Source organism: Micropterus salmoides, unplaced genomic scaffold (genome assembly GCF_014851395.1).
Source record: "Micropterus salmoides isolate LMB-PRFRI ecotype aquatic unplaced genomic scaffold, ASM1485139v1 Ms_hic_scaffold_17, whole genome shotgun sequence".
NCBI lineage: Eukaryota > Metazoa > Chordata > Actinopteri > Centrarchiformes > Centrarchidae > Micropterus > Micropterus salmoides.
This window is the reverse complement of record NW_024040817.1, coordinates 16968538-17038109: the sequence shown is the minus strand read 5'-3', so window position 1 is coordinate 17038109 and position 69572 is coordinate 16968538. Positions and strand designations below refer to the sequence as shown.

Here is a 69572-nt window from a genome sequence, read left to right as displayed (position 1 = left end):
CTCTGATGAACTGTGTAGGGTGCTTGACATCAGTCATACTGCATGTCCTTGCTTCAATAGGAAAGAAAACTCACTGTGGGTCAAAACAGGGCAGAAAAGAGTGTCATAAATATTGATACTACACATAATTAGACACATTTTTACTGGACCAGACTTAGTTTTTTGAGTGTGTACTAGAAGGTTGAGCATTTTCAGTAAAATTTGGAGAAATGTTATTTTATAATACATGCACAATTATGACACATACAATTAGTCATTAATCCAACTTGTTTTAAAACACATGGGAACCCACATTTTGAAGTTTAATTAAACTGTCACTTCTTTGATGGAGTTCAGTAGGATTCAGCAGCTTTTAATGAAACAAACTTAAACTGACCTTTTTGAAAATATGACTTGATGGTATACTCCCTCACACTGATACATTTACTACAGTATGCCTGAGCAAAATTAAAGTGTTTAATGATACTGTCATGTAGTCTTGAGCTATTTCTGTCCTGCTGCGTGGGCCTTAATGGAACAAACATCACAAGCCTCCTGCTTATTAATACAGATGGTGTTTCAGGGCAGTGCTTTATCCATCCATCTATCCATCTAGCTACAGCTATACATCAACATGTATACATACTGCTGTTGGTTTATAAAGCACTGAATGGTTTAGGGCCAAAACACATTCATGACTATCCAGACCTCTCAAATCAGCTGGGACAAGTCTACTTACTGTTCCCAGAGTCAAAACAAAACATCACCATCCAGTTCTGATGCACCACATATCTGGAAACTCATAAAACCTGCTCTGCTGAGTTCTGCTCCAACTTTTCTTTCAAATCAAGGTTCAAAACTTTTCTGTTTGCCACTGCTTCTAGATAAGTCAAATTTAGGACTATTCCACTCATATTTTTTTGCACAGCACTGTAACTACGCCTTTCATTTGTATTATTATTCTTCATCATCTTCAATTTTGTCTTACTTTTTTAAAAATACATTTGTTATTTTATATGACATCATATTTTATATCTTCCTATCTGCCTTTTTATTGTCTTATGTAAAGCACTTTGCATGGTCTTGTTGTGGAAAGGTTGCCTTACCTATCATCTGTCCATCGTTACTAGTCACAGTGCGATGTACTTATAGCATCTTTCAAATTATTCAGATGGCATATGTTGTTGTTTGTAGAAAAATCTGCTAAAACATTGTTGCAGTGAGTGTATTCCTTGGTGTTCAAGACTCAGATCCGTGGGGGGTATGTGGTAACCATTTGCACTTCTGGATGTGTCTGGATTTCACCACTAGGGGGCATCAAAGTTCGATATTTTCAAATTGTACATATAATGGCTTTCAGTAAACATTTGGTAAATTTTCTTCATCATGTCTGTTTTTTATCGGCCACCTTATTTTCTCCTCTCAGGAGTCTCTGCAGCAGCAGCACATGATGGGAGTCGCATCTCAGACGGCCACTGGGACGGGCACTCCTGCCTCTTTGGCCACACCACCTACTACAGTTCACCATGTCCGCCAGACATCCATTGCCCAGCCACAACACCTCAAGTCACAGCGGTCCATTAACACTCCAGCCACCGCCACACCCCCGAAGGTTCGGCCGCAGAGCAGGAACCTCCTTCTCGACTCTTCTGACACAAACTTCAGTGGCAGTCAGCCGAAACATCGCCAAACTCAGCAGCAGGCACATCAACAACAACAACAACAACAACAACAACAGCAGCAGCAGCAACAGCAACAGCAACAACAACAGCATCAACAGGACTCACAGCTTTCAGTGACAGACAGTCCAGCTCCTGGACTCCCGTACCAGACGAGCTCTGCCAAAGAGAACCAGGGTCCGTCAGCGGCTGCAGAGGGGTCAACAGACACACCCACAAAAAGTACCAAGAAGTCTCAACCATCACAACTGCAGCCGCCACAGCAGCATCTGCTCAAACCAGGAAATAAACAGGTCAGTATATAACTACAGTTTTTTTATTTAAAATGGAGCTCCAAAACTGTACAGAAGGAATATTTATTACTGTGACAACACAAGCTTTACAACGTATGCCATTATATTAACATGTTTTCTGTTATTTGTATAAATGGTAATGAGAGAAAGACCAAATTTGGATACTTTGTATGGCAATTATTATCTATAGATATTTCAGCAAAAGTCAAATATCAAGAAACTTCTAAGATGAAGACATGATTTTAAAGCATGACTGGCCTGTGTTGTTGCTTCAGGGTTCTCAGTCGACTCTGAATACCTCGGCCCTCAACGAACGGACAGTCGCCTGGGTGTCCAACATGCCTCACCTCTCTGCTGACATAGAGAGTCTGCGGCCAGACCGTGAGGGCCAGCTGAAAGAGTACTCTAAGAGCATGGATGAGTCAAGACTAGAGAGGGTCAGCACACTTTTTTGACACTGTTTCAACCTGTTCTGCCATATTGCAACAATATATCAATGCTGTCACAGAAGTTGCATAGTTGTGACTGTTGTGCATTTGCTATGATGAATAATCCTCACACTTTTTCCTATATTAGAAAGACTTGTCTATGCACAGCATTGAAATGTGTGATTGCACACATTTAAGCGTATGACGATTCCACTGCAGCTTTGTCTGCACATTTATCCCACTTACTTCTTAGCATAATGAGAGCTGTGCTAGAGAGCCGTGTCTATATTGGTAAAGTCACTCATCATTCACTGTGACGACACAGGTGAAGTGACTTTATGTTTATTTCAGGTTAAAGAGTACGAAGAAGAGATACATTCCTTGAAGGAGCGGCTGAAGATGTCTCATCGCAAGCTTGAAGAATATGAACAGAGACTTATGTCGCAGGAACAGCAGACAAGCAAGATCCTAATGCAGTATCAGAACCGCCTGGAAGACAGTGAACGCCGTCTAAAGCAGCAGCAAATGGAGAAGGACTGTCAAATCAAAGGCATCATCACCAGGTGAATGAACCAAAAATGGCAGAAATAAGGATGTGCCAGTTACTGCTTGGCTTTATCTATTGCATCAAATGTGTCACTCAAGTTACTACCAAGATAAAAAAATAAGAATCATAAAATAGGATTTTATGCAAAACTTGAAAGGCAGAATATCTTTTGAATGTATGCCTTAAATCAAGATTATTTATATTATATCATATACAAATAGTGTATTTGGCATGGAGACTTTCGCGACAGCCTGTTACTGCTACTCACATTCATGGGACTTGGTCAGGCAATGACTGACTGAATACTTACTGTGTAACAACAATCGATCCTGTGTAGCAAGTAATCTAGTGCAGCTGTAAAAGCAAATATTTAAGTCCTGCAACAAAATGGAGAATTCATGCAAAGTAAAGGTGGTTAAAAGTGTCTGTTGTATAAGTACTCAGACTTGTGACTCACTTGACAGTGGAACATATCTTTGCTCAGTGCAGGAAGAAGAATCTGTCAGTCTTCACTAAACTTTTAGGCTCCTCACAAAATATAATTAAAAGTTGAAGTTTTCCACTGTAATAAAACTTGCATGACATCATATGTATCCATTTTATTATTCAAAGAAATATTTCAACATTTTGTGCAATATGCTTAATTGCTTTTTTTCTAAGAGTGTTAAATGAGAACATAGAAATCACTCTTACAGGTACCAGGAGGAAATTAGCTTAGCTTAGCATAAAGACTGGAAGCAGAGGGAAACAGCTAGCGTGGATGTGTCCAAATAAATGAAAGAAACTCCCCTCTAAAACCACACAATATTTACATTTCTTTTTTTGTTTGGATTAAAAAAATGAGGTGCCACATGTTTATTAGCAAGCTTTAGAGGTGCTGATAGTCTTTATACTAAATTACCTCCTGGCTGAGCTCCACACTTGAAGGTATCCTGTGGAGGGTTTTTTTGTAAACAGTTTATATTGACAGATGAATTTGTATCGTGTTACCAAAGTCCATGCATGGCCGGGTTTATGTTAATATTTATGTGCATCTCCATGTGCGTTTCCATCCACCTGTATTTATGCACTTTTTCAATTTTTACTTTAAACACCTGTGTGGAAATGCAGAAATTAAGTTTTTATGCTTGGCTGATGTGGAGATATTGGTGTATAAATAAAAAGAAAATGTGACAAAGTACAATGGAAACAAAGCAAAGTAATCATGGTGCACATGAAGCATTGGACTTCAATGTCCGTCAAGCTTTCGCTCCAGTGAAGAGACTAAAAATAGCTGCAGACAAAAACAACAGATCTGGGGAAATGATGAGGAGACTACAACCTTCCTAAAATTAATAAAATACACAAACAGAAATGCCATATTTTCTACATTTTTTCCCCACCGTTTGAGGTTTGACTGGCGCTGTTTTTATTACATCATCTTGTTGCGCCCTATTCCTCTGCAATGGTTTAATGGCACCCGGCTGGATCTTGATGCGTTCAACTCCTAATATTAATAGAAGTGGATGGAAACGGGCACATTCATTTGCATTTTCTTTTGCAGATTGTGCTACATTTGTAAGGAAACTTGGCTATTGGACTCATAATCATTGGACTCACTCATCAACACATTGCTCCAAAGCACAAGTAGTGGTCAGAACCTCCACAGGGTACCTTTAACGCACAGACCAAAGAGTGGTAGTGATCTTCTCAAAGGCAAATAAGTGTATACAAAATGTGGAATTATTACTTTAAATGTAGGTCATTTAAATATCACAACTAATACCAAAAACCATACCCATTAGTCTCATACTTAATATGAAACACTTCATAAGGTTAAATTCAAATTCATTTCAATTGGTTTTATTTTATTTCAGTAACTAGTTTACGAGGGCAGAAGAAGCCAAGCCAGACTTATTCTGACTGTAGCCACAAAAGGGAATGTACTTGTTTCATGGAACAAAGTGGGGTTCCTACCCAATGAAATGCTTTGTGCAGCACATTCAATTTATTTCTGAATGCCAAAGGTTTGTAAAACTGGAGTGTACAGAGCTCACATCTCATCTCTTTTGGTAGAAAGCCTCCTTCAGTTAAAAAAAAAAAAAAATCCTTTGAGTACAGATAGCGCAGATGGTTGCACACTTAACTATCCCGCACACATTCATTTCAAGTTCTATATCTGAACAGCTGAATTTGAACTGCCTGGATGGTTTTGAAGACAGTTCAGATTCAGCTTCAGGAAGCTCTGAGGATAGCTGAATGTAACAAGATACATGTCAAGACCTTAATATCATCATATGGCCACATAATCCTACAGTAAATTTGAAGAACACCGGCTTCATAACTCTATTTTTGTCAACCGGGATGTTTGTGTCTATTTCCCTGTTGTCAGACTCATGGCTGTGGAAGATGAGCTGAGAGGGGGTGCCATTCCTGATATTAAGCCTCGAATCCTCACAGACCAGGTTTGTGCCTGTGTCTACATCTTTTATCATCCCTATTTGCTAAACCAGTCATGTCTTAAAACAGTTTGCATACTTCTTGCATCACATCCAAAGCTTTTGCCAAAACCAGTGCAGGGGAAAAAAGTTTGCAGCTGTCATACACTTCACCTATTCCCATCTTTCAAAAGCACATTCATGTCACATCTGAAATAACATTTCACCATTTACTGCACATGCCTGAAGGGAGAATGGAAACGGTGCTGATCCTAAAAATCAAGAGCTGGATGGGGTTTAAATGTGTATATACATAAGTTAATCTAGTTTGTCTCTGTGAAGGAATAGCAAGTCTTCAACACTGAAACGGAATATTATTTAGCACAAAAAGATAGCTATTATACCACAGAACGCATTGATCATTAGAAAACCTTGACTGTGACTCACCAGCAGCGTCACAATAATTCTGCAGGGCTCAGCTTCGTGAATGCACCATGTGGGCTGGATTGTGACGCAGGTGAAGAGGCTGTGTGTGCCGCGCTTACGCTGAAATAACTCAGGAGAAACATTTGCTATCCTTGAAATACACTGTTACCTCCTTTCAGCTCAAAACAAATAGACAAAATTGCCTATTGCTAACTCAAACCATATATAGAAGTGTTTCTGTACTGGGTCTGCTGTGAGATTGTAATTGTTTTTTTACACCAGACTTACTATGAGCATGTGATGAAAAGAGATGTCCAAATTCTGCAGCCCAATTTAGAAGTTTCATGTTTGCAAAGCAGGATTAGTTTGCAAGCCATCCTTTTAGGCTCAAATTATAGTCATAGCTATAAAAACAACACTCTTGTGATGGATCAGACTGGCATATACGGTAGTTTGTAAAATGTCATGGCCACTCCCATTTTTAGGGGAAAACCAAAGATCCCTTAATGCAATTTCACTTGTGTTTGTACAGTCATTTCGTTTTAACCAAACCTTTGTTTTATAGACATGTCTTCTAGTTATTTTACTACCTTGCCTGTGTGAACCTGAGCATTCGCGATACCTTAATAAATTAAGATTGACCTGTCAACCATCATTACCCTTCGGTCTTCCCTTGTCCAGGTGGATCACTGACCCAACACTGTGGGCAGATATTGCTTAGCCGTACAGATACTTGATATATTTGATTAAATCACCAGGTATCTTTAGGCCAAGTGATTTTTATAAATAACCTACCTGCTAATAGCCAACTGTTTGAGCCCGGCTAGGCTGAGATTTAGTTGGAGACAACAGTCTGATGCTGCTGCTGTATGACTGTACTCCAACAGCCTCCCACTCAAGCTAGCCATCATCAGGAGTAACTGTCACCGGCATCTTTTAGCTGTTTACCAAACTAACAGTGAATATTAAGGTTGAACTCTTAAATGCCTCAAATCTCAGTGTGAAAACCTTGGTTATTAATATGATTGTTTTTTAGTTTCTTATTTGGCATAATTTAAATAACAAAAGCTAGTTCATTGTTAGTATCAAAAAGGAATTTACAATGCTGCCAACTGAAGGAATTACATTTACATGAAGCTGATGCTTTTATCCAAAGCGACTTAACATTTCTATATATGTAAGCGGTTGCATGTCTCTGGAGCAACTAGGGGTTAAGTGTCTTGCTTAAGCAGGGAGTTGAACCCGGGTTTCTCACACCAAAGGCATGCGTCTTATCCACTGCGCCATCACCACCCCACCGTCTGGCCAATATTGAATGTTTGAGTTATTGGAGTCCCATTAAATAAAATTAATAGTCCAAGTAAGTGTTGAGAAATGCTGTTCCTTCAGCTTGGGAGAGTCTTAATTCCTGTGTTAGTGTGAACAGTTCTTTCCCAAAAATAGAGAATTAAGATTTAAAGTAATAATTTGACATTTTGGGAAATGCTTCCATCTGCTTTCTTGCTGAGAGTTTGATGAGAAGATCTATACCGCTCTCATGTCTGTATGTTAAATATGTAACTGTAGCCAGCAGCTGGTTTTTGTAGTTTAGCAAAGCACAAAGACTGGAAATAAGGACACAGTAAGCCTGGCTCTGTCCAAGGGGCTAGGTTATTTGCTGGACTGTTTCTTGGCCAGGAGCAGTAACTTCTTGGAGCCTCCGCTGGTTGCCTGCTAATCACTTTGGCCGAGAAATACTCCAGCACAACATCCTGTAAGCTAGTAGATCATCAATTTTTACATTTCAGCTGTATGAAGTAAGCAAACTTACTTACAAATAACTTTAGTGGAGCTGGTAGGCAGAATTTTCTACCTCTGGACAGAGCGAGGCTAGCCGTTTCCAGTGTTTATGCTAAGCTAAGCTAACTAGCTGCTGGCTCCAGCTGCATATTTAACATACAGACATGAGAGTGGTACCTTGGAGAGTGATCCTCTCATCCAACTCTCTGAAAATGTCTTAACTATTCCTTCAAACTTGTGCTCTCTCGAAGTTGTAAATGGAAATAATTTCATGCATTTTTTTTTCTCCCTTCAGTCTATCTGCCAGGGCTATGGTGGCCACCCAGGATCCTGACTGTCAATTCCAAAGTGACCAGAGTTCATGATGGTCACTCGAGTGTAAGAAGACTGATTCTGATCCTCCTACAAAAACCCATGAAGAGACGCTCTGTAGTGGATCCAGCAGGACCACTGGAGGCTTCATCTCACAACCTTCTTAAAAACAAAAAAAAAAAAAAAAACTTTGCACATATTTAAACTTTGCCTGTACCAGAACATGACAATCAGTTTAGCGTGAGGACCAATGTGTGCAGAAAATCTTCTACACATTTTGACTGAAATATAAGCCAATGCCACAAAAATGGCAATACTGAACCTATCGAGTTTCTTTATTTAATCGGAAGAAGCGGAAAACACTGGGGATGAAGATGGATTCATGAATTTCCCCGCTACAAGCAGCACACTCGCTTCTCACCTAAGTGGCTGCAGACAAAATGTTGAAAAGGCTTTTAAAAGCACAATATCTCCTCATGGTGACGCCTGTGATTAACAACAAACATGTTGTCAAATAATTTGCCATCCATGATCCTCGGATACAGGGCCCAAGCAAAGACCTATTTTACTATTTGATTCTGATTGAATCATTTAGTAACATATTCTCACTTACAAAGGTGGTCATCATTATGATTTTTGCATCTTTTATAGTACCGCCATCCCATCTGAATAGATGCCAAACAAATCCTAAAATCAACTAACTGCTTTAAATACAATCTAAATCTTCTCCTTGGTTACATTTTCCGGCTCACAGTGTAAAGCCAGACCAACACTCTTTTGACTCTGTGTATAGAAGAATTATATCTTAAAGCTACTAAACCTTTTTAATAATGGAAATACTTTACAAAAACTGATCTGAGATTAAATCTGAAAAGATGAAAATCTGAGATTATAATGTGTTTTGTTCACTTTGTGATAATAATAATATTAATCATAATAAAGAATATATGACATTTTAAAGCAGTGATACAAAGTGCTTCGTAAATAATAGACAGAACAACCTGACATGAAAGAATAATTGTGTCAATTTAAAGGGGCACTCCACCAATTTATGCATTACAGGACTTCTCAGCCTGTGGAAACAGTTTTATAATGTCCTCTGTGGCTCTGGAGGAGCTTTGAGAATCTAACATCTCAGCTTGGGTTTGGAGTCTCTACATTTAAAACACAAAGTCTGCGTTACAAACTGCGGGTGTGGAGTTTGACTGACGTCGGCATTAACCAGGCAGTAGGGGCTAGGAAAAAAAACGCTATTGGTTGCATTATGGGAAATGTAGGATCCAGCATTTTGGAGCGTGACCCATGCTAGGCACAGAGGCGACATTTACATTTGGTGTTATCATGTGATCTGTATCTCCATATAAGCAGGCATTTTGCATCTACACCTTGTATTAATCTACGGATCTCAATATGTTAATTAGTCTGGGGTGGTGAATAACAAACATGGCACATCCCATGCCATGTTTGTTTGCTCAGTAATTTCTAAATCACATTTTGCAAGGAAAGAGTTGTTAGCTACTGCTACTACTTGGCGGGCAGCTTAAGCTAGTGGAGAGAGTCTAAGTTAGGTGAACTTTCAACCTGTTCTGCATTTTTTTTTTCTGAAGAATGTGGTCACACTGTACGGATGTGATTTACACCTGGTGGAGATGCGATCACAATGCACTGAATGCATTCAAACCTTGCATTACATGCATTTTCATTAACCAGTTAGGACATCCAGATTACAGGTTAATTCCAGGTGTAAATGGGTTCTAAGAGTCCAGATATCTCTGCCTCAGTTCTTTTTATAAAGGCCTCTAACTTAATGGAAGTGCAATACTAAGTCACTGGAGTGCTCCCTTCCCTTATGAAGGAAAACAAACTATATTATATCTATTTAACATGGTCTTTAAACCTGCAGTGCGGAACTTTTGTCTCCCCTTCTGGCAGTAAGGGTAATTACACTGTCGACGCATGCTGGTTAAATATACCTACAGTTGAGCTCGCCTCTCACTCGTGTTCAGAATTACAAAAATACAGAGAAATGTCCACAGTTCCAAGACAGTAATCTATTATTTAGGTAGAGTAAATTTAATAGTTACATAACCTACTTCTACAAATACCAACCTGTCCAAGAGTAGTAATGTGACATCCGTGTCTGCCCTCAGTCCTCTCTCTTCTCTAAGCGCTCTTCAAGTTCAGTTATATGTAAAAGCCCCGCACTCCAGCTTTAAGACAGGTTATGCAATCAGAAATTTCTGAAAGATAATATTGACAGCTGCATTTCTGATAGCAACAGCAGGACTCCAGCTCATCTTTAATCTACAGTTTCTAATGAATGCTTGTCTCATGGACAGTTACATCTGAGAGACAGTGTTAGTCTAAAGCCAGCCTAAACTAACCAAGCCTCAGTAAAGTAAAGTAATGATTCAACTTCAAAAAATTTTAAATAAAAAATCATGGTCTGCCATTTTCATTATTTATCTTTTTAGCCTTTTCATGTTTTGAAGTACAGCACTTTGTAACATTGGTTTGAAAAGTGCTGTATAAATACATTTTAATAACTATGATTATAAACATTATGTGCAACTGGAAACAAATCATATTATAGCAAGTAGTGAATTACTCATCTGTTGTGTTTAATGTTTCTGAAGCATAGATGTGCAACAGTTCTGCATGTGCTTTTTAAATGCGAGGATGAGTAAGTCAGTTTGTTGTCAGATATTATTCTAATGTACAAAAAAAACTTGGGACATGGCTTTCTTATTGGAAGGCATCTTTTTTAAATACAACCTGCTGACTCTTCCGTTTTTTGCAGAAGAGGGTGGCATTCAGCCTTTTGCATTATACAACATGGAAATACTGAGAGAAATGAACAGAAATCGCAGACAACAAAAGAGGAGAGACCGTGAAAACAACAGAACAATAAAGAGTTTCCAAGCAGGGATATGTAGTATATGTGCATAGGATCTGACTGCCTTACAGTCTGTGCCACAGGGCCCAAAATAACAATGCCAATACAAAAAAACTTGTAAACTTTGTATATTAAATGTCCTTTTTTTGTAGTCAGGTGATGAATTAATAAGCAGTGTGTTGGTTAACTCTGTATGTTAGTCAGAATCATTTATATTACAAATTTCATGTTTGATATAATTTATCTTAACCTCTTGCCTTTAAAAAGATGTTTTCTTTTCAAGATAAATATCAATGATACAAAGTTATATGTTTATGTTACCAGAAATGTATAAAATAGCTTAATGTATATCTATTCTTATATGTAAAATGTATTCAAATCAAGGGTAGGCCTTCAGGCATGTTGAACTTGTGGTAAAAAAAACGGATTCTTATATTCTTAAACTCTTAATGCTGCAATCCAGAAACTACAGTGCTATGGTATGATTGCGTTCATGGGATGAGAGCGGAATAATTTCCCACATTTCTGTTCTGTAGAATAATGAGACAAATTAAAATATCTCGACTATGTTTGTGAAACCGAAATAGCAGTGGTGCTTTCAACAATACTGGATTGCAGTTTTAAGTAATCTTCTTTTGAAACACGCGTTTATTTGTTTGGCCTGCATTGCAATACAGTATTTTGAAATGTTAATACTGCACTTCTGTTTTCATTTTATGAGAAGCTGCAATCCATTATCTGAAAAAAAAGTTTATAAAGACATAAAAATATACGATATGCCCATGCATTCTTAAAACTCTCTCTGTATTAGCTGCAGTGGTACAGTGTGCTACCTCTGAAATCCTGTCCTCATCTCCCTTCTCTGTTGGAATTAAGGATCCTTATTGTGATTTATACCACAACCTGATAGGATACTTTATTCCATGTGACTAAAAACCTCCATTAATTTAATGCACAGTGTTAACAAAAAGGTCCAATTTTCTCTCTCTTACCAAATGCAAAATCAGGCTAAATTTTTGGTTGCTTGTTCATTGCCATTTTAGAATTTCCTATATATAAAACTTTCGCCATCACAGGGTTTACTATTGTATTTAAGTGCCGTTACCATTGCATTCATACAAATATGCTTTTAATCACAGGATGAGATTGTGTTCCAGATATTCGTCAGACTCTCAGGTGTTACAAGGAACACGGAGATATTGCTAGCAAGAACTTTTGATATCTTTAATGCCAAATGCACAAAAATAGTGAAACGCAATCTTAAGTGACCATTAAAGCTAAATACAATTTTAAAAAGCACATGAAATGAGGGGTCTGTGCTAAGACAACTACTCTGTTCTTATTTTGGTTGGTTCCTGGCCCTCGCCTCATCCATATAAATAGTTTAATTTACACCTTCTGTTGAATTATTTGTTACATAAAAAGGGAACAAGAGCTTCTTGAGTTTCTTGGTCCAAATGAAAAACAGTTCCAGTGTTATAAAACTTGATGAGGAATATTTGAAGAAATAAAATTGAAGAAGTGCTTTATGTTTACAGAATCATGACATTTTAGAGGATGTATGAACCTTTTGTTGACCCAAGGGAGAATAACTGCCGCTTTGCTGCAGCTAAAGCAGGACCTAATAAATGAAATGAGAGATCTTGTATATTTTGAATAAGGGTATTTAACATCTATGAACATATTTATGTTTCTAAAATGGATGTATAGAATTTTAGAATGAAACAAAGTATTTTTCTTGGCAGCTATCATTCTGCACAATTGATCTGTGTCACAAATATATAGTTGGTGGGGTTTCTGACTTGAATTGGGCCTACTGGATGTAATACCTTAATTTACTTGACATTTCTTTTGAAATAAGCCATGCCCCATGGATAAGCCATACCCTCCAGTCCCCTGATGTTGTATGGTGGATGTTTAATGTTGGTAGTTTTATTTATAATGGTAGTTATTGTAGGTATGATTGCGCTTGTAATTATTATTATTATTATTATTATTAGTGTAAGTATACTTGATTGATATCATTTGTTTTGTTTGAACAAAGGGAATGTATTCATTTTTCAGGTGATTTTTCTGAGTGATTTAAATAAATTAATAAATCCCAAACTGAAGATCTTTTATTTTAAGTACCCAATTAAGCTATGGTTACATTTGGGTTACATAGAGCTAAGCATTGGGTTTCCATTAAATTCTTTGAAGACAGGGTGTAAAGTGTAAAGATTTTTATAAATACATACTTTATAAAGTATTTACATAATTTGTGATAAAGCCCTAAAAGAGTGGAGAAGAATCCAAAAGAGACCGCCTCAGTCAATGCTCCTCTCTTAAGCTTGAATGCTAATGTTGGCCTATATCTACTGGATGTGTAAACAGGCAACTGTTTGTGCCAACATGTTCACTGTATCAACTTAATAGAACAAAATCCAGATGTTGTTTTCAGTTTCTTTTGCTGCCCACAAGTGGCCAAACAAATCTATTAATATTTCTTTATAGTCAAATAAAAGCTGGTAACATTGTGGTTGAGTAATGTTGACTCCCATACTGTAGGTCCTATGAAGTTGTCAGTGTGACCCTCCATTTTGTCCTGGAATACATTGACAGCTCTGGCTTTAAATGCCAAAATACTGTTTGTGGATTTAATATCCAACACAATCATCCCCAAGCATCTGCAAACCAACCTCATCCATCTCATCTCTGTTTACGTAATGAAAAGCACCACTATACAGTCTAAAAATACTCTGATACAAGTAAAAGTCCTGCATTCAAAAAGTAAAAGTGCAAAAGTAAGAATCCATTCATTCATTCATTCCTTCATGTGTACATCACTTTAATGTTGCAGTTAGCAATGGTGGATATCATTTTAATTCTTTAATATACTGCTGAGTATCTAATTTATTAGCGGATTTATATTTTGTGTTAGTACCTTAAATCTGCAAAGTAACTGAAGTTATCAGTTAAGTGTAGTGGAGTATTTGCCTCTGAAATGCAGTGGAGTAGAAGTATAAAACCGCATTAAAATGGAATTGTGCAAGTAAAGTACAAGTACTTAGGTACAGCATTTGAGTAAATGTGTGTACTAAGTTACTTTCAGGTTGCGGGATGTCAGCTGCTCTCCATCAGGTCTTGATGCCAGAGGACTGCAGACAACCAATCATCTGCCTGACACACTGCCCTCTGCAGGAATCACTTTCACAGCTCCCACTTTCCTCTCAGACACTATCACACTCCTTGATGGGTCTTGTATGCTTGTAATCAATTTGTTATGTGTCTGCAGTGCAAACAATCTAGCTTGAAAATGTTGTGGAAAAAATGTGCTAAATTCTGGTTTCTTAAATTGACTTGCATTCTACTGTCAAAGACTGAAGTGAGTTAATGGAGAAGTCATTTTAGAATTCAGAAAGAATAATTGATAAAACAGAGTGGAATCCAACAAGAAATCAAGTACTTACTGAGGCATCTAATGATTAGAATCAAATTTAGATAAAAGTCAAAGTGATTTATAGAAGAATGGAAATATAATAACTCTGAAAGATGCATAACCATGTTACTTGTATGGGATCAGTTTGAGCCTCGTTCAGTTTTTAAAGTTGATCAACAGCACCATCGTGTGGTGTACCAGGATGTAGCATATTGGTCCCTTTCCCAAAAGCTTCATCTAAACAGTATTGAAACCCATGAGACAGAATGATACTTCTAACAGAGTTCATCCTGATATATGATTATATTTGAATATCCTGTCTTTTCAATTCGGGTGTAATGTTAAAATGAAAGAAAAACACTTTTCTGCTCTCATAAAACGTGAGACAGCTGTTGCCACTAAATTGGCCATGGTAGTTTTATATTTATGTTTTATGTTGATGTTTTAAGGTACCAAATATTGATTTTTTTTTCTTTCAAGCAATGACTTCTACTACTACTTTTTCTAACTTGGTATTTCACTTTTCTTTAGTCTACACCATGTGATAGCACTGTTTTTCTTAAAGGAACAACCTATACCTTTATTAGTCTGATTAACTGTGTAGCAAGACTAAACATGCTAAATGTAACTTATGTATTTCCAATATTAATGACATTATAGACAGCATAAGGTAAGCATCACAAGGTAAGAAAGACAGACACATACACAGAAAGACTAGATGATGTGGGGGAAAAAAACAAATAGTAAAAAGCGCAGGTTTGGAACAATTTCTTTTATTAATTTCTATTCAAACAAATGACAAATTGTGTTCACACCTGGACAAGACAACCACAATCCAGACTTACAGTGCAGCAATATTAACTGTTCCAAAATGCAGCAGTAAACATTTTTATAAAATAGTAAACTACTGAATAGTATTTCATGTTAATAATACAACATAATGAGAAGATGGAGAAGAAAAGGAATAGGAAAGACAGTTGAAACTTTTACTATGCCTTCATCGAATAAGACCTGAGTCGTGTAGCCTAGTCAGACACTTGTAAAATACAAGACCCACAAAAGCTTAGGTGTGTTTAATATGCAGCGTATTCACAACATATCTGAAATATACATTCTGCACATCCTTAGAGGAAAAGACAGGTCCTCCTAAAGCACACCGTAAAACTGAAACATGCCATTCCTTGTTACTTTAAACTAGTAACTAGTAAGTTTAGGTGTAAAGAATTTGATCATTGTGTTGTGGCTTTACAGGGTGGCCTCTACTGTTGGAAGTGTTGACAGAGGTACATATCCCCGTGTGTCAGTTTGGTTTGTCTTGCTGTACATGTTGTTGAGTGGAATAACCACATTCCCAGCTTGTCCCGAGCCCTCCTCAGAATTAATGCCATAGGGTATCTTGGACATTATAGCCAGGCTCAACTTGAAGAGCACATTGTGGAGAGCCACACGGTATTCTTTCCTCACTAGGCAATAGATGACGGGGTTGAAGCAGCTGCTGGTGAAAGCCAAGCAGTTGGCCAGAGGGAAAAAGTATGTTTGAGCCAAGAAGAATGAGGTGCTAATATCAACAATGTCAAGTTGAATCAGAACACTCCAAAGTGTGAGGATGTTATACGGAAACCAGCATATGCAGAATGAGAGCACCACCACAGCCACAGACTTTGAAATATCAGCCTTTCGCCGAGAAATCCCACCCTTCAGTTTGTGCCGACAGAGGAAGCGCAGCAGAAGCAGGTAGGAGAGGGTGATGGTGGCGTAGGGCAGCAGAAATCCCACCACCACTCGAAGGAGCTGGTTTATTCCAAGCCAGGCTGTACCATCTGGGAAACGGAGCAGGCATGCTGTGTCGTTGCCCACATGTTTCAGGTCAGCAAACACAGCTCGGGGTGTTGCTGCTACGAGCGCTCCAGCCCAGATAAAAGCAGTGGCCACCGGAAAAGTGCATGATCTACTGCACGGGGAGGCACTGGGTTTCAGAGCAGTGGCCACATAGCAGTACCGGGTCAAACTCATAGCTGTCAGGAAAAAGCAGCTAGCAAACACATTGAGGCCAGTGAGTAAGGACACAGCCTTGCACGTGGCCAAGCCAAAAGGCCAGCTGTAATCCAGCGCAATGTCTACGGCCCAAAACGGCAAGGCAAGGGAGAACAGCAAGTGAGCCAAAGCTAGGTTGAACACAAAGAAATTGATGGTGCCTGTGGTGAGGGTGCGAGTGGAATACAACAGGAACATCACTAACAAGTTCCCTAACACTCCTGCTGTGGCCACGACAAAGTAAACTACAGAGATAACTATTCTTAGCCAGGGGCATCCATCATCTAGAATCTCCAGCCCACTGTCGATGCTGGAGTTATTACAGGATGGGTCTACACTGCATCCATTGAGGATCTTTCTTAAGAGCTCCAGTCTCTTATCACTGTCTGACATGTTGCTACCCAGAAGGCAATCCTGTTGAGGGTCAAGGTTGTCCAGCTATTACTGTGCCACTATGAACTAAAAATGTAAGTTCTGGTTGTCTGTTCAGTAGCTGACAGTCATATATCCCTACAAGGAAAGAGGAAATGGTTATTATAATTATTATGTACATAATAGGCGCTGCAGTTTATGAGTAAATAAGTGCATTAGCCTTGTCAGATAAACAGATTACACTAAAGTGTTACCCACAGAGTTAGATAATCCAATTTAGATATCTAAGAAACAAACTTCTCTGGGAGGAAATGTGAATACAAAGCAATTAAACCAATTTCACCCTTTTAAGTGGAAAAGCCTGTCAAAGGTCCCCCAGAGTCATTTATATCATATGATCTACATCTGTACAAATTCATTACCAGCTACAATCAAATGTGTTAACAATATAAATGTTACATTAGGCTATAAATAAATATATATATATATATATATATATATACATACATACATACATACACATATACACACACACACACACACACACACACACACACACACACACACAATATACCAGATAACAGTGTTAGTAAAACATTGCATTAAACTTACTGAAACTTTTGAGTTTTAGATACAATATGATAACAAAAATGCTCTTTGCAGTTTACTTGATTAGCATCTGAAGAAAAGAAAATTTCTGACCTTAAGGATAATTACCCGAGTAATTCAGGAGATTGTCTGCATTGTAAGATACTAGTGTCTTATTCACAAGCTGCTACATTTTTGCAAGAAATTTTCAGATCAACTATCCCCCCCCATTTCTCCTCAGATCTTGGGAGACATGAGGTAGTCTCGTCCAAAAATGACCCATCAGCTGTATCATCCCAAAACCTGCAGTTGCTGTATTTGTGAGAAAAATGGAAGCAAATAGACTAGTAAAAGGTTACAGGATAGAAATTGGGTTTAAAATGAGTTGCATCACTGATAAAAGCATTGCTTGAATCATTCTCACATACTGTACGCAACTTTATGCAAGTACTTAATAAAAAAATGTATAAATCACTTGTAGATGACTATCTGAGGCTGTTAACTCGAAACAGAGCTATGAAATTTTCTAACAAAATGTGCCAGATAGTGTGGATCTTTTCTCCTTCAGAGCTCTAATAAGTTTCTATTTATTTCTGACCCTGTGATGGATAAACAGTGTAATAAACAACCAAATCTAAACTTGATTCAATTACAACTCTTTGCCAAATTTCCATAAATATATTCAGAGCTTTATGTGGAAAGAAATCTCACCTGAATCTCATAGGAGGTGGTAAATGTTCAGCTTCAAGCGGTTAGTATTCTTGTAGCCACCAGCTCTGCTGCACAAAATGGAATTATCTTGAAGGAAGACGACAACAACAACAACAACAACAACGTGGATGTCACACACCCTGAATACATGCTCCACCCCATCATATTTTTTCGTTCTGCATATTCAGAATGGAAATCACCTTAAAACACAGAAAATAAAAATGATTATGATGAAAAAAATAACTAACTAACCCAAACAAAGGGGAAAATTCTCTAAAGAGAAACTGGGCCATTGTCCAGTCAACAAGTCTTTTAATTTGATTCGTTTTTAGTGAAAGTAACTTTAAGTCCAAACCTGAACCCAAACCCAAACTTAAATCTTTCCTCCTTCACATAATCCAAGATTAACACAGTTTGAATGGTAACATAATCGGACAAAATATTATTCACCTTCTTTTATTCCCCCTAACTGCCTCTAGCAGTCATAACTCTTGAATGCATCATGCAATTTAAACAACATTCAAACAGGTTTGCTTGAAGCAGGATATACAGTAGATATTCTCCAAGAAAGCACGATTCCAATAGCTAATCAACACAATTGTCCATCACTATATATTTTCACTGCCTAATTTGATGTAGATCTGGATCCAGACACAGATTGACAAATTCTTAAAAAAGCTAGTTGTTGAGCGCATTTTAGTATTGAGAAGTGCTGCATGTAAATTATTAAGTAAGAAATGGGCCTATTGGGTGCTTGTCTAGTTTATTTTTATTTTTGCTGTCATTTTATATATATAAAAACATTTTATATATAAATAAACATTTTTCCTTATTCAACCACTTTCTCAAATCAAATCCAGTTCAGGGTCTGTTGGGAAAGGTTAAATAATTTACACTTGTTGCTTGCTATTCTTTGCCTTTGCATTACTTAAAAGCTGCAAGTAACAGTGTGCTTAACGTACTGATGGTGGTGTTGAAGGAACTTGCACTTTACAGGTGAAAAAAATGACAAGGCATTGTCAAAAATGTAGCAAAGCCAATTAGTTTTTTCCCCCTATTTATATCTGGGGCTTCAAGATTAGATTGAGCAGTAGAGATGACTCTTCATTATAAATTGTTGATAGTGGAAAGAACATCAGCAGTGAATGACTAAATGAGATTATCTTGGAATAGGCGGAAGAATGAGGAAGCTGATTAATGCTGGTCTGTCTCAACTGAGCCATCTTCATAAACTAGCTGAAGAAAACATGCAGTGTTCCCTGAGTGTTCCTGGCCAGCAACATGCTACAGAGACAACATGTACATTTATTAAACCTGTATGTTTTCCTCTGTGGCACAGCTTTACTTTACTCATGTTATGTAATGACAGCCACCTGCGCCACGTTTGCAGCTTTTCATTTGCAATATTTTATTTGTAAACAGATGTTTTGACTGATAAGGATAGCTCTACAAATGAACTTTATAATTACAGAGCTAATTAGCTGAGATCTGTTAAATTTACTCTTTTCGTATCAACCATTTTTTAACTGTAGCAGAATGACTTTGCTTTTAATTCACTTTATAATTGTTTAGAGTGTACCCTACTGTACCTGCATGCACAAACAAGAACATGATATGTGAATCTGCACATACTATTTCAAGGGCAACAGACGAATCATCTGAGAGTTAGATGAGAAGATTGATACAACTCTCATATCTGTCCAGTAAATATAACTCTACAGTAAGTAGCTGGTATTTCTTTTAGATTTACAGGTGCTGGTAGGCAGATTTTGTTACATATGGACAGAGCTTCACAAACAGTGATGCTAAGATCAGCATCACAATGACAATGCTACTATGCTGATGCTAAGGAGGTATAATGTGTCCCATGTTTGCCATCTTAGTGTTTAGCAAACATTTGCTAATTAGCCCCAAAAACAAACTACATCTGAGAAAGATATTAGTTGCAGGTAACTGATCATAAACTAAAAATACTAGGCAAATTTTGGACAAATCCTGAGGGGGTCATGAATGTGTGTACCATACGATAGTTATCAAGACATGTAAACTAAAACCAAAAATGTCAACATGTCGGCGGGACTAGAGGAAAAGTCAGGGGATCAGTAGGATTTATCCTGTGGGCACCATGAACATCTGTATAACATTGTATCCATCAGATAGTTGTTGAGGTATTTCAGTCAGGACCAACGTGGTGGACCAACTGACAAACATTGCCTTCGAGCTATATGATGGTTAAAACCCCATCCTCGCCTCACCTTTCTGATAAAGCGTTCCGGTAAGTTAATTTGAAATGTATTGTATTGTGTTGAACAAGTTTGGGAATTACTGCATATTCCTACTTCACAGATAGTCTCCAACACTAATTTCTTTCCTATAAAGCCTACATTTGTATTCCTACTTCCGCATGAGAATGAAAATGGATTGCATTCTTTATTCAGCAATAGAATAAAGATTTAAACTGATTATACTGTAATATAGCAATAACCTTTTTGAACAGTTAATTTGGGAAACATGAGCACCAATGAGATGTCTGTGTATTTCTAATCTTTTTCTAAGCACTGAACCTCAGCCTCATTTTACAACTTTTTCCATTGTCCCTGCAATAAGAAAACTATGCTCTCCCATGAGAAACTGTTTTACTTTTGCTTCAAATCTTGCATGAAACTGAGTCAGTGTGGGGTGTTCTTTACTATGCCTTGTAGATGCTATAATTCCTAATAAATTAATAATTCACCCGTACCTTACATTCACACTGGCCACACCACCACCGCATGCATTTCTGAGCATTCCCCAAGTTGTGCCTTAGGCAACGGGGAGGTCTGTGAGGAGAGTGAATGAACAGTATAGATGTGGTTTTGTTGCCACCCTTTGTGAAAAGAGAATACAACACGCTGTGCCAAGAAGAGGCCTGGAAACCGCTCCCTCCAGCACATTCCCATTGCTTTCTCTTAAAGTGAGCCCTCTAGTGACAAACGTCTGACCTAACAACAAGCAGCATGAGCCCATTTGCTGGGTGATGAAGGGAGAAGATGTTCAGGGAAGGAATATATCACACATAAAAAGAGAACAAACACCCAGCCTTGTCAAATTAACACTTGTAAAACTGCATGTAAAAACAGCAACAACATCTATGAGCAGCCACCTGCTGTGCAACAGATTGGCAATAGATTTTGTTTGCCACTAAATTATTACCTTTGTTGCTGTTGCTACCGTTGTTATAAATCTTCTTGTAGGACCTTGTGAAATGAAAACAGATAATCCTAAATCGCGATGACATGTCCTTAACTGAACTGAACAAAAATACTACAAACAACTAAAAACTGAATTTGTGCCATTGTAATGATGTAGCCCAATAAAATGACTGAAGGTGGAAAGTGTTGATTCCTGACTGTGTTTCCTCAAACAGTGTTTACGTGTTGAGCCAGGAAAAAAAGAGGGAATTTTATACTAACAAAGCTGTAACTTTATTAATTTTACTCAAATGGCTGACGTATCATATTAGCTTTAGATAATGTCTTGGGGGGCACACTCATATGGTCACACTCCACTTTTTTTTAATTTTACCATAAATTTAATTTCACTGTTTTTTAATGATTCAAAACCCTAACTACTGTATTATCTAAGGAACAATTTAATTTCATGAAGTTTTTACCCATCTGTTCTGGTGACATTGTGGCGCTCCTGTTGTCTGTCTGGCACCCCTTGAAGGGGCCCCCTGATCTTTGTTTAGCTTTTTAATTTAGTCTATTAAATTAATGTTTAAAACACTAAGTGAAATTATTATAATAATATATTTGAAGCAGATCTGTGCTGTGTTTTTTCCACAGATACTGTGTTACCATCTACAAGGACTAAACCACTGCAAAATGGACAAAAAAAAAATCTGGTGCGTTAAAGCAGATAAGCTTTAATGTGAATCTTATTGTGGGTTCTTCTAATTTGGACGGCTTGCCGGTATGAAACAGAGAAGGATGGATATCTAAAAGTTAACATTAAATTGCATTTAGTTTGTTGTTTTAAGTTCTTGGAGTTCTTTTTGGAGTTGAACCAGCAGAAACATACAGAGTAAGTAAACAAGTGTAGTGATTGTGGTGGTAGCTAGTGTAGAGTATCTGTGGCTGTAAACGGTTAATCTTAGTGTAAGTGATATACTGAAAACATAACTGGAAAGTAAGGATTTTTTGTTGTTGCGAGTGTAATCTAGTTTATTGATCATGTCAGATCCATGTCATGTGTTCTCCTTGGAGAGTCTGGAGGCGCTGCCTGACGGCCTCTATAATATAATATTATACAGATATTATATGAGAAAAACACCATAAACTCACTGTGGAGTAGCTACAAAGAAATATACATTATTAAATGACATCTCATATTTATTATATTTATACTACGTGTGCCACAACAACTTACAACAGAGCAAAATCACGAGTTACTATATGAATTTTTAAGTGACATTAGAAATTACATGCTAAAATGTTTAAGTAGTCAGTATTTAAGTTACTAAACTGTACTACATATGTTTAAGTCTAGACAGAGATGTGATAGGATTATAGTAATATTATACAGAGCTTAAAATGATAAATTGACATTTTTTATGATTTAGTAGGTATACTTCTGCAGTTTCTATACTGTGTTTATAATGAACAATATTGCTGATTATATTATTCAGTCACTGGGTAGGAGGGCCCACAAACAAAGTCCCGCCCCCTCGTGCCCCTGACTGATACTGCATTAAATTCCCTGAAGGTGTAGCCTAACTGTTAACTGAGTCTCTTTAAAACACAACTGTCAAAGTCGAGTGTAAAACGTGTTTTTCCTTTACTAATAGTTTAAGCGTTAAATTTGTATTTAACTAATTATATACCGCCATGAGTAGTCACTTGACACTGAAGCAATTTCTGTAATGTGGTCAAAATTTGTAAACTTATTATTTTACTCACATATAAGGTTTCAATTTTAATTTATATTAGCTTGTGTGCGATCAGTGAAGACCATCGACCTGATGCTATTGTTTGAGTAGCCTACATTCACCTTTGTATTTACACTGCCACATAATCCCGAGTCAACTGACATTAATCTGAGAAAACCATTTCGCGCGCGCGCGCGCGCTCGCGCTCGCCCACCGGCCACTTTGCAGTGAATGGGGCAGAGCCGCGCGCACGCAGAGATCACTCGCCCTTGTTATTAACGTTAATAACGTTATCTCTCGCGTCACTCATGTCCCCAACAACGACTGCTGCCGCTGCGGTGGTGGAGGACGGGACTGCGGTTCAGGTGCACCGCTGTGATTGAAAGACAGCGAAGTTTTAACCCTACCGTGAAGAAAGCGATGACCCCACGGCTGAATTACAGCGTGTTGTCTCAAGTGTTAATCTGTTAAACCCAGCTCACCTAGCTTTTTTTTTAATTTTTTTTTTATCGGTGATGGGATTCCTCCAGGAGCGACCTGCCGCCTAATGTTAACCCCTCTAAGGTAAGGAAGCTAAAAACACGGTTAACTAACAAAAGATAGTGTGTCGAAGAGGAGTGGGGTGCTGCAGCCTGTACAAGTGCGCTGTTTTGGGAGTTTGTGCGGGGGAAAGTTAACTACAACATCAGTTATATGGATGGCAGTTATAGTAAAACACTCAGTCAAGTCGTTTGTCCTCTGAATCTCGTGTTGGGGCAGGCTGCTGCTGCTACCAGCGACTGATACTCCTGATACGAGCTTCCCACACCATCATCGTCATTATTAGGCTATAATTATTATTATCTTTACTGTGGTTTGGCACAGCTCTGTGCAGGCTATCAGTGAACATTGTAAACGCACGCAAACTTGTGGCGAGTGCAAAACGGGACAGACAACAAGGCTGCCATTGTACCGGATCAGCGGCGGATTAACGGAATTCCTTTTCTCTGCACTGTCTGAATGGCCTCCAGTCTCTCCCTCTCTGCCCGACTCCTGCTGTGGGCATAACATCTTGTTTTCTAGCTGCTTCAACCTCTGGCACTTGTTTGAAACAGTAAACTAAAAACACCAGCAGCCACCAAACAGGAGATGTCTACCTGAGCTGAAACATGTGGATGGGACTGTGCTGGCCAGTTATTGTTATCAGGGCCTGTATGGGGCTGAAAGAAGGTGATTAGTAGTAAACAGTAAGTAGGGCTGCAGTGACAGTTATTTTCATTATTGATTAATTGTTTAGTCTATAAAAAGTCAGAAAATAGTGGTCACAATTTTCCACAGCCCAAGGTGACATTTATAAATTGCTTGTTTTGTCCAGTAAAAAAACAAAATACATTTAATTTACAATTACATAACATTGAGAAAAGCAGCAAATCCTCACATGTGATAAGCCACAGCTGAAGAATGTTTGGTATTTTTGCTCAGTAAGTGACTGAACCAATCATCAAAATTGTTGCCGATTAAGTTTCTGTCATTCGATTAATTGCTTCATCTCTAGCAAAACAGCACTCAAGGTGATGCCACTGGCCTTTACAACCAAAGGCTGTATAGAGTTAATGAGCATGAGAGGACAAATATGTGTCAAATAGGTCTTCAGGGTGTTGTTTGTCTGCTTTGCTGATAAAAAAGCTGTTGTCTCATGACTCATCATCAGGGTTCACATTTAAGGATAAAGATGTGGGCTGGGAAACAGTCTAATTACATCCTACACACAATCAGACAGGATAGAGGATGTAGCTCTTATGTTGTGGTCCTCAAAGGCAATAAACAATCCCAGATTTTTACATTTCTTAGTCCTCCACTCCTCCCACCCTTCTTCCATACACTTGCACATCGTGCACCATCCCCAGCTCTCCCCCCTCCCCCCTTGTATGTGGCCAACCAACATGTGGGGAGGTAATCCCAGCTATTAGGGTAATCTCCTCAGTATGACGATCAATAGGGGAGGGTGTGCGGCGACTACCAGACAAGAGTAGTGGGGGGACAAAATTTGTGCTAAAGAAAAATGATTTAATCATCCAGATTAGGTCAGGAGACTGGGGTCTGGACAAGGGCTTGTTGCTGGAAGGGGGGAGGGGTGCAGACAGGAAGATGTGAGGGGTAAGGACATCTCCACTTAGGGCAGCTCCCTTGTGTGACAATGGGCTGAAACATTTTGTTTTCCTTAATCTGGCGTAGATGAAAACGGATAAATCGGACAGTGCCAAACACATCATGGACCCACTACAAGAGTAAAGAAAGGAAGAAATTGGTGCAAACGCATTCTACAAGAAGCCAGGCTGCTGTACTGCAAAAACATTTCTTGTGCGAGGTAAGGTTGAGGCTGTGGAAACATAAAAACACGTTGTTGAAGTCAAAAACAGACATAGGAAATTGTGGAGATGACTGACCCCAGCAGATTACATTTTCTCCTGGGAGGTACTTCGAGGAGAGGAAATTGTGAAGGGAGAAACCCCAGGAGAAATAGGTGGACAAAGTCATTATATTGTTCCTGTGGATGCATTGTGAGGTAGTTAAAACACAGCATGGGCCTGTGGCTCACATCCGAAATATCTTGTACACCAACTTGTTTTTTCCAAACACGTATGTGTTTGCTCACTATTTGAGTCACAGCTATAGCAGGAAGTTACAGCAATTATATCAACAATATTTCTATCTAAAACTACAGTATGTGTTGCTGCAAATACCTAAAAAAAACTTTTTTAATAGTAATTATCAAGTATTTGACTGTTGAATACCTTGGTATTACACATATCTTGAGGTAAAACTTCTCTTGAGGTTATTGCTGCGATCAAAATGAAAGCACCTGAACAGGTTCAATACTTAATATATCATGTTTCAAGCAGTTAAAATGGTAAATCGCACTTTGCTACCTTAACAGACAAAGCTCTTTAAATAAGAATTACACTTTAATGGAAGTGTAAATATCAGGATCTGCTTCTAAAATAGTGCGTATGCGTACATGCGTACATTCTTGCTGATTGTGCATCTTCTCTTCTGATGTTAACCTAAGAGCAGAGCACACAGATGGACCAAATACTGGATTCAGGGCCATGTTAACATATGTTAGCTGTCTCTCCTATGTTGTCTTTGTCTGTATACAAGGTATGCTGTTCAAGCTACCTTAAAACCCCTTAGAGCCCAGAATATTAAACAACTTAACGGGGCTACATTTAAACAGATACAAACAGCCCTCATACATAACAGCACTCCCCAAGATATATCCTTTGAAAAGGTTAAAAAAGGATTTACCTAGTTGCGGGATCATGTGCCATGGAAAGATAAATTATTTAATTAGAGCTGAAACAGTAGCTCTGTCGACAAAACCTGGTTGAATATTTGCGTTTTGTCATTGCTAACTGAATAACCTTGGCTTTTGGACTATTGGTCGGCAAGACAAGACATTTAAGTATATCTTGTTTTGCTAAAATTATCATGAGCATTTTTCAGTAATTTCTGGCATATTATAGACCAAACTACAGTATTAAACAGGATATTGGTGGATTATTCAGTAATTAAAATATCCATCAGTTGCGGCTATAGATTTTAGTTATGCGAGGTATTATGGATACCAGGGCATTTAGTAATCCCGACGGTATGACTTTCAATACATATGAAGATGCTGTATTGAGGTGATGTGTTGTAGTGTACTCCCTAAACGTAGGCGGGCAAGTTGGTGTGAAAACTGCCCGACATCATCTGCAATGGGACAACGCGATAACTTGAGATTTGGCTGCAGCCTTTATTCACTGACACCCTGTAACCTACACTGCACATTTACTGCTAAACTTCCCTGCTCACCTTTTCCTCCTCTCCGCTGCATTCAACCAGCTGCTTGCTCAGCAACAAAGAAGGAGCGTCTCGTCAGTGACTGCGAGTGGTGGGAATAACATAACAGGACTTGTAAAAAATAAACAAATGCCTCTGCCCCTGTGTTTGGGAGTGTTTTGGGTTTAGTCCCGATGATAGAGGTGAGCCAGCCAACACGGATGAAGCTGTGTGCACATCATCACCGTTCAGCCCACTGATGTGTTAGTACCCGCCGCAGCAACAAGTGTCATCGGGTCCTCCAGCAAGAATCTAGGGAAGAAGGGCGCTTTTTCGAGTCACTCTATTTGCCATAAGTATTTAGACCCAGCAAGCCATGTCTAAGTAGGCTAACTACTTATTATACACAGCATTTAGGCTAGACAATGTCATACATGCGACATCACAAGCAGCTCAGCTTTTAAGTTATTTTTCTTGTTCATATACCATAAATACCTCGGTGAAATGTCAGGAAGGTACAAAGGTATGAAAAAATAGATACAGCACAAGCTTAATTTTGGTTATGTCAATACATTCTGTCAAAGTATAACTAGCCAGGTGCATATCTCAAATATGTTTTGAAAATGGGAAAACATTTACTGTTGGAAGTACTTACGTGTCCCTGGCACGGTTTAATTAAATCCTACTTGTTTTTATTAAGAATATTGTAGTCTAATGAAAGCAAGGAACTGCTTTAATGCAGTGCATCATTCCTCTCTGGTTATTAAGAAACTTTTCTTTGTCAACGTTTCGTCCCCCAAAATAAAATACCAGTGGAAGTATGTTTAACGGCGTCTTTGATGACTCAGACAGATAGGTTACTGGGGGGGGGGGGGGGGGGGGGGGGGCACTCGCCCTTTAAGTCTCCAGTTGAGGAACTGGAGTACAAACACCGGCAAAATGTCCAGATGGAAGATGGGCGGGATGAGTAAGGCGTTCACAGATCCCTTCTGCTTGACCCCGTTGAGACAGAAGGAGACGAGATTGGATGGGTCTGAGGGAGTCAGGTTACTATCAGCCCATTCTACTCCAAAGAAGCGGTGGTGTAAAAGATGCAATACCCCTATGGGAAACCTAATCCAGACCCTGCTGCCAGCTGTCATTCTTTTACCCCAGGGTAAAATCGCTAAGCAGGTATCGCCTTACCCTTCAATCCTAACCTTAATCATAGCAGGAAATAGGAAATTACACTCGTCGTTCTGTACTGCACATCAACATTGTCTTTGTAATATGAGAATTATGATCTGATGGCGGTGATAAAGATCTATATCTCACAAAAGAGCAATCCCATTCTTAGACGCACCGGTTGCAGTCATGGGGTTTTGCTGTAGATATACTGAAATTATCAGTTTTTATTTTAAAAGTATTTGGAATTTAGCTAAAATCAATGCCAGATTCTTATCCGAATCACAGAGGAGAAATGTAAACACTCAAATCATTGCACATTATTCCACAGAGGGATAATATACTAGGATATATTATTTTTGACCCTGTACTTAATGAGAGTATTTCAGGATAACATTTGCATTCAATTGTTTGAGACCACAGCCAGCCAAAGCCCACTACTTGGATGAAGTAACCTTCACAATAGATCAAGATGGATTAGATTAAAAGGGAGCAGCGCTGAATTAAGCAATTTCCATTCTGTTTTGTTTGACCTACAACCATGCAATGTTCAAGGTTCGATTATTGCAATGTATGGCTGAAACAATTACTAGATTAATTGATAAGTCTATCGAAGATTAAGATCAATTGGCAACAATTTTTATAATTACATTTCAGCAAAAATGCACTAATTCCAGCATCTTAAAATACTTTAATGTGAATATTTTCTGTGATGGTAAGCTGATTTTCATTAAATGTAGAAACTGTTGACCTGTCTCATTTAAAGCCAAAATCAAGAACTTTGACTACAATTGAAGGTGTCATCAGGGTTTTGATCCTGAAATTGCCACAGTGAGAATAAATCAAGTACGATTATCAGTCTCATTGTCCAGGTCAAACCATACAGGCAAGATCGTACCTTGCTCTAATCTAATCTCACTCTAAAGGTGTGAAGTCATCTTTTTCTCCTTGTTTATATTTGAAGTTTTCAGTAGCTTCGAGCTTTGGAGGAGGACACTATACCATATCCAGTGTATTTAAATCTCTGTTAATCAGGTTTTGCATTGCACATCAGCGTGATCTATATTTAGGCGAGACTGACATTTAAAAAAAATTCACAGCTGACAGAAGTGGCAGGTAGAAGAAAAGATGACAGAACTGATAAAGTGAAAGACAGAAAGCAGAGTGATAGAGACACATAAAGGGAGACAGTCAGAGCGAGTCTGAGCTGACCTTGCCATGATAATCTAATCCCTGTCGAGAGTGCTTTTTTTAGAGAGCAAGTTAATGCCAGCAGATTATGCTCCAGTGTCTCCCACACTAGCCAATCCACACAGAAAAGAGAGTGGGTCCGTAGTGGATCCTCAGATAAATTAACATCAATAATAGAAAGCAAAAATGCAAGAGTCCTTTGAGAATGTCTCTAGAAATCACATCTCTTCACCTTTACCTTTCTGCTTTCAGTGTCATTGTTCACTTTTTGTCATCTGCACTTGGGCCTGCATGAGACGTGTATTCTTGTAGTAATTGTTCACATTTTTAACAACAACCTCTGCCAGGAATCTCACTTCTCTTCGTCAATTTCTCTTCCCTATGTGTTTGTTTTATCGCACTAAAGGGCATCCATGATATAAGGCCACTCATCGAGCAGCTCATCTCATGCTATGAAGAGTAATCCCTGTATATGTTGTGTAACCAAGGGGAGAGTTGCACAAGGAGGGGGATGGGCACGAATGTGCGCAAGTTTGTCTGTGCTTGTGACTGTTGAGCTCATAGCTGTCTAATCTCTTTCGTACATTAGGCTGTTCGCCCACAGCACTGTGCTGCTTCACTGTGTTTAATGCATTTAAGTCACTCTAGGAACAGTGTTGGTCTTGTTAAACATCGGTGACAGGTTTTGCTGAGGTATATTAGCATGTGTCAATCAGACTGTTAACATGTACACCACAGGGATATAGTGCAAGATTGTTGGTTTGCGATGAGAATGACTCACTTTTGTCACTTTCTATATCTCATTATCTGTTTTTTTTATCTCTTTGCTCCAACACGGTTGTTCTGTGGTCACACGGATGTTGTAAGGGCGCTGTAGCCTTGAACGTGTGGCGATTACTTGAATGATTTTTATTTTTGTGCATGGTAAATGGAAGCATTATTATGCTCACTGTAAGATGCATCACACCCTGATTGTTGAGCGTGCTTACTTGTTGTGCTGGAGAGTCAAAAAACGTCATCTCATGCAAGCACCTGGGAGCGCATGTTGACTCTCATCTACATCTGGAAGGAGTCATCTTCAACTGCATCAGCAGTGAATCAGCAGAGAATACATTTTCTGCATGCGTGCTCCATAACACGAGCAATAAGAGAGACATTTATCTTTACATTCTGTACAGGTGTTTATTTCATTAGGAGAATGACTTCAAGTCAGCTAAACAATGCTATGTAAGACATTGGATATAAAATAACAGCAACAGCAGATTATCTTTAAATGCAGTAAAATAGTCATCTGGTGCAACATGCATTTACACAGCGTATAAAAGGAGTTTTTAGAAGTCTGCTCCAAATTTTAATTGCATCATTATCATTTTAACAGACAGCTGTTTTCACACAACTGAATCTGTTGGTAAATACACTGACTGCATTGTAAGCTTCCACAAAGGGAATGCATACTGGGTACATGATTGGGAAAGTTGCTGTTTAATTATACATAAATCATTACATCTTTACCTACTGCAAATTATAATCAGCAACGAGTTTCTTTTCCTTCTGTATGCAGATAAAGGAACTTGACGTTGCCATTGTTATGATGGTATTTTGCTATAATTATCTAATAGCTGACACAATGTTCCTAACACAGTGATTTGATTTTGTGCATGATTGCATGTGCAGTGCCCACAGCAGACAGGTTTCTGAGATTGAGGAAAGCTAAAAAGGACTTGAAGATGAATAGAAGAACATCTTTGTATTTAGACTGCAGTTACTTACTTTGGTGTGTTAGTTTTGTTTTATGCCTCAGTCGTGTTCGCAGGTGGTGGAAACAGGACAGGATTATTGGACACAACACAGTAGATGAGAGCTGAGGCTTAGCAAATGACTATGGCTTTGAACACTAGCATAAGGACGGTCACATGCTATCTCCAGTCAGGGGTATGTTGGCACAGGCTTGTTGCTGGTTGTTGAGAATATTTGGATGACTTCAGCACGTACGCACACACACACACGCACACACACACACACACACACATTCATGCAGGCACATATATATTCACAGTCATGGGGTTCACACATAATTGCTTCTACTAGTCTACAGTTGCAGAATTTTGGAGGGATCAGCTGTTAAGTGGACATTTCTTACATTCAAAAGAAAATGCATTTGAGGTATTTTGGTTGCTAGAGTATGTTGCAAATTAAATTCAGGGGAAATGCTATTTCCAGATCCCGGCAGGAAATTACACCCACAGTTTCATTGCAGCAACCAGGCACACATGCAGTGCACACAAACACACACACACACACACACAACGCATCGACAGTGGATATTTTCATGCAAGTGCACACACACATCACAGCACACAGGCTCTCAGCATCAGTGCCCTGACCATAGGGAGTTTGTGCTGAGCTGGTTGGGACGTCAGGATGAATCAATGTGAGGACAGCTGACTGGACATGCCTATTCATCTGCCAAAGAAAAGAGAGAGAAAAGGGGAGCGAGGGATTCTAAAAGAAATGAGTTAAGCCCCGGAGCAACATGTTTGGCTATCTGCATTACTTTACAGATCCTCCAAAGGGCTTTCAGTATTTATGGGATGAAAGCAGAAGAGTTGGAAAAGATGGTGACGTGTACAGAGTGCATTTTTGCTAAAAAGAAAAGGAAAACTGGAGGGTTCAAATTATAAGATAAGATTTTTGTTTAACACAAATGCATTTTTTGAATGAGTGAGCAAAAGTAGGATATTGCAGATGCAAACATATAGCACAGACTAAGCACGTAGGCTGCTTTTGACAAAGGCATAAGCTCATACTGTAGAGGTGGCTAACTCTATACTGATGGCCCGTTTATTCCCATCTGTTGCCCTCAGCTCTCTGACTTTATCCCTATTGTGTTAACTCATTACATTCGCCTTAACCATAACCCCTTAATTGCCACCCTCCAATTTCTCTTGCACATCCTCCCCCTCTTGGAGACAGTGTGCCACATTGCCCATGCACTAATCTGATGGCGTCTGCCTACCAAACACCTGCCACGTCCGGGGGAGAAAAAAAACTCCTAAACTCCTCCCATATTCCAGATACAACACCCATTCCAGCGTGAGCGGATCAGCACACATGACCACAAGCAGGCAGGCATGCAGGCGGACAGATGCGACCGTGGATGCAGATACAGATAATTAGACAGACCGCCTCATCCCCTGAAAATCATAGCAGAGTCAATCTGTTTTTCTAGCCTTTTAAGAGTATGTGCACCTAGTTTTTCCTCACACCCAAAAGACTGACAAGACAAGAGTAGTCTTTTGTTCTGCCTCTTTGCCCAGACATGTATTTGAAGACAGTGACGAGTAGGCCCAGGCCTCTTTGCTTTAACAATACCTCCCTCGACCCCCCAATGAGGGGTGGAGGGCCAGACATGAGGCGATGTGACAGTTCTGGTGCGGCCAACACAATGGCAGGTTTTTCTTTTGACTGCCTGGCTGGCAATACGCCACAGAGTGCCTTCTTTCACTATTACCAGTCTAACAAATGGTCGTGTTTGCCTGAGGAACATGTTTAACCACATCAGACTGTGCCTGTGCATGCAGAGTACAGCACATGCCTGTTCTGTTCCCGGATGCTTTTGCTCTGGTTTTAATCAGATGTCTCAGAGCTAATAAAGCATCGTATATCAACGTTATCTTCGGGGCTGCTGAGATAATTTGCCTCACATTTATGAAGATTTAATTCTGTGATATTTCTCCCATGACTTAAACAGTGATGTTTAGTAAAGCAGCACTTACCCCAAAATCAAGGCTATGTGTGTGTGTGCCTCTATGTGAACTTCTAAAATGAAGTTTGTTGATAATGGATTATTGATCGTGAATCAAAGTGGACTGCCCCTCGGGGCTCATCCTGGTTGGCCAGGAATGAATACATCTCTTCATGCTTCACCTCACACACTCAATTTAGGAATAGGAAACCAAAGGACCGTCACACACGCATGCTGAGACACTGACCCGCACTCTAATACGCAAAGACAGCCATCGCTCATCCACTAAGGGACAAAGGTTATTCTAATATCTGTGTGATGCAAATTGCCTCAGTGCCTCTCTTAGTACATGGTTTGTAGGTTTTAAACATACGAGTGAAACTACCTTACATGTAGGCAGCTTCTGCTTTCTTATTGAACTCATAGCGAAACCAGTCTCTGCTTCTCTGGAAATTTTCTTTGTACCTACGCATAAGCAAAAGGAAACAAAGCTTTTAGGACAGAAAAAGTGTATCAGTCATCTGGCAGTCAGAGCAAAATAGCAAATAATAATAAATTTAAAAAACTAATATAGCCACTCTTTAATGATATAAATGTCTACAGTCTACATATTTTTATCTATACAAGCATTATCAGGGGTATCAAGGTTCACTGGAATCACTTTATTAAATATTGTTAATCCTAATGTCTGTGTAGTATTCAGGGTTAATAAGGCAACAAGCCAACAAACACATTAATTTTAAGCCCTACTGGTTAATTTCTCATGCTGTTCTAAAGCTGAGGCACGGACACATGTAGTGTGCTGAAAGGACCACATATATTTCATACTCTTTACATCTGTGGTTCTCAAAGTGGGGTCCGGAGACCACCAGGGGTCCTTGAGGGGGTTGCAGGGGGTCCCCCGCAAAAAGGGGAATTGCCATCTACCAATGTAAACCAATCAAACATACCAATCAATGTTCCACCCCTCCAGGACCTTGTGGCCTCCCACCCCGGACACAAACAGTTCCAGACACTCCCCTCGTAACCCCACCCCTTTACAGTATATACTGTAAATATTTTGCATATCACTGCACAAACATATTCTTACATATTCTTTATGATTCCTTTACATTTTTTATATCTTGTAAATTTTTTACTTTACATTTATATAAGTCACCAAAGAAAATTCCTTGTTAACCTGCTTGGCACTAAAGCTGATCATGATTCTAAAAGCAAAATTTAATATCAGATGGGGACACTGGGACAAAGACCTTATAAAATGGGGGTCCATGGTCTAATATGTGTCAGTTCAGGGGTCCACTGATTTACATGCATCACATTACTGTGAAAATACCCCAAAATAAAATTGTTAGTTTGTTTGTTTAAAATAATACTGTTGAATGTATGAACATTGCCTTTTTTCCTTCATTTGTTTTGTTTTATGTATTTTAATGTTTACTGCACCTGGAGATGAAAGCACTGTGATGCAGTGATGATAAGCTCAAGAAAAGGGGGACAATAACAATACCTCTCATCTCAGTTGAACTTCTTATAAATGAGAATGTGTTTTTAATAATGAACTTTCTTAGTATTCTTAAAAATTCTTGAACAGCTATTTTTTAGCCATATTATTTTCAGTGTGGTTAAATATATAGAATACTTTTATATATTGGTAATAATAGTTGACTCAACATTTCTGATGTAATTTGTGAATTTGGATCACAAGTGTAATTATACCAAGCCTAATTTTAATTTGTCTATTTTCAGGTCTTCTTGCCAAAACAGTATGAAACTAGATAAAGAACATCTCTTCAGAAAATCAGGATGGACACTAAAGCTGTGAAGATTTGCACGTTTTTGAATTCTGTTCTGAGAACTCACTGACATTTGTAAGATAAACTTTGCATAGTTAGAGGATTTATTACACAGCTGTGCTTTCTGACGTACCAGTGCTCCAGGAAAAGTGATGGAGACAGAAGAGAGGGAGGATGTATCAGAAAAACCCACAGCTAATGTGAAGGCAGAGAAAGAGGAGCATGTGACCTCTGGTCACACCTGTGGGGTGTGTGGCCGCAGCTTCCCTCTTCTCAGCTCTCTGTCCCAGCACATGAGGAGACACACACGGGAGAAGCCGTACAAGTGTCCGTACTGTGAGCACAGGACAGCTCAGAAGGGCAGTTTGAAGGCCCACATTCGAAGCCATAAACTGGGCCTATTCAGCCATAACCTCAGTGACAAGGAAGGGGATGGAGATCAAGAGCAGAAGGATAATGCCGGCACACTTGACCCTCCTGAAATCGTCAGCACGTTGGACAAAGCTCACAATGTCAACGGGAAGGTGAAGAAGAAGGCAGCCAAGAAAAAACTTAAGGACAAAAATGCAATTGAGGTCAGTGATGGGTCTGATGGTGGGTCCTGTACCTGCAGCATTTGCGGCCAGGTTTTCCCTCAGGTACTGCTTCTTAAGTCCCACATGAAAAGGCACCGCAGCTCTCAGGATCACGGTTGCCGGATTTGTGGTCGCCGTTTCCGCCAGGCATGGTTCCTCCAAAGTCATATGCGCATTCACAGGGTCAAAGCCCAGCTAAGAGGTGGCAAAAGCAATGAGCCGCCTGCCACCATCAACGGAGTTCCTCAGGACCCAGCGTCGCTGACAAATGAAGAGTGCCTCTACGAGCTCTGTGCTGGCTGTGGTAACTTCTTCTCAGACCGCAAGACATTGCGAATACATGAAAAACTACATAAACTGAACCACAGCCGCACTCAGACACAAAATCTACCACAACAAGATGTTGATGCCTCTGAGCTGCACATTGCTAAGGGGCATTTTTTGGAAAGCCTGAACCTCACCTGTGTTGGACCAAGGGAAACGTCTGAGGAAAAGAGCCTGGGCAGGCGAATTCCAGAGTTGGATCCAGTTTGCAGTTACCAAGCATGGCAGCTGGCCACAAGGGGACGACTTGTGGAGGTCACAGAGAAATGTCTAGGGTGGGAGGAGAGGCTAGCTGATGCTGAGGTGGCATATGACACGGAAAAGGGCGAGTACGTACCCCTGAAGCAGGAGAAGAAGAGGAAGCAAATCGACACCTCCAGCTCCAACATCAAGAAGATGAAGGTTGAAACAGGCCTTGATCACCCATCAAACAGCTTGGCTCAGGCTAAAGGTGGTGACAAGAAAATTTGCCACAAGGACCGTATTCTGTTGAATGGACTTGGTCATGCGTTTTACGAGGCTCTGCAGACTAAGAAAGTCAAAGATGCTCACTTCACACCTAAACAGACCAACAGCATCAGGAGCCAAGAGCAGGATGGTAAGCCACACACATCACACTGCAACACCTGTGATACAGTTTGGACTAGACAATTGTCCTTGGGTGTAAAAAGCAGTTAGAATTTAACATTGTACTGTGGAAAAGGGAGACCTCTAGTGAATTTATAACTGAATTACAGCAACCCGAACTACAATTGTGCACAGATGACACAGATTTTGAAGAGGCACACCCATTAAGGTTTCCTCACTGAATCTTCAGAGGAGTTTTAAGGGACATATAAAGTTTTGTTCCAAAATGTTTTAATTAAGCTAAAGGAATATTTTGTTGGCTATAAATCGTGAACACACAACAATATAAAGTAAGTGTTTTGTTAGTTAGAGTTGTGGTGGTTTTAAAAGGCTCACAATTTCTGATTTTGCAGAAACTCTTAATGTGCTTTATTTGCATACTTGAAAAAAAAAAACTTGAAATAGCTGTCAAACAGCTTTCAAATGGATAAGCATATTGTGGTTGTAGAGAGAATAAGTCCTACTTTTGCGGCAGCAGTTAACAAATGTTGTGCCGATTGCTAAATAAACACCTAATATCTTTCTTTGTTCAACTAGATTTAGAGCTGCTGCTTGGAAGGAATGGTACTTAAGCTGTTTGTCTACCCCATTCATAAATATAATGTAATGATTAAGATAACAATCACTATGTGTGTTTTAGTGAAATTAACTTATTTAATAATTAAAGTATGTAACATTCCTATTTTTAGTAACTGTACACAGACGTACACATCCACATACACTTAAACTTCGACAGTTCGTATGCCCTTTCATTGCTTCTTCTGCTCTTACTTACAGATAAAACAGCATACTTCTGCGAGCACTGTGATTTCCACACTGCTGACGCCTCACTACTCAGGTCTCACCTGCATAGGCAGCACCAGGACTCCCTGAGTCCTTACAGTAAACACAGCACCATCTTGGACAACATTAACCAAAGTGGTTCCAAAGCCTCAAAATACATGGACTACCTCAGAAACAGGAGCGCGTTGCTCAGTCAGCCATACTGGAATCCTTACACATGGCCGCCTGGCCAGGCCTCAGCAGAGCCAAACATTAAAACAGAAAAGTCAAATGGTCCTGAGGTCAAAGGACAGGGACATACTACTAACGATGCCGGAAGTCTCCTCAATCTGTCTTCATTAACTGTAAGTGAAGGAGACGGTACTGCAAATTATCCAATTAAAAAAGAGGGCCTGGTGAGACATCAGTGCTCATACTGCTCCCACACTACCAACTACCCAGAAGTACTGTGGATCCATCAGCGGGTTGCACACAGGGTGGATGGCAGCAGCTCCATGGCACCCAAGTGGGCACCCTGCACTAACAGCCCCAAGAGTTTCAAGGCAGGTGCTACCCAGTGGAGACGCACAGGGGCCCCGCCATTCCTCGAAGGAAAGGACTGCCCTGCTTTACCTGCTCCGAAAACACAGCGCACGCAGCCTCCGGGTTTGACAACCCACAGCAGCAGTAGCGGCAGCAGCAGCAAGCAATCAGCCCCCAAGACCCACTCAGGTGCCCCTAAGTCCAAGCACCAGTCAAAGGACTCGCGCCTTTCAGATGGGACACAGTCTAGTGGGAGGATGGGTCTCATACCTCAAAAGACGTCTGGTGTACAGAAAGGGGCAGAGGAGGGGGGAAGCAAAAGCTCCAGCACCCAAGCTACTTCATCGACCACTATTGTGCACAGAAAGAGTGCCCCTAGTGTCCGGCCTCCAAGCAGCCCCAAACACAGAGGCCCCAGAGCTGCAGTGGAAGCAAACTTCCCACAGGAGGGTTTGGGTTTTATGTTGGCCAGAAATCACGGTGGGACTTCATCTAACACAGCTGCAGATAGACCCAATCCCCGCAGGCAGTCATGTGACTCCTCCTCAGGTCCTAAGGGTCCTGACCTGTGGGCTGCCATGAACATGTGGGGTCACAAAGCATATTTAGAACCACTCCGTTTTGCTCAGGGAAAAAATGAAGCAACAGGAGAAATGCCAATGGACATTGATATTTTGAGTCTCCTGAAAAACTACAGTCCCCACGATCTGGCTGCTCTTTACCAGCATTGGGGGTTCGTTGATCCCAGGATTGATCCACAAGGTGAGGAGGAGTTGCTTTTGTGTTTACTTTACTGTAAATGGGCAGATGAATAACTGAATGTTGATTTGTTGAAATTAAAACTAAAATTTTAATGGATTTAAACAATAGTGAGCACACGGCCTCATCCACTGGCAACCCAGATTTCTAATGTTAAGATGTTTTACATTAAAGGATAAGTGAAATCGACCAGGATGTTTATGTTCAGATGCTCTTTTTGTTTTTCTATTTTTACAGCAATGTTGCAGTTAAACGGAAATTTTGGAAAAGAAGTCCATTCCACCTCTGAAGCTTCCAGACAAGTATGTTTCCTTTGCAGCAGTCACTGATACTGCAGTTTTTGATTTCATTAAAAAATAAGATGGATAGAACTCATCATAGTCTACAGCCTATGGACAAATGAATGAACTGACACTTTATTTTAATAAAAATTAAAAGGCTGTTGAATGTCTATGTACTTTGGGATAATGCTTTTGCTTACATCAGCCTTAATTACAGTCAAACTGAAATATGTAACTCTAAAATCAATCAAGGCAAACCTGATCCATTAGTTCACTCGTTTATTAAGAATTAAGAAGAGCATAAAAGTCCCACTATCTCTCACAAGTACAGTATGTGCAGTACGTCTTCGCCCTACTGTTATGTGCCTGTTCCCACGTCTGTACTTCGTCTGTGCGTCATTCCCGTGCATTCATGCGTCTGCGTGTTTTCATGTGCTTGTGTGCGCGCCTGTCAACGTCCACAACCTGGCTGTCTCTTCCTGCTCGTTTTCGTAAGAGAGGCTGCTGACAGGGATGAGGCAAACGCATAATAAAAAAACATTGTTGTCCCCTCAGGGTAAAACTCGCCCAGCATCTCCATATGGTGTGTCATCAGCCTGTCAGTCAGGCCTACCCTGATGCTACCTACAACTGTTCTTGCTTTCTCCTCTTCCCCCTAGAGTAATATGTGGGCAACGTTTTAAATACTAGGGATGGGCAATAGCTTAGTCTGTAGGGGTGAGGAATTACAAATGGAATTACAAACACTATGGGGGATATTAAACAGTACTATTGGAACATATTTTTTGCAATAATAGCTGACAAATTATTTTGCTTTATGTTTCTCCTGGTCTTTAAACTTTCATTTTTAAGAATGCACCAGCTTTACTCTGCCCATAATGAAGCTTCTTTATGTGCAACTTAACATTAGGAAGACCTTGTAGGTCAACTAATACAGTAGCTACTGCACAATATATCACAGCATAGTGTGACAGGGCCACGTCAGACTACACCCTCTCATCAGAGATTCCATAAGAGGTATTAATACATATTGTACACATTCTGTACGTCTCAGAAACTAGTGAGGTATATATACTGTATATGGTATTTCATTAAAAGCATTAAAACTAACTGGACAAAAGATACATTTAAAATATTGCGACTGTAATAAAATGTTTGCATTCAGATATATCAAACTAAAATTCCAGCACTGCATATCTCGTTTTGCAAATATTAAGAGACAACTAATGCATGTTATTCAGCGTTATATCTAAACCGGCTCAACAAACTCCATAAAAATACATATCCATTTAAAAATTCCAAGCCATAATAAAAATGCTGATTCAAGTGTGTTTTGTAAAAACTGATGCTTCCTGTTGAAAATACACGTCGTCATCGAACGATAACTGAGTGGCTGTTGTGAACAAAATAAAACAGTATCATAAATTGTCTGATTTCAAATAATTAACAAATTTGAATATTTCAAATTGTGATATTATTGTTGCCCTCTAAGTGTGTATGATTTCGAACACAGTATTTGAGCATGGTTATGGACTACCAGGCCTTTTCTTGATAGTTTGACTGTGTGTGTACATTATTTACACACACATTGCCTCTCAGTGCGGTTAAGTAAGATCTAACTGATGTGTGCCTCACGCTTGTCTCCTGCAGGTGAACAGCCACTCCACTTCCTCCTCAGGGTCTCTTCAGAAAGGAACGTGAAGATACATCGTGTTCCTGTTGGCGTCCCGCCTGCATGATACCGTTGAATAAAGAGGCCTGCTGTTCTTTAAAGGAATCAGCCATAACTCCTAAAAAAGGACAGAGGCAACGGATAATGCACACTATATGAGCAATGAGGTGGACTCTTATTTTGTAATATGGTTGTTTAATTTGAAGTGTTATGCATGCTTTTTGTTTGTTACGAGTGAAGTTATGTTAGTTACCAAAACACACATGAAGGAAATGGAAATGAGGTAGAACTGTTTGAGCTTGTTGTAAAACACTTAGTGGTGGTGGGGCGGTGAAGCTACATTTGCAATGATAAAGAGGACATTAAATTGGCTAAAGGCCCACAGATATCTGCTGGTTTTGAGTGAAAGACGAGCTTTAGCTGGTGAGATCCAGCAAAACAATAAAGAAAAACAGCAAAATCTTAAAGACCGAGTTGCCACTAGAAACACTTCCGAACATTTTACTTCACTTTTAATTATTTATTTTGAGTTTGTTTGTTTGTGTTTTTGGAGCCTACAAGCTTGTATAATGTACTGTTTTTGGTTTCGGGTTAGTACCATGTTTGAATGTCTCAACGTTCACAATATGCACATAAATATAAATTGTTTAAATAAAAAGGCAAAACCATTTACAGTTTTAAGCCCTTATTCACAGAATTATACACGTGCTGATCTGAGAATGGACAGACAGTGTTGGTAAATTCATAAGGTCAAGTAAAGTGCTCAGTCACAGCTACTTTTTCAGTGACAGTGAAAAACCAACAAAGGTTTGCTTCCATGGTTTTCAACTAAAAATGATCCCCCTGTAAGGTGCTATGGGAAGGTTTAATCAGAGCAGATTCCAGGCGTCAGCGCTATTAGCTCATCATCCCACACACATTTAGAGAAACAGGATGCAGGATTTTTATAGTATCACTGTGAGCCCACGTTCACAGGATTAACTTCAAATTAAATAGCTGGCAAAAATATTTCTCCATGAGACTTTTTATATACTTTGTGTACATTCTCTAAAACCTTGCCATGCTTTTGACAGAACATGAGCATCATACCTCAGGAGTTTCTTTATGTAAATTCAGTATGTACTCAAGCATACCCAAAAATGTTTAAGGGCATCATCAGCCATCTTCTGCCAGTGACCAAGTTAATTTACAGTTTACAACTGCAAATTATACCACTTAATGTAAATCCTCAACAACTAGGGCAGCATTAAATCCTTTTTAAAATTGGACATCCATGTCAAGTGGCACCATGGTCTTTTATCACTCAACATTTATCTATGGCAAATCCATAGCTATTGCTAAAGGTCCAGAATGGACAATCAGTTATTGTGAGAAAATCAAAAAATATACCTAAATTGGTGGTCGTTGCTGTATTGAGTCTGTCAAACAAGTTTGTGTGTCAAAATAACCGAACAACAATGACATGTGGCGTTCTGCTTTATAATTCCAAGTTTGAAATTGAAATGCTCCAATTCATTTGTTTTTTCTCCTGTCAGAACAATAGCGTAAACATCTGCACTCATTTCACATTGTGCTAGTGATGTAGCAAATTTAATGCTGTGATTTTTAGAAGTAGAAACTGTAGCAATAACAATTTCTACTGATGTGGCCCCCGACTTATATCTGCCAGTCAAGCTACTTAACTTTCTGAAATTCACCTCCTTCTCAATTTGTTTTTCATGTGTTGTCTGTTTGAAAATTTCTTTAGTATGTTTGTATTTTAGTTCTGATTCCGTGTATTTATCTCCCATAGAGAAATATCTATGCATTTGATAAAAAAAAGCCATCAACTTGTGGATTCTTGGGAGATCTAGAGAATACATAATTTATTACTGGAGTATTGACTGTTTTTTGATAAAAATTGTAAATTATCGTTTTATTTAATGTTTGTTTTGTTTGCTAAGAGTGGAATTTTAACACTCCTAAGTACTTGATATTTGTAGTAACAATAGAAAATTTTAAAAAGACAAAAAAAAGGATTTTTTCAGTGACACACTTGAGGTCAGAGTGCAGGGTCAGTCGGGAGTGAAGCTCCTGAAGGAGGTATTATTGAGCCTGTGGTCTAAAACAGCTGTCTGTGAAGATGCTGCTGCAGACATTTCAGCAGGGGAGGAGTGACAGGTAAACAGTGAGACAGCAATTTTTATGCAAACCTGAACTTTTATGCATACCTAAAGCTTAAAGTTGGGCTCTCACTGGGATCATTTTTGTGACTACAGAAAGATATTTCACAGTTAAGAATTATGTTGGTATCGGGATTTCTATTTTTGCCAGTTCCACATTTTTCTTTGACTGTAAAAATATACGAATAAAGTTTTGTCAATGTAGATTTACATTATAATAGTGCTGTTGTCATTATCTCACAGATTCTGATACTCATTCTCAAGCCTTCAAATTAAAATGAGTTATATGTTATAGAGTTATATGAGTTTTTTTAATATATTTTGGAATATTTCATGCACATGACATAAATGACAAACCAGTGGTTCCCGACACGTCCTAGGAAACCTTACCTGACATTCTTTTCAAATAAATGCTCTCGGCTTGTGATTTGCTGAGTAAACTTTACATGTTTAAGTGGCTAAAAATGACAAATCCATCTGAGAAGGCAAAAAACAGTTGTTTTAAGTGGCCACAACTCAAAAACCTCTGATGATGCATCACATGTGCATATTGCTTCATTTTAAGGGGTCAGAAGGCAAAAAGGCTGGGACCCCCTGTAGTTCACATCCGTAGCAACATGAAGAGAACTATACACAGAATAATTTTAGTTTATACATGTACATGAACATCTCTCAAATGTAAAAAACAGTTAATCCAAACAGATCCCAGGACTAACTAACTCTACTTTGCAACATATCAATGGATGAATTACAAAAAACTTTAAAACTAGAAAGTGACATCCCATTGGATGAATTACATTTTTGTGTGTTACTGGTTGTGTTTTGTTGTGTCTTATTTCTTCTGCTGTACTCGGGTCAGGTGAGATTTTGATGTCAATGTGATAATGTGGTTAAATAAAGGTAATAATAATAATAATAATAATAATAATAATAATACCTGGAATCGCTCATCCTTGCTGCAGTTTACCATTTCTACCAGTAGATGGTAGGCAATGTCAAGGAATAAAAGAGCTAAATATAAAACGAGTCACTTTTGTTACATATCCCATTTTTTTTACTTGCTTGCTATACGACTTCTTCATATGGCATTAGTGTGTGCCTGCTAGTCTTTAACCATCAAAATGTTTGCCCTAAAACTTCTTCTTTAAGCTGCCTCTGTATACTTTATATAGTACAATGACAAAGCTTCAAATTATGGATGAGGCCTTTTTTCCCCTCATCAGAAAAGCTATTTGCCTGCAGACTTGATTGAGACATTATCAGATGTAATAAATCTTCAACTTAGCCAAAAAACAACTTTTAGCATTTTAAATGTGTCAAGTGGATAAGGTTTATATTGAATCCCTGAGAGAGAAATTTTTCCAAGTCTGATCTAAATAGTTTTCTCTCCTGTGTTTATGACATTTTTTGTTATAGTTGTTTAAATTCTCTTAGCATCCCAACAGCAATAAATAAATCACATACTTTGAGTTACATCATTTCAAATCATCATATCATCATTTAAGCCATAAGATGCTAAAAGGCACCACTTCAGATTAGCACCAATTAAAATACATTTCTAGCCAAAAGAAAAATGTGTGTATTTTATTTGCTGACACCCAATATATGTACCTTGTGTTTGGCCTTTTATTGTGGCCAGCCTAAGGCACACCTGTGCAATACCCATGCTGTCTGATCAGCATCTTGATATGCCACACCTGTGAGGTGAATGGATTATCTCGGCAAAGGAGAAGTGCTCACTAACACAGATTGACAGATTTGTGAACAATATTTGAGAGAAATAGGCCTTTTGTGTACATAGAGAAAGTCTTAGATCTTTGAGTTCAGCTCATGATAGGGGCAAAAACACAAGTGTTGCGTTTATAATTTTGTTCGGTGTACGTAGAACATGGGGTAGTGGTGCACTTCAGCCTCTTGTGGCCGAAATGAGGATCACAACAACAAACATAAAACAAACCTGTTTTTTTCAAAGGGCAAAAAAAGTAATCATTGGATCTTTTTTTTCACCTGGCAAAAGGTTTTTCCCTACCTGTTTCACAGAGAAAAAAACTATTTAGGAACTTGATAAGCTTTTATTTCACCTGTTCCTTACTCCTTAACAGGAGTGAAAACAATGTAGATCAGACTTAGAAAATGGATCACTAGAATTTTTTTTTCTAACTTGCCTCTTAGAGCTCCCGTGGATTTAGCATATGGAACAACAAAATAAGTCACAAAGTCAAAGCAAATCATTTGAATTCTAATATTTCTTTGTGACAGTCGACCCGGAGGAGAAAATAAATACTGAATAAAGGTTGTACTTGCAGCAAATGTTGTCTTGCACATTGACGAGGCATGAGTACTTGTGTGACTGCGCTTATGTGTGTCTGTGTACACACTGGTGCGCCTGTATGTCCTTGTCACAATGTGTTTGTCAGTGGGTCGTGTTATATCTTGGTGCAGTGACAGCATCAGTTAGCTGCCTGAGAGACATCAGAGATCATGTTCGCAGTGCCACCAGCAAGAAGGCTGAGAGTCGGACCCGGCCACAGGGTCTGGGAGTGGATACTGTCAGGCGGCTCGGAGTAGGAGAAATGCAGTGGCATATGTTGTCTGACAGGGAAACGCCTGGCTGTTGTCAAGCGGAGAGGAGAGACAGACTTGTGGCCAATTGGAGTGACAGCTGTCAGGACTGACTGTGTGTGTGTGTGTGTGTGTGGGTGCGCATGTTGGTGTACTGATGTCCTTATGAGAACCAGCCTCAGCTTTAGACCTTGCAAGAGAAGACAGCACTGTAAAGTGATTTTATTTTGGGAGGTGTTCTTTACTTTTTTAACAGGGTGGTTTAAGGGGTTTGATGTCAGGTTTAGGAAATAAGTCATAATTTGAATTTAGCTTAAATTAGCTAAATGTCAAAGTAAAAGTAAAAAGGCAGTAAGTTATTACTGTAACATAATTTCTTACATTAAGGAGGCAACAATTTTGTTTGTGTAGTCCAAAATCATACATTTGCCTCAAAGAGCTTTACCATCTGTAGAGCATATGACACACTCAAAAAAAAACAACAACCACCATTTCGTGTTGGGTTTTTTTTGCTAGTTCTCTCTTCTTCTTGTGAAATGCTGTATAGTTATACCTCCTCAGGCTAAAATGTATCAAAATAAACAATAAAAAAAAATCACCCCCAACTCACTGTCATGAGACATTGCTTTTTAATAGGAAGCCACAAGAAAAAAATGTGAGGAAGCGGTGATATCAGCCTTCTGGCAGATCTAGAGTACTATATTTAAAGATTGGTATGCGTTTTCTTTAGTTATGCATGAGATATAGTTGCATATAGTAGAACTATTTTATTTGTTTCAGGTCCTTAAAGTGTATTGCAATGTCAGTTTTAAAGATACTGAGACCCTACTGTGACGGTAATGACTAGACAGCAGGCTACAATACTGAGCGCCGCCTCAGACAGGTGGACACTGGTGATAAGGAGATTTCCCAGCACTCACAGTAGGTGACTGGAAATGTTGTTCCGTATACCTCAGTTGTTGGAGCATAGCATTACAGTTTCCAGGGTCAAATGTGTGACTCCAACATGCATATTTATTGACATTTTTGAAAATACCAAGTTAAGGATAATTACAAGTTTAAGAAGAGGTGATTTTCTCTCCTTACAGTTACCTTTGTCTACTCTCTTTTTCAAACAGTGTAAGTAATATTAAAAAAACACTTTTAAACGAGTGAATCCTCAATCCAAAACCAAGACTGAGACCTTGGATAAAGTGAATAAGAAGTTTGTCAAGCCATCATTATGAAGCTGCTTTAAACAAGTGAAGATGAAGTGTGGTAGACTAGGTAGAGTGAGACATGCAGGAAGAAGAAGGCAAATCCATCTGATTAACACACAGTAATGTCTTCCTGGTCTGGCTCCCAGCATCAGTGATTTATCAATGCAAAGCTAATAGCATCAATATGAATCTAACTAAAAATCAATATTTCATTACCTAATTGTTAGTGGGAATGAAGAAGGATGATTGTATGAGACAGCGTTTGAGAGCATCTAGAGTTCACAGAGACATCTGGAGGACAAACTCGAACAGCAACTGCACACTCAGTTACAAGACACTTTTAAAGAAGAGGGGGGAAATCGATGTACACTGCTTTAATGTGGTTAAACACCAACAGCAAACAGACAAAATCCAGTGATTTGTTGCATAATGCTACAACCTTACATTTTATCAAACAGACTGCTGCCACAACACCACACGTACGCACACACAGTGCAGTCTGAACAATCCAAATACTGATGTTATGGAAAAGGCTCAAAGATATGAAACCCGGACAGGCATCCCAGACCTCCCGCATCCATCACTTACAGGTCGTTACATAGTCTGTTATATCATGCAATTTGGAGACAAAGATGGATAAAATAAATTCAAATTTAATCCCATCAGCTGCTTTGTTGAGTCATCAGATCATAAAGTAACTCCTTTTACTTTTATTGATAATCACTCTCTTACTTCCTTAAACCTTCACAAAAAATGACAGATATTATGTTGTGTTAAAGCTTAAATCTAACATAAGAATATACTTTTCGTATGTCTCGGATTATTTAAATAACTAGTGAAGCCACTAGTACTGTATGGTTTCCACTGGCCTGCTGGTTTGTACTAATGATTTGCACCCAGGATACAAGATGAACACAGGTTAGACTGTGCCTTTCCAAGAAACAACAGGGCATGAATATATATTTTCATGGGCACTGGAGTTTTAAGCAAAAATTACTAAAAACAGGAGAAAATCCTTTATTGAGTACTATTTGTAGATGCAAATTCATACACATTTGGTGCTCAATTATTTTTTTATATGGATATTCACAGCAGCAGGACAGCGTATGTGGGATTCACTCAAAATAAACTACAGTGGCCATGTTCATGGCGATGAATGAACTTGTCAGCTTGCTTGTGCAACCAGTGGATTCAGGCCTATTTATTGTTGGCTTTGGTTTCCGTGGGGTTTGATAAAAATAAATAAAAAATAAGGACAATAAAGAATATCACCAGACTTCCTTCCTTGAAAGACTGAAAGGTTGTATTGTATCCTTTGTAGCATGGAACAGGATACGAGCGGTTTATATGCACTGTAAGTGTGGTATTTCAAAGGCACAATCAGGAGTTTTTTGCCTGTATTTTATGTTTGGCTTTTGGAAAACATATAGAAGTGTCATGACAGTAAAACACAACAAAGGACGCGCTTTAGATTTTATTTAGTAGGGGAAATCCTTTAGTAGCACACTAGATTCTTAAGTGCGTATACATCATGTACATAATATGGTGTATTGTATATATATGGGTGTCCAGAGATTGTTGTTTCTGCCTTCCAGCTCTTTTTTAACATTTTATTTCCCTGTGTCAACATGGGGAAATACAATTTATTATTATTTAACCTGAGGTAATACTTTGGGTTTTACCCATCAGAGCTATAATTGTTTCTCTTTTATATCTATATATCTATCTATCGTCTTTCAGTTCTAAAGAACACTCTTTGCTTTATCATAAAAGAAGAGCAAATTCAGCAACTTCAGTGAAAACAAAAAAACCCCCCATGTATTTATTCATAAGACTGATGGGTTACTTCAAATTCCAGCCCCTTTTCCCCTTTCTACAGAGATCATTTATTTTGAGCTAAAGTTATCCACAATGCACTCTATGTATCAGCCACATGAAACGATAATCTTAACAGTTGTGTAAAATTTAATTTAAAAATGAAAAACATGATTAATGTTTACAGTATATGATTACTGTAGTTAGACGAAGCACCTGAATATATGATTTGAGCCAACACCATTTCTACAGATCCATATCTATCTCTATATAAAAGACAGTATAACTACAGTATGTGGTTATATGCATGTTGTGATGTAAACCTCAGTGCTCTGAGGTGAGCATAAGCTGGTTTGGAAATTAATTTCATCTTGCTCTTGAACTGTGTGTAATTTATCACATTTACCACTTTACTTTTTACGCTTCCTTCAGCAGGTCCTGCAAAAGGTGAGAAAGGAGACCAGTTGTGATACACTCTTAAAGTCAGGGACAACAGGTAATTGAGCGAGTGTGACGTTGAAGAAAGCAGAATATGTTTTTTTGTGCTACAGTTTCTAACACATAAACCAGAACTATAAACAGACTCAAACTCAAAGTTAGTTTAATTTAATTTAAACACCATCTATAAGAACAACATATTTCAACCAAATTTTATTAAAAATTTATTTACTCCTACTTACTTTGAGCTTCTTCTTTGTTAAGTAAAAGTGCAAGTTAAGATTGTTGCTATGTTTTTATGGGGTCTCTGTATTTTTATCAAAACTATTCATGCTTTTTGTTCTACTCAACATTCTTGATTATTCTGTGTTTTTTGTTTTTTAAATGACAATTTCAGTGCAGGTTTGTACGGTAGTTCAAGTACTACTGAGTCAGTCTGAAGCTGTGTTCTTTAAAAAGATGAAGCCATGCTGACATTCATTCTCCTGACCTGGTATCATGCAAGAAACCCAAAAAATTAAACAGCTGGTCATCGCAAAATACAATTTCAGTGATTGCATCTTTGTTGAGTTTCATTAATTAGTCAGTCAAACCATGCAGGAGTCTGTTGCCTCTTACACCGCTGGAAAAACAAGGTTTCTATTTAAACAGGAATGGACCTGCAGATATTATCCAGCTTCCTCAAGCACTTCTTTATTTCAGACAACATTTGCAACCGAACACAGATGTATTGTTATACATCGTATGGCTCTTAAAGGAACAAAAGGGAAGCAATAGCAACTGTCGCAAATTAAAGGGTAACTTGACTATTGGTATAAATATGAGAGACGCTATCTGCATTATCCAAGACCTTGAAGGTATCACAGTCATATACTGCAGTTATTAAAAAGAGAGAGGATTTTATCTCAATGGTGCCAAAATAAATCTCTCAGGTAAAGGTATTATTTGTTATATCAAAGATCTCACCACATGCTGACACTTGTTAATGCTTTTGTAATTTATGAAATGGTTATTTACAAGCTTTGAATCTGTAGCACAGAGAGGAAAGAGGGGGTTTGGTTTAATTGGTGTGGAGCAAAGTACATGACAAGGCCCAGGAACTGGAGAGAAGCCAGATCCCTCCACTGTCGGGCACTAATAACACATCACAGTGACAGAGATGCGCCTCCTCTCTACCTTGCTGTATCGATCTCCCATCTCGCTGTTAATAGTGCTGTTAAACACCAGCTCTTGGCTCTTTACTGTGTCCAAGCCCACTTAACAATAATACTCCCCCTCCTCGCTCACCTCTTAAAATGCCTGAGAGGTAGCAAGACAGCCATGGGCAAAATGTAAGGTAATAGGTTCACATTTGGGAGTCCTTAAAACGTGTCTTAATTAGTATAAAGCAAAAATGTTTTGCACATATTGATTTAGCTTGCAGGACAATCTGCTCTTGTTTAATTTATCTGCGTGATACAACATGGAGGGAAGCAGAATCATTCAGGTGCACTTTTGACAGGATGTTCAGTTGTGTTTTTGACTATTGCAAATATGTCTCACTTATATGACATGCAGCAAGACTACATGGTAATGATGTTCATTTCTTCCCTTCTAATGTCTATTTTCTCCCCCCAAAATCATTACAACAGCAACAATATCAAGTGGAATCATTACTGTTGGAAATTACAGTTTGTCACAGCATTTTCTGAACTTATATAATATGCTACAATGACTCTTGTTTGAGAACAACTAGCTAAAAAAAGACAGCAGAGATTTAAAGAACAAAGGGGACCAATTCCTTACAGTGAGATTTAAAATTATCAATCACATGAGCATAAAATATACCTAACGTATTTTAAATTAACAGATTTAGGCAGTAAATAGAGCATTAGGTAATTGCCGATGTGGGAAGAGATGGACAAGTAAGGCAAACAATTGCCCATGTAGCAGATGTCCAGAGGGAGTCCAAGTCTTTAGTCAAGGATTTGTGTTTTATTAGTTGAACGATATAAAACATGACAAAATGCCTACTCAAAGAGAATCATAGATTCTCAACCCTTCCCACGGGGACTTCTATATAGGGCAAGAGCTCCTCAAGCTCTCTCTCTGTCTCTCTCTCTCTCCTGGGTGGTGTGAAGGCATTGTCAGAAACACGCTCTAAAACCTCCCCCATCGACAAACAACCACCATGAGCATTTGTAACAACATGGTAGCAACATTTTCTTCCATCACAGAAAACAAACTCAAGTCCGTACATTTTGTCTTATTTGAGAAAATATACATTTTGTGAAACTTGGTCTATCTTTTGTGGTGGTTATATAAGTTTGACATAATCAAAAATATGTAACTCCGATTTTAAACTCACTTTAGCTGAACTATAATTAACCCAAATTTTAGTTTAAAGCTCTTCTTTGTGGTACAACCCAACAAAGATGAGGCAAATTCAGGGTAAAGTAATTTGTCACAATTTGCCAACCTTTTGTCACAAATCCACACTGCAGAAAAAACAAACTCTGCATGTGTCTGCCTTGAGCGTGCTGAGATTAGAAAGACAAAAATGGATACATTCTTACAGGGGGGTGTACATGTATTTGTGCTTTGAAACTTTTTTGATAGTACGTGAGCGTAGCTCCTTTTGAGCAGAAAAATAACAACATTTGAGAAACTAAACAGGAGCATAAATGTGATGTTTGTTGTTTTTGATTTCACTGATGCCTCAGGATGGAATTTCTAGCTTTGGTGGTGAGGCTTTGAAGAGAGCTTTCTTAAAAGGTGTGCAGTGTTTTTCTTGCCTCAAAACAGCATTTGATTTTTATTTATCCTGCTAATGTCACGAATCAGGCGCACACACAAAATACACACACGCTCACAGACATCCTTAGATCAGAGAAATGTTAAGTCAGAATATACAGTACCACTGGGCCAGACTATAAGATTAAAAGCACTTATACATGAACCTGAAGGAGAGCTCTTTGGTCTTTTCAAAACAACTTTACATTGTTTTCATATTTACATATTGTTCTTTGTCAGAACATTACATTTAAAAAATTGGATACACTGAGGCAACCTGGTGGCCTAGAGCTGAGGCAGGGATCATGAACCACTAGATCTCCAGTTTGAGTCCTTTGGGACCTTTGTTGCATGTCATCAACATAATTCCTCTTCCCTCGTTTCCTGTTACCATCTCATCCTTCGGTTACAGAATAAAGGCACTTACTTGTGTTTAAAGGAGCTTTAAACCACATTTCACATGTCCTTGCTTGACAATTAAAATGTTTTTAAGGATTTAAACTAACTGATAAACTAACACATTTTGTGATAGGGATGTTCACATGTACGAATGACTCTTGAAACTGAACTGACTGCACTGAATCATCATTACTGTCTTAATCAGCAACTTTCAACATTGGAGCGCCTCACTGGAGACACAGAACAATGTTTTCAGCTCTGATTACTTTTTGGTTTCAAGTAAAGCTGGACAGTAAAACAATAACAGCAATTATTGCCATAAAGAAGAGTTTAAGCCACAATCGATATCGAAAGACATGAATGACAATTTTGGCCATATCGCCCAGCCCTAGTTTCAAGGTTATGGACAGTCAGGGAAAGCCACACAAACAATCATAATATGTTATTAAATGTATAAGTGATGCTTGTATAGACCTAGTTTTGTAGTGAACTGAATGTAACAGATTGGATGGAGATTGGATGCTTAGCTTAGGGATAAAAAAAAGGGACTACAAATCTTTGAACTGAACAAAGTGATTAGAATCAGCAGAGTGATCTTTTCCACCTCTTGGTGTTTTAGAAAAACAACATGGAAACATTTGGCTTGTGGTTAACCTGCAGCATTTCCATCAAACAGCTAAGCAATGAATTATGTTGAAAAGTGCCTGCTGGCATCACATGTTACACAATTGGTTATAAAAATCTATGTTTATTTGTTAACTTTTTCTCGAAATGGCACAAAACTGTATTTACTGTACATTTCCTGCAAATATGTCCTTTTGACCTTGCAGTGAAATGCTACTGAACACGAGGTACTGCGCAATAAACAAACATTTCTCCCCTGATATGCGTTATTCATCACTGCGGTGAGTTCTGGCTGTAAAACTCAGGTGCTCTGACTGTGTTCATGTAGTGTTACCAAATGATTCATAAACTCTGCTGAGTCTGCACTTTGCCTGAATGTGGACATTTTTCTCCTGAAATGTTCACCATAATAGCTCCGTTCTGAATAACAGCATTGCTGAAGGTGGCAATCATGTTGCAAAATTAGTCATCTTAATTTGAGAAAAGAGCTTCATCCCCACACTTCTTTATGAAATTTAGTTGCTCTCTAACTAAAAGAGACCCTGCACACTGTATTTCTATCAATACCAAAACTGTTGCAGCTGTAGATTGTCTTTGTTTCTTTAGCGACTCAATTGAGATGATTAAACTGAGAGATGAAAAATAAAGTGTCATGTTTTTCATATCAGTGTTCCTGCAGGTCGCTTCATCTGAAAGGCCATTCACATATGATCATTATTATGTTCAACTTGATGAGAAGGTGACTATGATTTGCTTGCAATAAAAAAAAAAAAAAGACTGAACGAAGGGTGTGAAAACGTGAAAAATAATAAGCCTACAAGCACTTGACTGAGCGAGACAGCTGATCAGAAAGAGAAAGTTTCATAAAATTAGATAAAATCAGATGAAGATTAAATAAATACTGAATGCTAAGTAGTAGTTTCAGATTAATATTGATCTACTGTCAGGCATGTAATAAGTAACTGTTTTGCAGATGTAGCCATCTTTATCACCAATTAATAATCAGTATCCTCTCAGAGCAGAGATGTATGGATCGGTCATCATTATAAAGATGTTCATTTTTGCCGGTTGGCATGATTTTACAGCCTGTGTCTATTTTGCACAGAAAACAGAAGAAGAAGAAAACAGCTTTGGACTCTTCTACAGATGGAAGATTGTAAAGTTATTCTAAACAAATACATGATGAATAGGAAAACCAATAAACTTGTAAAAGCATTTGCAGTAAATTATGTATATCATCTGAGTCATGCAGCTGACAAGTCAAGGATTGACGTTGAATAGTCAAAGACTATTACTGCCATCTACCCTGTGTGTTCTGCTGTTTGCTGTCTTGCATGTCTCATGATTCAAAGCACGCTTAATCTACTTCAGCCTCATCTCCCACGACCCATAATGCTTTTATTTATTTACTGGTACTTCAAGCTCAATATAGAATAGATATGATGGGGTTGTTTTTATTTCAGTGTTTTCCATTTCCCCAGCAGCAGGATCCTACTATATGTCATGGCGCTTTAATAAAAAAAATAAAGTTTTTATTTTAGTGAGTAGTTTTTGAACAAAAAGAATTTCTGACTTTTGATACATCCAACTCAAAATTCAGAGTCGTGCAACAGTAAATACAAAGAACAACAGTATCAGGACGTTGTTTTTTAAACTAGTTTTTTTTTTACATTTGCCTAATCATGTTTTTTCATATGTGGTGAAAATGCAAACAGGAATTTGCAAAAGGGACTTTTGGTTGCTAGTTTAATTCCTGAGTTTGGTTCCACTGGTTCCATAGTTCCTTGTACTTTATGGTCAAAAAGGGTTCTAACTTTGTTTTAAAACAAAGTACAAGCATTTCAGGTCACTCCCTGAATCTACTTGCAGCTGTTCCCCACATAACAGTATTTAGCATCAAGATTTACCACAAATTTACTCAACTCATTGTAGCTCTATCAATCTGTCCACCTTTTCGCTTAAAGCTTAAAAAAGTTAAAACTATGTTTCCTTGTTTATGTTTGCTGTAGACCGAATAAGGGAAACCACTGGTGGCAGCTACTGAGACTCTTTAAATAAAAGTCTTTTTTTTTCAAAATGATGTGTCCCAGTCATTTTATAGGAAAGTATAATATTGCGAGGAAGCCAGGAGTGATCATGCTAGCTATGTTCTCCAAATAAAAAACCATCTGGTATATTGCACTAAAATGGCAGGTTTGCGACCAGGAAGAAGGATTTATTATGTGTCTAGATCACTGTGCAAAACTATACCATTGGTTCTTCGCTGGCATGTGTTAAGTTGCATGTTTAAGTTGTTTTTCAAAGTTGTTGTATGAAGCCTGTGAACTACACAAGAATAACACCATGGCTTTCTTACCACTCACAAGCTCCTCCATCTGTTGTGTATGTCATTAAACAAACATGGCTGGTGAGAATACTGCCATTTGCTTTCAATGCTGTATTAGAAAGCATCTTGACAATCTTTATACAGACACCATATTGAATTTAGGGTGGATTGTTCTTCAGGTCTCATTCAAGGATCTAGCCTGTCTCAGACACTTGACCAGGAGCAGGCAAGTATCGCTAAATGTTGTTGCAGTTCCTGCTGGTCACCAACAGAGGTTGATAAAAGTCATGGATGACCTCATGTCCTGTGGAGCAAATAGTGATACAGTGCTGAACATATTAAGGTAATGTGATAGTTACAGTCTGTTGTGTGTCCTGCGCTGGTTCAAGCTCTCTCCAGCTCTACTTCTATTGTCTCCTGTTTTAATTGCTTTACTGCCCCCTGAATACCCTACTCTCTTTTCTGCTTCTCTGTCCTCTCTCCCCCTTCCTTTTTTCCTTAGCCCTCATACACACACAAACACACAGACACAGACGTACATTTCCTCTGGCCCCGAGTCAGGCAGGGCAGCTGCAAAAGGCCTCACCAATGCAGGCTGACGAGAAGTGACAGCTCTCTGTATCACTCCCTGGCACTGACAACTGACAGATGGATACCACTCACACACACTGCAGGGGGAGGGCGAGAGAGAGGGAGAGAATCAGAGGTCGAGGAAGAGGAAAGCGCCAAGGAGGAGGATTCTCCAACATTATTCTCTTTTCATGGGGCTGTTGTGTGATTGGGTTGTGGATAGAATAACAAGCTTGTGTCATGCCAACCTTGAGCTCTTTTCTCTTCCCAGACACACACACAAACAAACACACACTCACATATACACAGTAAAGAATACTAGAAAAGAATTCTAGTTATATTTATTAATGATCATTAAGTGTTCAGAGTTTTGAACCAGGTGATTTAAAAGTAAATGAACGTAATGAGTGCATTACTCACTGTGGGTGATTAGTCAAGCTATTCATTGTTCTACAGTAAGGTATGAAAATCAAACTGTTCCTCAGTATTTATTTCTTTAGGACAAGCTTATGTATGTTCAGCAACACTGTTTTCTTGATCACTCATATGCCAGATGTTTTAACATGTTGTCACTGATGTGAATACGTAGCTTGATTGACGCCAACACGTTCAACGTGTGAATGTGGATATATTTACAGATCTCTCAGTTCTGACACATTGGAGAAACTACATGGATCCATCAAAGTCTATTTTCCTTTTAACAACAATATCAAATTGCATAGCTGTTGATCTTTGACACATGAGAGGCCAAACATGCTGTTTTGATGTTCTTGCTTGCTTTCATATGGTCTCGATAATGATGTTTAATTAATAAAAAGATCCCAATGACCATGGAGAATAGGATAAAATAGAATAGTGCCCCTTATGTGCAGGAATTTAAGATGTTGTATAGCCGAATAAACTTGTTTTTTCAATGTCTATGAATGATTTCTTTATTTTTATATTTCAGTTCCAATTGTTTAATATTTTACAGTTTCAATGTACTGTTGTAGCCTGTTGGGGAGGGAGGAAGGAATGGTTGGTGAAATATTGTGTGCACTATATCAAATTTCTTTTCTTATCTTTATCATATGTTGGGATACTTTTATAAATAGCTTGGACAGTTCAATAAAGACTTATTTTTTTAAATACTGTTTGATGAGAGTAAAAAAGGCCAATAGGCACATTTACAGTTGGCTGTAGCTCTTCCTACTCTGCTTTTGTTTGACAATCTGGCAATAATTCAAAATCAAGTTAGGATAATTGACGAGATGTATTTTACACCATGTCTGTATCACCATGTATCAAAATTAAGAGTTTAAGCCCAGTAGTACCAAACTTTAGCTGGCATATTTTACAAGTTGTGCAGAAACTGATCAATATAAACAGCAGATCTACACAACCTTCTATGCTGTAGATCTCTCACTGCTGCAGAGAGCAACAGCATGCTGAAATATTACATTACATTATATTCATCTGGCAAGGAGGAGAGTGGGAATCAAACCCCCAACCTTGTGATTACTGGACAACTCACCTTTCCCACTGAACTATGACCACCACCAAGAAAAAAGACAAATAAGACAGTGATGCACTAAATTTCAATTGATTAAGTTATAAGTTACAAATTCCCTCATGTTCAAAAAAATGCCCCCTCATAAAATCTTGACAATCGTGACAGTTTTTTGTTGTTGCCATCACATCACGGTGTGCCATTATATAGTTTGGTGTAGAGCATTTAAATATTTTTTACAAGCAAAAATGCCCCAAAAAAGGTATAGGTTCTCAGTTTTCAATATTTGGATTTTGGAGCCCGACCAATATGGGATTTTTAAGTCCGATACCGATTTCAATATTTGAGGATTTTAAAATCCGATTGCTGATATATCGGCTGAAGGTTTTTTCCCTTTATTTTAAGAAACGCATGACATAAACAAAGTTTAATAATAAATAATCCCTAAAATTTTGTTATGTTGAGACCGTACCAAGATACCATGACATACTGCAGTGTATAAAGAAACATTTTTTATTATAAATAGCACTTTGAACAAAAGTACAAGAAAAATATTAAAGTTTTGATAAATAAGAGTCAAATGCATAAAACTACAGAAATTTTACATAACACATCTGATTTGTTATAAATTATACTACAAATGAACATTAAAGTAAATAGTGTATTGTGGGGGCCAGCAAAACAGAAACTATAAAAAAAAAAAAAACTATATACTACTATTGCTACTTCTACTACTAATAATAATCAAGGACGTATATCATCTCTCACGTCATTGCTATAATAATGACAAACAGGGCTCTCCTACATAGGGAAATAATTATTAGGGGTGGGGGAAAAAATTGACACAGCATAGTATCATGATATTTGCCATGGCAATACTGTATCGATACATGGATGCCAAGTATTGATATTTTATTTTATAAATTGCAAATGGGAATTTTAACTTTTTGGTACTAGAATAATAAAATCTATTGCTTTTTTAGTCCACTAGAAAACTTAACAGGACCATATAGAGGACTGAAAAAGTGATATGAACAAACTCTTTTTAGATAAACAGATGTTGACAAAGCTTGACTTTAGGGACCTATTTGGAAGTTGGAAAAAGGTAATAAATTGCAATATATCTCAATATATTTAAAATCTCAATAAAATCGAATCGCAACATAAATATCATGATAATATCATATCGTGGGGCCTCTGGTGATTCCCACCGCAAATAATTATGTGTATATTTTTTGTCATGCAATAGTTATTACCTTACATATAATCTGCCACAGTGACTACTTTCTACAATGTAGCATATTCACATCTAGTTTATCCCTTTAACAGCACTGTTAATTCTAGCCAAAGCTTTACATGATCCTTCTGGTTTAATCATTTCTGACACACCGACTGTAACTAGAGACAAGCACCTCGCAGATATATTTAGAATATGTTAAACACTATAGTTTTGTGGCTAATTTTGCAACGGGTAGCGTTAGCTGCTGTAAGTGATTGTTAGAGATTATTTAGAAGTAATAAATTAGAGAGAAATAAGAGGACCATTCCCTAGAAGTGCCGCACTGTTTCAAAAATAAATCTACTATCACGTCTGTCAGTGTAACGATAGCCTCCACCACTCACCTACATTAAACATCCTGCTGTGACCCGGGAGATTGCAGTGAAAAACGGGAGGGTTAGCAAGTCTGGTATGAATGTTTTCAGGAGAGGAGAAGTGATGAAGGCTGTTTTTATTATTATTTAAGTCATGTAATTAACTTGACAAATGAACAACTCACAAGACTGTGGTCAGCTGATGTTTTGTTCTGTGGTGCTGCAGTGTTTTGAACAGAGGAGCTGCAGCGCGCCCTCTGGTGGGCAAACTATGCAACACTCATGACATGAGGGAAAGATCTGACTGTTTCTTTTTTAATAATCACATATCGGCTGTTATGAATGCTGATGCAGATATATTTGAAAGTAGCTTATATCAGCCGATAATATCTGCAAAACGATAAATCGGTCGGGCTCCAATACATTCTGCTATGGATTCGGGGAAACTGGGAGGGACAATTTTCTCACATTTTATGCACTAAGCGATGTCAGATTAGTCGATAATGAAAACAATCATTAGTTGCAGCCCTGGTTTGGCGTGCTATTATTTTGCCAGTCACACCTACAGGAAGTAGACACAATGTTGGGAACACCTGATAACATGATCACCAAGACTATGGGTCACCCTTTGCTGTGAAAGCAGCTAAAATCTTCCTTCTCTTTCTGTCACATCAATCTTGAGCTGGTGAGATGTTGGGTTGCTGCTCTTCAGGAAGAACAGAAAGGCCTCTAGTATCCTGAGGAATGAGGGAGGTAGAAGTCTACTTTGCACTTCAGTGCATCTTTGCGGTTTTTGGAATTCTGTGAAAACTTAGAAACACTTAGAAAATGTTGATAATCAAGTAATAAGCAATTTGCGGTAATTACTGTATGCCTTGGACTGGTATATTAAGTTCCAGTCATTTAATACGTTGGAAAGTTTAAAGTAGAATTTAAAGTAGAATATGCGTGACATAAATTGTGCTGCAGGTACTTGGTAAGAATGTAGAAAAAAACTGAATATGGCATGAACATTGCTGGGAAAAAAAGAAAAAATAAAGTTGTTTTTCACAGCTTGTAGGGAAAAAAATCCATCAGGTGCCTGCAGATTCGAGCTTATTACCTGAGTCAGAAAACAAATCTATTTTCACATCAGTTGTTTGGTTTGTTCATATTCACATGAGAATCAGTAGCCAGGTGGTGACTGTGGCGGTGACTGACTCAACTGTGCAGAAAAGTGGAGAGTGAGAAATGGGGAAGATGAAAGGAAATATTGTGGCAGTAATGGAAATCCCAGGGGAACGACGCTAAGCAGACACAAATCAAAATGGACACTGCGACTGCACATGACAACAGCAGACACTTGTGCTATTACCTCAAAGCTCCTGTATCTTCTCTTAACTGTAAAACCTACCTAAAAATACACCGAACAACAGATCATTAAATTAAAAGCCTCCTCTCAAATCCGTCACTGTGACTGCGGTAAACCTCCTTCCACAAATCAAATTTTACACTTAAATGTACAGTTAAGAGCCACACGGGGGAGAAGTTGGCGTTCAAGTGCAACATGCTCAGATTTGATTTTAAGTTGGCATACACTAAGCATCCACAGTGAGTCTGATTGAACTAATAAGCTCATGCCTGAAACCTTAAATGACACTCTAAAATAGCAGCGGTGTCAAATCTCAAATGGGCGATGCCACACCAAGGCGATGATGACATGAGTATTGTGTATAGGAGGTGAAGAGTATGGTAATGTTGTCAGTGCACCCCCGAGGCCTCAGTGCCATCATACAGAAAAACAAGAACCCCGGCAATACGCTGTCTCGTTACTGGCTGGCACATATTCTGTCAGTCTTCCTAATGCCAGACTGCTGCTGTGATTACTTCCTCTCCACTTCCTGCATCCCTCACAGACTGCTTGACCTTTTGTAATTACGTAAAATTATATTTATTTCACTCTTTCTGGAGGGTATATCTCGCAAACATGAAAACTTGTGATCATGATAGCTCGAGTCTCATGTGATCGCCATAACTTCAGTCTCTCATGAGCATGATTGCTAGTGTGTTGATAGCTAAAGGCAGCTTGTTTTCTTGGAGAGGATGAAGTCTGACGAGTTTGATTCTCAGCCAGGAGGAGTGGATATTTAATATGTAGTCAGATTGCCACTTTTGTTTTTGCTCTTGGATCAATGGTTAAATTGTGTTCCTATGGGTATTATTTGTTTGGACATTTCTGCTACAATAGAAAGCAGAGAATAGCATGAAGGACAGCAAAGAAATGCTACAACAACATAAGCTGGAATTGAAATAACAATAATGTGAACACACGGCTACACTGCAACAGCGGCTAATGAGAAACAATGTGCACCAATCCAACTGATACCAAAGCTCTCTTTTTCCCAAATTTAAAATGGATTACATTATACACTAAGACAGTCTATTGTTCTAGACAGCATTGTTAGAATGCATTTATTGAAAAATACATGATTTGTAAATGCTTTTGAAAGAATACAAATTTAAACAAAAAAGCTAAACAATACAACTGCTCCATTTTATTCATTTTTTACTCCAGTTGCTAATGGTTTGCGACTAATCAGATGTAAGTCATTGTTATGAAACTTTCTCCTTTTTTAAGCTTGTTAAACATGTAATAAAATATAAAATACACACATACATATACAGTCCTTTGAATAAGTTAGCCTAGGGGTTCACATACTTTCTCCACCCTGCACTGTAAAAGTTTATACGGTGTGTTCAATAAAAACATGAAAACATATAATTGTTTGTGTGAGGTTAGTTTAAGCAGCTTGTGTTTGTCTATTGATGTGATTCATTTTACGACCAATTTATGCAGAAATCCTGGTAATTCCAAAGGGTTCACATACTTTTTCCTTCAACTGTATAGGGGCCAGTACATTATGAATATGGCCTATATCATAAAACTACATTGGTAGTGTCAGCTGTAGCTTTACAATTTTACTAGTCAGTGGCCCGCCATGACGAAACAAATGTAAATGAAACACTGAATTTTATGACACTGATGATACAGATTCAGCGACCATAACGGTGCATCCCGACCTCTGTGGATACTAATCCACATTTAATTAATGAACTCAATGGAGGAGATGATATTCAACATACAGAAAACTCCAGCTACTTCATTTCGTCTCCACAAACGTTTTTTTCATTATCTGCTGTAATACAGTGAAATCTGTGCGTTTTCCCTCCCATGCATTCACTCACACAGAAGAAATCTGCCATGAAACTTAATCACAAAAGGTCATGTTGGCGAGTGAGGAACAGATTTAATTAGCATAGTATTAGATATGGAAAATGATTTCTGTCAAATCAAACTGTAGTACAATTATAATATGTTAATTACTTATTTCATTAAGGAAGTTGATTGCAGTTCACAGATGAAATCATGCGGGCAGAGACACCTGGAAAGAGGTGATGAAGCTTGAAACCCAGCTCTCTCTCTGACTCCTCTCGTTTCCTCCCTGCGTTCCACGTCATCGTTTCTCATCTATTCTCGCTTTGGCTTTTCACGTACGCATTAATTGCCTGAACGTGCCACACAAAAATGCTTCAAAGGGCGCATTTGTTCATCAAAGGGAAGATGTGAGATCATATGACCTACCCACAATGCTCCTCAAGGGAGCTGGGGAGCAGAATCAGTGTGTAAGGCAGCCAATGAAAATGTGGAGCAAAACACTGATTTTTCTTTGAGGAGGCTGGATAAACAAGATCAAATTTTACAATTAGTGTTATAATAACATGAGATTGTTTGTAATAGAAGAAAATATGATTTGTAGTTGCGTTCATTGTCTCGTGTTGAGAGTAAAGAAAATGAAGTTTAAAGCCATGTTTTTGTGATGTTTAATCTTGGGGTATGACCAGAAATTCATCATCTCGTGTGACAACATTTAAACAGTTAACAGGCAGCTGCCAACTGCTTTTGTTTGCAAAAGACTGATGAAAAATGAATCAGACTGAAAATTTGAGGATTGTTTAACACGTCATTGTTTGTTTACTCGGGCAACACTTATAAATTTCAGTTTTCATGAGTAGTTCTCTGTGGTTAGAGAGCATAAGATTAATTAAACTGGCCAGTAGAGATCTGTATGTATTACGTGAATACAAATTATGATATAACTCACCAAGAATGCAGTAAGTTCAGCACAGCAGAGACTGACCATAATAAAGCATTGTACACCACCATTAAATACAGAGCTCAACACCAACTATTATCCATCTAGCCGCCATGTGGCTATTTCCAAACAAAGCACCTCCAACCATTGAGGGGAATATACTGTCTAGTACCTGAGATGTGTGCAGCACATAATTATGAACTTAATAAACAAAATAAATAAGCAGCAGATGACCACAAGACCATGGATATATTTTAAGCTTAAGACTGGAAATGAGCAGCACCAAGCATATCGTAGGTCATAAGCTCATACGTTAGATGTGGCTATGATATGAAGAATAATAAAGCTAAGTGACATGTAACCCATGCCATGAGTTTAAATGTTTATGTAATGCTTCACTGAACATGAGGTGAAGAAAATATATAAAATCCCGGTTGGGAGTCTCAGGAAACCAATTTTACATGAAAAAACGCCGCAAAACAGTATTCATATTTAATCTAAATGTGAGTTTTCATTTTCACCACAACAAATCAAGAGCATGAAGGCAACCTAATGCAGGTGCCAAACAACAACCACAGGAAAACAACCTTAGTCACCAAGGAAAGAATTAATACCAAAGCAAATATTGCTTAGTCCTATTGCACACAGACAGCAGCAGCATGAGAGCAGAAAAAAAATCAGACAGCAGATGCCATGATATCACAATCAGATGTTCTGGAGAGCACATGGGCAGGTCAGCAGCTTCATATCCTCAAGTTAACTGCTTACAAACACCAACTGAACAGAGCCAAGAGAACAGCTCACAATATGCATGTTAGGACAGGCTGCCAGCACACACTTACCTTGATGAAGGGAAGCATGAAAGTAAATCCCACGGGATGATCTGATGTGATCATGAGGCTTGGGAAAACTCCACTTCTGGTTTGAAGAGGCCTTTAGCTGATTTCAGAAGCAGAAGCAAAGGGGAACGTTTTTTTTTCGCAAAGCTATTCTGAAGTGACATGATCACATCGTTTGCAGGCAAGATTCATTTAGAGCTGCTAAACAGAAGCAGCAAGATGCAACAAGAGTATGCAGCAGTTTCACGTCAGATTTGGCACACAGGTAGTCCCGCAGGTGAACGGCATGGCAAAGTAGTGGGCGGGGCTTGCCCGGTTTAAAATGACCGCCTTCAGCAGAAGGTGCGCTGGATTTACTGCATGTTGCAGCCAGCAGAGTTTGTCATATGTGACGAAGTACTCTTAAGGTGCAGGCTTTTTTAGCATAATGTAAAGATCTGTCTGTTAATGATGATAAAAATGTATAGAATGTGAGTCTATGTGTTTATGTTTCACAGTTTGCTTCCTGTTGCTCGGCTTGTGTGATATCTTGGGGTTGAATGTACTGTAGCCTACACTTGTCTTTCTCACCTGCACCTCTGGAGTCTTTCACTTTAGCTGCTGAGCTCGGTAATGTCAGGGTGGGGGTAAAAAAAAACAATGTAGGTGTGATGTTGGATGAGCAGAATAAAGATGGTTCACATAACCATAAAGTTGTTATGGCTTGAGTGAACAATCAGAGATTAGTTGACAAAACAGTCTCACCTCAAGGTCCATTCAGTAGCTGTTCTGGCGCTTTCATACCATATCACATCAGCAGATTGAGTTGCCTAGATGTCCTTACAATTTAAATTTTTTAAGTCGTCTTGTCCATGTTGGTTTCAAAGTTGAGCTTCAGAATTTTATTCTTGACCTTAGAAACAAGAGATGACAAAACAATACTCCTCATGGTCTATTTAGTATACTTGATGTGAGCGTTCGATCCTATAACTCCCTATTTATTACTGTATTTTGAGTGTCTGAATTCTGAGTGAAATCTGTGCGCTATAGTATGGAGTGCGCTCAAAACAGTAGTATCCATGCATGCACGTTTTTTCTGATCCCACAATGCAATGCTTCTACATAAGCAGATGGAGTTGCCTGTAGTGTAAATGTTCAAATTTCCATTTTCTCAGCACTTTAAGGATCTCTCGTCCATGTTGGCTTTAAAGTTGATCTTCAAATTTTACTCTGACCTTTAACAGCAGTTGATAAAACAATCTCACCACAAGGTCCATTTAGTGGGAGCTTTCAGTCAGAGTAGAGTTTCTCCCACTGCAGTGTGATGATGTGGTAATGCACACTGTAACAGTACGGGCTGGTGAGGACACTCAGGGATGCTCAGTTGCGTGGTTGTATTTGCCTTGCAGTACGTACGTATGCTGCTTATTATATCTGTGTGGAGAAGTCCATCAGTGCTTGAAGATTTGTAAACTACATTTACACGCCACCAACTTTTGAGCTATAAATCATTCTACAAAGCCTTCATATTTTTCCAAATTGGATACATTTCTGGCATAATTTATTATCTAATCAGTGGCCAGAAAAGTTTAAGCTGATCTGAAACCTCTTTGCCTGATTGAAAGACTGACACGTCTTGTGTGAGTTACTGAAAGGCTGAAATACTCTGCGATGATGGCAATGCTAAATGACACTTGCCTCTGACAAGTGGCAAAATGGAGAGGATTAGCATGAGCCAATGAGCTACAGAATGAATATATGTTCAAACCTCATTTGAAGTGGCATCTGTGACATTGCCATGCCAATTTAGAGAGAATTCAATCTGCTGGCATCAACTCTCTAAAACTGTGATTGGACTTGTGAAGAGACCAATTTGTTTCCAAATGTGTGTAGTCAGGGCTCTTTGTGATTATGATACGATATCTGTATTTATTCTTGCTTCAGCTGTATTCTCAACTCCATCAGCACTCAAATTAGCCTTTCTTATCAAGTATTTGAGGGAAGATTAGAACATAATACAGTCTATCATTTTGAGAGGCAGGGTTAATGTTGGCTAGGATGTTTGAGAGGTTATCAGCTGTCAGTACAAATTGCTAGAAAGTTGATGAAGTCTCTGTTTCATTTGTGACCAGCAGTTAATCCAGTGTACCAGATTTGTATTCTGGGATGAATTATTTTTGATGAGTCTGCTATCCCTTTTTTGTCATTTTAATGCATGTGTATGCAGTCCGTGAATGTAGATGTCACCATCAGGGTTTTGCCATTTTTTCCTCAATGCTGCTACATTCAAATTTTGTTCTAAAAATATACAGTAAATGCATCTTGTACAAATATGACGGTGCCTTTTTTTCTCACAATGCTGCCATATTTCATAGTAGTTTTGTTCCAAATATACCAAATATACTATAAGAGATTCAATCCGTTACGCCAGATTATTAATTTTACTGATAATCAGCAGGACAAAGACAGTCCAGACCGGTTTCAGAAAGATGGCTCTTCATGGTAAAACTATGCATTTTAATACCAACAAACTTTAGAAAACATCATATAAAATGCTAAGTTGTTGCAGAAATAAATCTGTTTTACAGTCAACAGCAGAGAAGGCAACTTCAGCACTTCATCCCTAATTGTGAAGACAGGGTTTATAGTGGAGATCATACAAAACAGCACTACACAGTAACTTCATTGATTATTATTGAAATTTCAAAGGTTTACTTAACCTTTGAAATTTCCACCAAAAAGAGTCTTCATATCTGCAGTGATTTTGACGATTTTAACTTCTTGTAAGGAGGGTATCTGAAAAGGCATGCTGCTTAAAGAAACAGTGACAACTAGTGGATTTTTTTAGCACAGCATACCTACACCGAATGGTAGAGATGGCTTAAACAGGTTGAATTAAGTTCAGTACAATTACATTTAGAGATACAGTGACTTAAAATGTGGTCTTCCAAATGGTTGAGAGGACGTTAAAGGGTTAAAGGAATAATTTGACATTTTGGGAAACACATTTATTTGTTATAAGTTAGATTAGAAGATTGATACCTCTCTCATGTCTGTACAGTAAATATGAAGCTACAGCTGGCTAATTTAGCATAGACTGGAAAATTTGCCTTCTTCACCTCTAAAGTTCACTAATAAACATGTTATATCTTGTTTGTTTAACCTTAACAAACACAAAGTATAAAAACAACAAGTTGTGGTTTTGTGGATGATTAAGTGTTGAAATTTTACTTGGATGGGAGCACTTGCCAGGCAACCAGCGGGAGACTCCAGGAAGTTAATGCACACCTGACAGAGCCAGGCTGCATGTTTCCTCTTCAGTATTCATGCTAAGCTAAGCTAACCGTCTGCTGGCTGTAGCTTCATATTTACTGTACAACATGAAAATGGTATCTTCTCATCAATCTCCCAGCAAGGAAGCAGAAGACTGTACTGTATGTCCCAAAATGTTTAACTATTTCATCAACAAATGTGCCTTTATGTTGGCTTGTAAAGGCATCTCACAAAAAAATGATAACGAAAAACTGAACTTCGATTCAAAGAGGGAAAAAGCAACCAGATAGTTGTTTTAAAAGTAAGCATAACAGACGAATATAATATAAAAGAACACTTATTAGTTCTGACATTAGGATAAATACAAACTGAATACATGCTGCTAACAGGCATGCCATGCAAATGAAATAAAATACACCCGGAAATAGGTTACACACTATGGAATATATATATATATATTATTTTAAAAACATCTAACTGATTAAAAATAAGGTAAAGTTTTATACTAAAATCTACATATAGCATTTTATTTGAAATGCTTCCACAGGCAAACCACAGCTTGCTGTTACTCGCATTTTTAACTTAAAAGAACCGATTTTGTTCAGTCAGATGTTGCAGGAAGCTGAATGAAATCCTGCATGTGTCTCATGGTTTGATTATTGTGATGAATGATTATCATCTTTCTTGCTCTCACAGGGCAGCAGAGTATAGGAGTGACCAGTTTCTTAGACTATTATCGCTCATCTGTTTGTGCAAACGGCACTTTAATGCTTCAGAGGAGATGTGTCTGAATAAAATTAGAATAACTGGATGTGAAAGAGGCGGTTCACTCTGGTGGAGCCCAGTGTTAACACAAATTGTGTGTGCATGTGTGTGTGTGTGTGTGTGTGTGCAGCAGGGGAGGGGAGACCTGTGTGTGTATGTGTGTGTCTTATGTGTGCAGGAGAGCTTGTGTATGTCCTGTCATATGATAAATGTTCTCTCTCTTATAATCTATGTGCTTCAAAATATGATGTATGTGAGGATGAACTTTGAATTATAACCTAAAGAGTGAATCATTAATCTTCTGACTTTGGTGGGGAGTGGACCAGTGGAATCCATTTTGCGTGTTTATGTTTTATGAATAATGCAATGTTGCAACTGGCCAGCTGGATCTGTGCAGCGGTGTTCAGACATCTAGTATGTCGGGAGACAAACAAACAGCTCTGTTTGCTGGAATGAAAAGGAGGTGAGTGTGTGTTAGCATTTACAAGGAAGGTCAACCGATCCTATTAAGGTTTCACTTTGTGCCATACCTGACCTCAGCGTTCTGGAGATGTGGTTACGACCATGTTGATGCTTCATTTCCTGGTCTATTTTATCACTTTAGTGTATTCTGAACTATAAAATCGGCTCACAAGGTCAGCAGAAGAGGGGAAAGGGGAGAATTACTGTAGGATCTCTGCTTCCCTGAAATCCCTGCGTTCAAGAGCCTCAAGTATAATAGTGTTTATAAGCTCTCAAATGTAAACTGAAATGTAAACAGTGGTGCAGTTTAGTGGCAAACTCTAGAGACATTCTGTATGATTGGTAATGTTGGTCTGTCAGTCGGTTGATCACCAATATCTAGACTGATATATCTCAACAACTGTTGTATGGATTGCCGTAAAGGTGTGTACAGTTAATGGTCCCCAGGTGATTTCCTTTAGCCATTTCTTTAGCTATATATATATATATATATATATATATATTCTCTCTATATATATATGTATATATATATATATATACTCTCTCACTCTCTCTCTCTCTCTCTCTATATATATATATATATAGATATATAGCTAAAGGAAATCACCTGGGGACCATTAAATGTTTGTGCACACTTTTACGGCAGTCCATACAACAGTTGTAGATATATGACAAGAAAAAGCAGCTAATCCATACAACTGAGATGAGACCGGCACAATTGTGGCATCGATTAATTGATGATTTGTTTTGATCACCCAATTAACTAATTCTTTCAGCTCTGCTTCTTACAATATGACACAAGAGGTTCAGTGAGAATGTTCTGCAAAACTGAACAAGACACTGAAATAGAGTAAATCTGCTCAGATCATTTCTAACCTAACGAAGGATGCTTCATTTCATTTTTACATTTTCATTTATGCATCTTCTGGATCAATTATTGCTTTCCACAGGGAATGCAAAATATGACGCACAGTGGTGCTGCAATTTCAAACAGTCATTTAGGTCCTGAGGCCCCAGTGGTGTCCTCAACCTGAGTGACAAAATCCTTTTCAAAGGGAAATGTAAGAACCTACCAAGTTACCAGGTGAGCCCAGGCACAATGTAAGAGGTGATTTAGTCCGAGCAGGCTACATGTCACCAGGGCTTTCTTTGTTTCCCTGAAGCCTGATTTGAACTTAAATTGCTTCTGTGAAGACTCGGCTTGGCTGCTCATTATGTTGCCCCTCCTACTGCTCAAACATTAAGGAGCCTCGTGTACTGTGCTATACTGTATCCTCAAATGATGATGATCTCATTCTTTACCAGTAACCATCTGTAAAACTACAGAGGAGGTTTTATTAGTCTTGTATAACAGGTTATCACAAAGCTGACTGGTAGCAAATGCAAGAAGACAAGTTTTTTAAAATTTGATTAATATAGCTATATTGTAGTTGAAACATATTTTAAACAACACAGACCAAGAGACTACAGAAAATAACCCACCCAGTTAAGAAATAGGCTGTGTCTGAAATCACTTCCTTGTTCACTCATTCACAACTTCCTATATAAAAGACATTCAATAGCACTGCGTTGTGGGTTGCTAGTGGAAAGTACAGTACTTGCCATGTACACTGCTTTTGTTGTGGAACTTTTGAAAGCCCTATATAGTGGAGACATTTGGACATTCAAATAAAATGGCCTCTGTAAAACCACAACTTGTGTGTTTTTTAAAAATAAATAAACAAGATAGAACTTGTTTATGAGTGAGTTGCTAGTTTCCAGTCTTTATGCTAAGCTAAACTAGCTGACTGCTGGCTGTAGCAGACATGAGGACAGACTTTGATCTTGTCATCTAATTTTCAGCAAGAAAGCGAATAAACATATTTCCCAAAATGTCAAATACAAGACAAAAAGCATATTTGCTTGATGCTTTTAACATTTATAGAAGAATATAATTTTAAAAAACAAAACAGCTGTAATGAAAGTAGGAATTACTGTCTAATGCTGCTTCCTACAATTAATGTGTGCATATGTGTTGTATGTGACTCATTGTTTCCCATGACATAATGATGTGTTGGGATTGCTCAGTTAAATAAAAATCAATGCAAAAACTGGCACCGTCATCAACTTCATCACGAGTTTCTCTTCCATAAGTGACTTTA

At 38.4% G+C, this 69572-nt stretch overlaps 3 protein-coding genes across 12 annotated transcripts in view; 2 read left to right on the top strand and 1 right to left on the bottom strand.

The window, feature by feature from the left end:
- Nucleotides 1-12853, top strand: part of LOC119907381 (ras/Rap GTPase-activating protein SynGAP-like) — a 44132-nt gene extending 31279 nt beyond the window's left edge. For 3 of the 4 annotated variants that reach the window (XM_038725129.1, XM_038725132.1, XM_038725130.1), the window contains 5 exons: nucleotides 1406-1951; nucleotides 2227-2388; nucleotides 2731-2942; nucleotides 5298-5370; nucleotides 7844-12853. In XM_038725129.1, the coding sequence (XP_038581057.1) occupies nucleotides 1406-1951; nucleotides 2227-2388; nucleotides 2731-2942; nucleotides 5298-5370; nucleotides 7844-7882 (1032 nt within the window). In that variant the 3' untranslated portion in view covers nucleotides 7883-12853. The remainder of the gene's footprint in view (nucleotides 1-1405; nucleotides 1952-2226; nucleotides 2389-2730; nucleotides 2943-5297; nucleotides 5371-7843) is intronic. The other variant, XM_038725131.1, reaches the window with a different exon arrangement.
- Nucleotides 12854-14931: 2078 nt separating this feature from the next.
- On the bottom strand, nucleotides 14932-63241 carry LOC119907384 (relaxin-3 receptor 1-like). 6 transcript variants are annotated; one of them, XM_038725137.1, is made up of 4 exons: nucleotides 62956-63241; nucleotides 33078-33157; nucleotides 17880-17966; nucleotides 14932-16718 (listed from the first exon to the last, which is right to left on the bottom strand). In XM_038725137.1, exon 4 carries the CDS (start codon nucleotides 16599-16601, stop codon nucleotides 15420-15422), a length of 1182 nt encoding a protein of 393 aa, XP_038581065.1. In that variant the 5' UTR covers nucleotides 16602-16718; nucleotides 17880-17966; nucleotides 33078-33157; nucleotides 62956-63241; the 3' UTR covers nucleotides 14932-15419. The 6 variants fall into 6 exon arrangements, with proteins under 6 accessions (XP_038581065.1, XP_038581068.1, XP_038581066.1 ...); XM_038725140.1 differs by lacking the exon at nucleotides 33078-33157 and adding an exon at nucleotides 17298-17480; XM_038725138.1 differs by lacking the exon at nucleotides 62956-63241 and adding an exon at nucleotides 39995-40056.
- Nucleotides 23035-42408, top strand: LOC119907383 (zinc finger protein 516-like). Of its 2 annotated transcripts, XM_038725135.1 has the most exons (6): nucleotides 23035-23352; nucleotides 25003-25135; nucleotides 34442-35985; nucleotides 36792-38081; nucleotides 38316-38380; nucleotides 40010-42408. In XM_038725135.1, the coding sequence occupies exons 3-6, from the start codon at nucleotides 34641-34643 to the stop codon at nucleotides 40058-40060; spliced, it is 2751 nt and encodes a 916-aa protein (XP_038581063.1). In that variant the 5' UTR covers nucleotides 23035-23352; nucleotides 25003-25135; nucleotides 34442-34640; the 3' UTR covers nucleotides 40061-42408. The 2 variants fall into 2 exon arrangements, with proteins under 2 accessions (XP_038581063.1, XP_038581061.1); XM_038725133.1 differs by lacking the exon at nucleotides 25003-25135.
- Nucleotides 63242-69572: the final 6331 nt, after the last annotated feature.

Coding starts and splice junctions, on each gene's coding strand:
- LOC119907384 (XM_038725137.1), bottom strand. CDS start 16,601: ATGTCAGACAGTGATAAGAGACTGGAGCTCTTAAGAAAGATCCTCAAT.
- LOC119907383 (XM_038725133.1), top strand. CDS start 34,641: ATGGAGACAGAAGAGAGGGAGGATGTATCAGAAAAACCCACAGCTAAT. Junction 35,986..36,791: donor CAGGAGCCAAGAGCAGGATG/GTAAGCCACACA, acceptor TCTTACTTACAG/ATAAAACAGCATACTTCTGC. Junction 38,381..40,009: donor CCTCTGAAGCTTCCAGACAA/GTATGTTTCCTT, acceptor TGTCTCCTGCAG/GTGAACAGCCACTCCACTTC.